General features: G+C 46.7%; 1 protein-coding gene across 2 annotated transcripts; it reads right to left on the reverse strand.

Annotated features, from left to right (window-relative positions):
- Positions 1-3,373: 3,373 nt before the first annotated feature.
- Positions 3,374-56,570, reverse strand: SCG5 (secretogranin V). 2 transcript variants are annotated; one of them, XM_045815867.2, is made up of 6 exons: positions 56,462-56,570; positions 54,826-55,058; positions 18,538-18,687; positions 14,622-14,734; positions 7,631-7,684; positions 3,374-3,951 (listed from the first exon to the last, which is right to left on the reverse strand). In XM_045815867.2, the coding sequence occupies exons 2-6, from the start codon at positions 55,049-55,051 to the stop codon at positions 3,856-3,858; spliced, it is 639 nt and encodes a 212-aa protein (XP_045671823.1). In that variant the 5' UTR covers positions 55,052-55,058; positions 56,462-56,570; the 3' UTR covers positions 3,374-3,855. The 2 variants fall into 2 exon arrangements, with proteins under 2 accessions (XP_045671823.1, XP_045671833.1); XM_045815877.2 differs by having other exon boundaries at positions 14,622-14,731; positions 56,462-56,549.
- Positions 56,571-58,965: the final 2,395 nt, after the last annotated feature.

Below are 58,965 nucleotides of genomic sequence, written 5' to 3' on the forward strand. Positions count from 1 at the left end.
AGTCAATTGTCTCATCACTGTCTTTTTAATTTGATTTGAGTCAGGATACAAATAAGACTCACACATTGTATTTGGTTTGTTATGTCTCTTAAGTTTTTTTTTAAATCTATAATAGGGGGCACCTGGGTGGCACAGCAGTTAAGCGTCTGCCTTCGGCTCAGGGCGTGATCCCGGCGTTATGGGATCGAGCCCCACATCAGGCTCTTCTGCTATGAGCCTGCTTCTTCCTCTCCCACTCCCCGTGCTTGTATTCTCTCTCTCTGGCTGTCTCTATCTCTGTCGAATAAATAAATAAAAATCTTTAAAAAAAAAATAAAAAAAATAAATCTATAATAGTCCCCCGCCCCTTTTTGTTTCAATTCCTGCCATTTATCCGTTGATAAAAGCTAGGTCACTTGTCCTATAGTCTGCCCCATTCTAGCTTTTTGTGATTGCTTCTCAGCGGTGTGTTTACCGTGTTTCTCTACTCCGTGTGCTTGCTATTGGCAAAGAGTTCAATCTAGAGGTTCAGGTTAAATTGTTACGGCAAGAATATTGTGTTGACATTGCTTATTAGTCATAGCAGGAGGCACATAATATCTACCTCTTTTCAATCTGATTTACCGGTGGGTTCAGATGCTGCTGGCCTGATCTATCCATTAGGAATTGACCCCTTGGTTTTTCACCCACTGTTGTAGATAGAAGTCATTGATAATGATGGACCATGACACGCTCCTTTTGAAATCTACATGAGAGAAGTTCTTTCGTCCTCTTCTTTCTTTCTCAAGGGCCCCTCATGACAAACTTTTATACTCCTCAGTGACTGCCATCGTGGCTCACACCGCTACTCTTGATAGTGATTTCTAACCTTTTGAGGGTCACAGATCCCTTTGAGAACCTAGAACTTTATAAGAAGAAAAAAACTGTATATGCATAGGCACTCAGAATACCAGTTAGTGTCAGAAGATCCTGGATCTCAGCTTAACCCTGCACTCTACAAGCTTGTGGTGCAGCTTTGACTTCGTACAGAACCTGGGTACCCTGACCTTCCCTCTCTAACTTGAAGACTTTACCTCTCACATTGATGATTCTGTGTTTTGTTCCCCAACCTCATGGTTATTCTATTTCTTCAAGACCATTGGTCTTTAGCTCCACTCATTCTAACTACATTTTCGTAGTTGTCCCAGCTGAGACATCATTTATTGTCACTTGAAAATTTTCCTCTGTCAAGAATCCAAACTCATCTTCTCCCCTAACTGCCAACTCCTTGATTTATTTTGGTCCACACCATTTCCTGTGTTCTTTTGACTTCTCCACTCGCTGGTCTCAGCCCGATCCATAACAAAGTCTCACATCTGTAACAGGGCATCTCAGTGTTGCTTTCCCCGGGGATTTAGGATCTTTGACTTGCTGATGTTCTACCACGGGGCTCACTCTCGTCTGCCCTCTGCTTTTCTTCCAAAGGTGCTGAGAGTGGCAATGCTCACAGGGTCCTTATAAACTCAGACGAAGTTAAGCTGGTCTCCCGGTGCAGTTCACCCACTTCCATTAATCTTTTCCTACTCCCCTATTTCTGTGCTACTCGAATGCTGTTCGTGCGCCCGGAGAATCAGCATCACCTAGAAACTTACAAGAGATGCAGAATCTAGGGCCTCTCCTGGGCCTGCTGCAGCAGGGTGTGCGTTGTTAACAATATCCCCAAGTGCATAATATTCACGTGAATGATCAAGAAGTACCATCCTATCTGTTCTCCACCTTGGTCGTTCTAAATTTTTCTCACAGTACTTGATTCTTGATTCCCCCAATGGATGACTCTATCAGGCAAGGTCCAATCAGGAAAACAGAAAACGCTCTAAAGATTTCAAACAGAAGGACTATGGAAATCTGGTTACGCAGGTGATGGAAGAGCCAGGAAGCCATGCAGGGGTGGGTGAAATAACCTGGCGATTAACAATATGGCAGAAGCCACGGCCTCCTTATGCTGCAGGGACCGAGGGAGGAGGCAACGTGACTGGAGCCTGGACACCATGCTCACCTAGCAGGAGATGGGCCCTCAGAGAAGATGCAGCTGCTGGGAGAGAACACACAATACCTTGCTTCCTCCCACTCTTTCACCCTCTCCTCTCCGTGACCTCACATTAAACGTGGGCAGAGGTCAGCTGACAAGAGAGCCTTGGAGACCCAGCCTGCCTTTCAGACAACAACAGGACAAAGAACACATCTGAGGGCAAACGGGCCAAACCCAGGCAGTGGCCCCACCTCCTCCTGCTTCACCTACACGTCCTTCTTCATGACCGCAAAACGTCTGCTTTGAGCCATTTTTCCTTCCTTCTGTCTGATCTCAGAAAAAGAGAGGTAGCCTTTGGTTTTTCTACGAGAGTTAAAACTGGTATGAAAGGTAACTAAAAGCCAAGAAAACCCAAGACTCACGGTTTAAGCCCTCAGCTCCGAAGGGCTCTAGGACAAGTGGAATGATCCTTGGGAATCAGGCGGCCAGGGTGCTTCGGAAATCCTGAAATGTGGGGAAACTGCCTGTGGAAGCCCCCAAGAAACAACGTCCCTGCTATGAAAAAGGTGCCCATGCCTTTCTTGATTTTTATAAATGATCAAAACAGACTCACACGCTAACTAAAGATGGTCAGGCTGTTTCTATTACATAAATCGCTGACATTTAGACTTAATGTGCACTCATTAAAATTAAAACCAAGAACACTGCATCTTCCCCGCTCAGTGCCTTCTCACTGCTGTCTGTCTCCCTCTTATGGACCAGGGAGTTGAGGCCAGGGATAGCAAAGCCTGCAACTGTTGTCTTCTTTACAGTGAGGAGTGGTAAAGGGCACGGAAACACTCTCACCGGTGCCCTGAATCCTGCCGGCCTTCCACTACACTGGCTTTCCGACTTGGGAGGACTCAGCTGAATGAAAATTGCTCACCTTTTCAGAAACAGGCAGGAGAGCGCGCCTGCACCGGCCGCTCCGTCCTTGAAAAGAGGCGTGGATTGACTGACCTACTCTGTGCTCACCGAGAGACGCTCTGTGACCCGGATTGTAGGCTCTGCTGCCTGAGGACCTTGGTGGTGTCAGCCCGAGTCCCCGATGCACCCACAGAGCCCAGCCCTGTGCCTGGCATGTGGTAGAAACCCGATATTTGCTGAATAAACACGGTAACTCAAAGTCAAAGACCTCAGTCACCTCGTACTGACCGCACCAGTTCCGGCTTTTCATGGAGGCCAGGAGTCTCGGTCCCGCCATTTGTAAAATGGAGATACGGTGCCAGCCCCCACTTACTCCACAGTATTAGTGCTAAGATCAGATAAGATCGTATCTGTGAGTTTGTTCTAGTAAGCAAATCAATTGTTTTTATAATGATCTAAATAAAAAGCTTCACACCCCAATGCCTGCATACACATTTATTAAGATGTAGCCAAGTGAGATGTGTCCGCTCCTCCTCTTGACTACAGTCTTCTTTATTGATGTGTAACAACGCCCAAGGGCTGGGTGAACTACATAATCAAAATCAAATGCCAGCTTCTTACAGACTTGGCCAAAAGAGTGCAGCCCGAAACCCCACTTCAAACTGCAAGAAATCTGAGGCTATCTCAGTCATAGTCTTGCTTCTTACAGCTGTTGAGCTGTACACTTTAATTTTAATGCCCATTGCAGAGCCACAGTTAAAAAGAAAAAAGGTCTTATTCTAATTTAGTAGAGAGCAGAGCTGTCAGTGTGAAGGACAATGCAACATCAAAATACAGCTGCTTTTCATCCATACTAGTCTAAATTAGAAACATGCTGCCATTCACAGGGGCTCTAATCACACGTGCGCGTAAGCAGTACCGAGGCCTAATGGGCGGTGTGGTTTCTACCCAGCATCTTCACTTTATTCGGGGTCCTTATCCTCATCTGAAAAATGGGGGACCGACTTCTTGGCGACCACGTTGTCCAGTCTCTGTCCTTGTAGATATGGATTGACACTCTGGAAAAAAAAAAAAAGAAAGGTTTGGTATTATATGTGAACTTCAGCTGCAGACCTCTCACAGATGTGAGTGAGAATTGCTTCTGACCTCTTGGGTTAAAAACGAGGTAACAGTGGTACGTACCACCTACCCAATCATTACTCCAGTGCATCTTCAATGCCTCAGCGTCTGACCGACAGACGTGTCTAAGTGTGTCTTTCACACAACCGGAGAGTTCTTTATCCGATGCAATACGTCTCCCTCCTGCTTTTTGGCACAAAGATTTGGAGCGAACCAGCTAACAAGTTCTCACTACTAACTTAGATACCAAGCCCCATACACAATAACATTGCTATTCTATGGCCTTATTTAGTGGGAGAGCGCATGGGAAATGCATTACATTATAAGAATGTTCTGAAGAAGACAACAGAGCAGGACCAAGCAGGAATTAGCATCTGTGGTCTGGTCACAGGACATCCCGTCGCTGGACTATGCCAGTGTTCTACTGAGAGGCCCTAGCAATCATTTCCACCTTCCCTCGGTCAAGTTCAAAAGCTGAAGAACAGAAGTAAGGTATACACAAGGTGCCTTTAGTTTTGACTCAAGTCTTCATAGTCTTAAATCTTTCATCTGTTGCTCCTCTGAATGAGTCAAGGTTTTTCCAGTCCTTCTCTAATACATATCTATTTTTCGAGGTTTGGAGTTGAACTAGTAATTGGAGCTTTACAACATAGTATTTAGCAAGCAGAAAAAATTTCAAAAGTTTTGGAAGATACTTGTTTATTGAATTCACCTTCCGGTAACTGAAAAAAATGTCAGGAAGAAGCTCTAGTTACAAATGGTCAGCTATCCCAAGTCCCCGGGAATGAACAGCGGCAGTTCGGGGGGGGGGGGGTCCTCTCTCGCCACTGGGACATTGTCTGCCTCGGCTCTTTTGAAGGGTGAGCAGGTCATCCTCCAAAAGGAATGGACCCTGAGTTTAGTGTTTGTAAATGTCCTTCCACATTCTCACAGCTAAGAGCATGAATCATGAAAGGCCCTACTCATCCAGCAAAAATGCATTACAAACAAGCTGAGAATTACAAAGTGTGTGATGTCTTCATCATGTCACAAAAACACAGTACTGTGCTGGGAAGGCATCTTTAAAATACTTAAAATAACGAAAATACTTCTTATATCAGAGAGTGTCCACTAGAATGGCCTGGCTTACTCCAGAGAGTCATGTTAGAATCTCCAGGTGGGTGAAGCAAGCGTAGACTGAAAAAGTGAACTCAATACCAAAAATATCTTCATTGTTTTTTAGTAACAGTATTTATTCTGAAAATTCTAAGACATTAAAAAGGGTATGAGATTTTCACATTTATCAAGTATGGGAATAAAAGTTTGATAGACCCTTTAAATAAGATAAATAGTAGATTTCAAATATTAACAAGATACATCATGACAGTTGTAGTTTGCCAGGGTGATCACTTAAAGGGGAATTGGCCTTTTGACTCACAAAGCAACTTGGAATTCGGTGGGATTTGAGCGAATACAGAGAGTTACATGAAGCCATCTAGGATTTGGTTGTAACTCTGGGGAGGATCCCTCTTGGTAAGGGGACTTTCACAGGAGCAAGTCCTTCTGCCCAGACGCGGAAAATGACAAATATTGGAGGGCAGGGGGAGTCAATTAATGAGGAAGCAAAGGGAGCAATCACTTGACCTTTTTTTGATAAATGTTCATTAGTATTGAATCTTAGATGTAAGACGAATAATAGTAATGATACTTGATTTTAATTATCTTCCGAAGAACTCAAGGCACTTATACATTTATCTTCTCTCCTGGGTGAGAGAGACGGGCCAGGTTACAGAGAGGACATTTTCCCCATTTTATAACTGGAAGAACCATTGGGATCAGATTCCTGCTTCCGGTGTCCTTTGGAAATCCACAGCAGACACTGAGCTTCGCTGGAGAAAGCCTTGGTGATCGGCGCACTCGAGGAGGTGAGTAAAGTCTTCGATTAAGTGGAAGCATCACCTGAAGCTAGTTTGGTTCCCCCTGCAGTCCTGAGAGGGCCAGGATTAATGGCAGGGCCATGAGTTTCTGGAGCTGTCTGAGAATGGGAAGAACTTGATACCACTGGGTCAAAATGACCCTTATTTTCATAAATTCTAAGCCTTTCCTATGTGGAGGAAGTTGAGGCCAAAGTACAATCCTTTATAACATGTGTCCTAGCCAGAATTCTGAGTTTTGGTAATCACGGGTCTCATGGAAACATGACCTAAATCCTGACCCACGGTCATTAACCAAGTCAGGGCAGAAGGAACGGTGAGCCAGGAAATAGAGACAATTAAAGCTTCATGCTAAGTTATTCATGTTGGGTCGGTCATTGGTCTTATTTGGAAAGGTTCTTGTGGTGCCATGGGGAGACATTCAAGCCGTCTTACTGGCAAATTATGTGTATTCTGAGCTCCTGAAATAGCATTTCTTGATGTTCTCTCAAGACCACATTACACCCTTCAGACCCTTTCTGCCACCATTTGCCATCGGAAACTGTAATCACCCAAGAAAAACCCCTAATAACCCTCTGAACTCTCCAGAAGAAGATGTTTCCAGACAACTCTGCTTCTCAATGGAAACCTGGCCACGTGTCATTTGTATCTTGTCAGGCAGCACAGGGGCTTGGAACTTTCTGTTGCGGGGGCCTGTGAATTAATGCTGCACCCAGAATTCTACACCTTGACCAGATTCGGCAAAACCATGCAGAACGGCCGCAGCCACCACTGTCCAGATCCCCAGATGTTGCCAGGATCCAGGCACTTGCTGTTCTAAATAAACAGTCAGTGGCCTTGGGTATACGGTTTGGTTTGTCTATTGAACCAACACGGTGGACCCTCTGGCAGCACTAGGCTGTGGAAGGACAGGACTTAAACTTTCTCCTCCACCTGATCAGAAAAAGAAGGCAGGGGCCAGGCGCTTCTGTCCACGAGGGCACCAACGGGTGATCAGAACAGACACTGATCACTGATTCAGTCTCCAGGCCACAAAAGGCACCGGACACTGAGAGCAAACCTGACACCAGGCTTTACAAGGGGCAGCACTGCAGCGGCTATATGCACAACACCCAGCCCAAGGTGTCGCCATGGGCAGCCCTGAGATGGGAGATGCCTAAGCCTGCCAGCAAATTCACCAGCCAGCAAACCAATGTAACAGATCTCGTGGATTTCACGTCAGTCTGGCGAGGCGAAGTAAGAGGTATGTAGGAGGAATGAGGTTTGGTCATCTCATCTTGGCCCCTACATTCCTTCAAAATTACTGCCCGGAGCTTGAGTTCACCAAGCGCTTCCTTGTTCCTGTCTTGTGTGTTTATGTAATTGGTGCAGATGTGTGAGCAGTTGCCCCCAGCGGCCCAGAGCCCCTCTGAGGAAAGACACCCTCATGCGCTTCCCGAATTCCCACACCCAGGGGAGGGATGCAATCCACATCTCGCGAATGCAGTGGAGGTGGCGCGATCACCACCAAAGAGGGCTCCGCTCAGAACCCCGTGCTAAGTGGTGGGCACGGCACGGCAGGAACCAAGGGCGTGACCCTTGTTCCCCGGGACCCCAGTCGTGCCCTCCCAGGATGGCACGGGAGAGGCTTCGGCTATTTTCCTACAACAGAGGGTGAGTTACACTCAGAAAGCTCCCACCAACAGCCCAGCCCGCCACACGTTACCCTCCGCTTTCGTGTCTGTCCTCCCTTCATCTTCTCATAAAGGAGCTTCTTGTTCTAGAATGGGGAGAAAAGAAAACACAAATGCGCAAGTACGGATCAAATTTGGTGAACGTCTATTTTAGAAGCAATACTTGGTGTGTCCCCCTGGATATTTGCATACACATATTTTGGAAACAAAGCTAGATGAAAGGAATGTCATGTCAGAAAGACAGACCACAAGAGAAAAGCTGGTGGTTGTGTAGCTTTTAATAAAGTTCTCTGCAATGCCCCGAGGCCCACCAGTGTCACCAACAATCATATAAACAGGAAAATACGACATTCTAAAACACCCGGGGCCCTGGACACTCAGCTCCTCGCTTTGAACAGCCTTTGTTTAAAACAAACAGTTCTATCTCGTTTTACTTTTGTATCCAACTCCCTTTTTATGAGCTCTGCACATAAACTGTTCTCTAGAGGAGTGTCTGACTATTAATAACAATCCTCTATGTAAATAAACGAGACATCCTGACTTCTGCGACCTTTCCTCCTGTGGCTTCAGTCAGTGTGTGCCCCCAGTCAAGACAATCGGAAAACCATTTGGTCTATAACATTTTTAATAGAGTGAACCTTTTAAAAACTGCCAAAAAACTTCTTGGCAGAAGGAAAGCTATGTTGGGGGGAAAAAAAAGCGGGCTCCGTTACCACAGTTTGTATAAGTGTTTCCACATATTGTTGTATTTCAAACACATAGTGGGCTTAAATGAGCTCGAGAACATCAGACACATGCGCCACAGATTTCTCCTCTTCTGAGCTTATAAAAGACAGAACACTTCGTCTGAAGGCAGAACGGGAGAAGGGGCATTGGGGGGACATACTTGTGTTGGTTTTTTAATTCGATTTTTTTTCCATCGGAAGGGAAATAATGTATAAGAGAGATGATTCATCTTACTCTAAATAAAATATACTGACATTGGGGTTTTTTGTTTTTTTGTTTTTAAGAGATGACAGAGTTCCGTTAAGGAACAAGTTTATACAACGCTTCTATCCTCTGAACTGCTCGGATATAGAGACTTTTTTCTTTAAATGGTAGATCTGGAAATGAAAACGGCAAATGCCAAGAACGAGCTCGGTCATTTTCATGTCATTAACATCTACCCCGCCCGACCTCGACTCCGCAGGGAGCCGGCCTCGCTGCCCCTCTCGCTGGGGCACTGGTCGGTCTAACCCGGGGAGGGAGGCGCGCGGACGGGCGGCTCACACCCTCCAAGAACCAGCACGTGCTCCGGCTTTCCCGTTGCGCAGAGCACGTCCGCTAGCTCGTGCCAACGCTGCGGAGGGGCTGGGGGCTGCGGGCGGGACCGGAGCTCTTCCTGCGCACCCCAGGTCCGCGGCCCGAGGGGGTGGGAGGGCACGGGGCCGGGAGGAGGGGTGCGGCAGCCCGCGGCCGAGCTCCACGGCGCCATCAGCAGGGCGAAGGCGATATCGTCGTCGCGCGTCTCCTTGGAAGGCTGCGGGGCTGACCCTTCCGATGCAGAGCCTTCATTCAGAAAGAAGTGCAAAAAGTCTGGCAAGTCTCCCTCTCCGAGCCGGTGCCTGGGTTTGCCCACGAGCCAGGGTTGGGATTAGCCGACTGATGCTTTCCCGGCTGGGGCATTCCTGACTTAGAGGCGAGGACTGGCAGGTACAGTGTGGGTAAGAGAAGTCTAGGAAAGGAACCAGAAGAAAGCAGCCCCTCCCCAGACACCCATTCCTTGTAGATGGGGTGGGGTGGGCCTGTTTTCCATGTGAGTAGCAGGTTCAAGTTCACAAAAAGGGCTTTCCATTGTGCCATCAAGATTTTGGACAACTGCCCAGATCTTGGTTTCAAATTCCATTCCTAAATGGAACCAGGGAGACTTCTCAGAGAATGTCTGATTCCAGGGCTAGGGCAGGGAAAGTACGAGGATCAATGAAGCCGGACTATCTAATTGTGACATAAAGTAAGAACTGCTCAGAAACCGATGAGTCATGTCAAAAGGACAGAGAAGCCGGCTCGGAGAGCCCCACTGGCTAAATCTAGGACAGTCTGAACACCTCAGTAAGTAATAATAGGAATCCGCGAATCCATAGTGATAAGAAATAAACAAATTTTTAAATACATAAATGAATAAATGGAGGAAGAGGGGAGACCCTTGCTTAGAGTAGAATGCCAGCCAATAAAAATGTAGAATGAGTAACAGTTTAAAAATCACCGTTTGACAATACCATAGTTATCATTGATTCTAGCGAGTATCATCAATGAAGACTAAAATTGTTGGCTGCGAGTTCAATGGGGACAGAACATTTATACAACCTGAAAGTATCTCACCAGAGATTATTAATTTCAAAGGGAAACAATAGTAATTTTACATTTGAGAAATCTGGCTGACATCACTTAGACCAGGTCACCACCAAATCTGGGACAAAGTAGCATCACGTGTCTCCTGACATCAACAGTTAAGAGGAACATCTCAGGCACAACTCAAGGCTAATCACATGGAAACATGAGGCAAACCCCAAGGGAAGAGCGTTCGGCTCTTCAACTGGTTTGAGGTCCTGAAAGACAAAGAAAGGCAGAGAGGGTCCTTGTTGCCCCATTTCTTTCTTGGCTCAGGCTCTGGCCATGATCAGCTGCTTCTGGGGAAGGGAGAGACCCTACTCACCCCAGTGGGCTGATGAAAAGCGCTTGGAAGGGAGAAACATTTGCTTTTTGAGATAACTTTTTCCAGAGTAGCAGTGAGCAATTACTATGCTCAGGGGGCGACTGATACCTATGATGGCCAGTCTTTGGGTATAGCCACTCGACGCCGGGGACATGTGCACTGTCCGAAAGGCAGCCAGTCCTAGACAGGACGAGATGGGACCCCTGTACAGGATGCATTATGAGCCACGAGCCATGAAAAGATAAGAACTCAGTTGTTAAGGAACTCCTGGAATCAGATGGTCCAGTTTACCCCCTAAGCCTGGCTTTTCTCATCTGTAAAATGGGAATGATCGGGACGGGCAGGTCGAATGAGATAATTCACGTACAGTATTTAGCACAACGTCTGGCACACAGTAGGTGCTCAATAAATAGGACTATTTACTACCATATAATAAAATACAATGTCTATTATTCTTCATTGTCATTCCCGTCATCTAACGGAGGGCCTGGAAGGCATGTGACGTGCATTTAACAAATGTGTCTTGATGCATTAACAAAGAGAAAGTAATGCAGGAAACAAGGCAGACGCTGATATTTATAATATATGAATCACTGCTAAGGACCTAGCCGAGCTCCAGCTAATGTCAAAAACAGGCAAATGTTATTAGCATATAAGGAATCACGGTGTTGTGTGCCATTCTCTTGTGCAAGACCATTACTTTGTTAACTTACAATCCAGCTGAGTTTAGGGCAAGCTTGAGACCATCCTTATATGTAAACCATGAGGAAGGCCTCTCAACCCCAGCGCAGAAAAGCAAGACATACAGTAGTTCCCCTTTATCCGTGGTTCTACTTGCCACGGTTCTAAGTCACTGGTGGTCAACCACGGTCTGGAAGCAGATGACCCTCTGACATGTGGTCACTTAATGTTACATCACAGTGCCCGCGTTATGCGCCTCACTTCATCTCATCACAAGAAGGGTAATATAGGTACGATAAAGATATTTTGAGAGTGAGAGAGACCACGTTCATATAGCTTATTACAGTATATTATGATAATTGCTCTATTTTATTAATTGCTTTTAATTTCCTACTGTACCTAATTTATAAATTAAACTTTATCATGTATGTACAGGAAAAAACAGTATACATAGGGTGTGGTACTCTCTGCATTTTCAGGAATCACTGGGGGCCTTGGAACAAATACCCCTCAGATACGGGAAGACTACTGTACTCAATTCACACATGTGAAGATCAAGCAAACTGGGGCACCTGGGTGGCTCAGTCGGCTAAGCGTCTGCCTTCGGCTCAGGTCATGATCCCAGGGTCCTGGGATCGAGTCCTGTATCGGGCTCCCTGCTCAGCGGGGAGCCTGCTTCTCTCTCTGCCTGCTTCTCCAACTGCTTGTGTTCTCTCTCTGGCAAATAAATAAAATCTTAAAAAAAAAAAAAAGGACCAAGCCAATCATGTTTCAGTGCCAGGTGGTAATGAGAAAATAAACGAGAGAAACTTAAGTTTAAATAAACACGTAATTACAGATGATAAAAGGTGTATAAACATTGTTCCTGATCATTGATCTGTAATAGTAATCTGTCCAGGTTTTCAAGAGGAGGCAAGGAAAGTTCGCGAGAGAGAAGTTTCCATCTCTCCTGCTTCCTCCAAAGGGCTCGCTGCCCTCACTCACACTTTTCTCAGTCTCTCCCCTGCTCGCTTTTGCTCATTTCCAGCCTACCAGTCAGTCCTTCGGGGTACCTTCTCCCCTCACACTTCAGGGTTACCTTCAACTTCCTCGCAGGCCATCGTACAGCTGGCCGTGCAAGGCCTCCGTCTTGGATATCGCTCTGCCCTTCTCTTGCCTCTTTGCCAGTAATTGTACTCCTTCATTACTGGGACCATCGTAGTCTTAGGACTAAGGGTGCTCACGGGACAGCGAGAACACGAAGCTGGACAGCGCTACGCTGGGTTCATTGTGTTTTCATGCATGTCCTCTCAACCCCGAGGCGGTAACCTCATGGAAGACCAGTCCCATGTTTTGAAGACTATTGTATATCGCGCCCCTAGCACTGCGCCTGGGACAAAGCGGTCTCCGTATCTTCCACTTGCTCTTTGCTGAACCTGGCCCTTGCTTCTGTTTGCCAACACTTCGCCCCTCAGTTGTGGAGTCCTTCCCAGGGCTCCTCCATAATCTCCTACTCTTTCCCACCTTCTCTGCTCCCCTCTTTCCCTCCTACCTCCCTCTCCTCTTCACTCCATCCTTGAAAAACTTCTCTAAGAGGAAAAGTTCATGCTGTTTCCCATAAACTCGACACGGCTTTTCTTTCGTCCTCATGCTCTATTTGTACCATATACCAGCTCTAGTTACTTCCCCAGCCGCCTTCGAAATGTTGTGGGTTCTCATCACACCGGTAAGGTTCACTTGAACCCACTACAGCCATGGCCTTCATAACTGGAACTGCTTCCGATATTTTTTTTCTTGCCTCCATATGGCACCAGAACAGCCTCTTTCACAGAAGACTTCCATGAGTCCAGTCTCCTATTCAAGAACCTAGAGATGTTTGCCTATGTAATTCAACACGTCCAGATTCTACCAGGAGGCTTCAGAATGGCTCCACAAACCACGTCTCCCTAACAGAACCACTTATGAAAAAGAAGAGAAATAGAACTAATGCATTTTGAAGGAAGCAAAATTAAAACTGCGCTGGTGTTTTAAGATGGGAAATGTGTCCACATCACGGGTAGAAGGAATGGACTCCGTGCAAGGTTAAAGCAAGGGTAATGGAAAAAGGCAGTGGTGATTCAGAGGGGAGGCATCTCTCTCTAAAACAGTCTAAAGGGAAGGGAGGGATTTTAGTCCTAAGACTACGATGGTCCCAGTAATGAAGGAAGCAAGGTCAGCTGCCAGCAATGAGCTGAGCAGGGACTGACAGTTCTGGAAAGCCTTAGGCTCACTCACTCATGCCACAGATGTACTGACCTGCTACGTACCCATGAGTTAACCCTCCTTAGTATTCTCCCGCTTTTCTCATGGGGCTTCAGCATCTGATTACATAGGCCCGACCACAGGAGCACAGCTCTCTCCCCATTCAGTTTGATCTTGTTTGACTCACTGTCCGAGCCTGCTGGGATCTTCTTGAATCCTGACTCTTGTCATTCAGTGCTCTCCCTTCCAACTTTGTGTCGTCGCTTGAGAGGCTGGTAAGTACGTGTTCTATATTTTCTATGACAAACGTTTCTAAAGATGTGCAGTGGGGTGGCGCCAAACATGCGGGGTACCACGGGAAGTCTCCCTCCTTATTGACACGGACTCTTTCACAAGCCCCCTTTTGGTGAGGTTCTCTTGCCGAGGCGGCATGTCTCCACCTACTCCAAGAGGACATCATGCAAGAGCTCACCAAGTACTTTGCTGAGCTCCAAAAGCACCCTGTTCACTCCGTTTCCCTCATCAGGCTGACCCGTAAAGGAATAACACCGGCAAGTAGAAGAGTATAGTCAGATCGACAACACTTGTTTTTAACCTACACCAAATGGTGAGGATTTCTCTTTCCAAGTGCCTACCATTTCTTTAACGGACAGTTAGAGATCCTTGCCTGGTACTACAGCAAGTTCACTGCTCCACATTTTGGAAATTTTCTTCTCTTTCTATAGAGCAGAATTACATAGGTCTGTTTCTAAGCTTCTTTTTTTTTTTTTAAAGATTTATTTATTTATTTGAGAGAGAGAGAGAGCATGAGTTGGGGGGCAGAGGGGGAGGGAGAGAATCTCAGGCAGACTCCATGCTGAGCACAGAGCCTGATGCAGGGCTTGATCTCAGGACCTGAGATCTCGACCTGAACCAAAACCAAGAGTCGGACACTCAACCAACTGAGCCACCCAGGCGCCCCTGTTTCTAAGCTGCTGACATCATTTTTCCTTGGTCCTGCAGAGATCATCTCCCTCAGTCTAGAGAGAGAATTTGCAAATTTTCTCAGTAACCTTTTTTTACAAAAAAAAACCACAAAACACGAAAACAAAAAACCCCCATATACTTCCTCTATGACCTTTGTGAAAGCCTGGCGAGACTTTAGGATGTGTTAGGACACAGGCTGTGGAGGAGCCCAGAGTCGAAGTCTCTGGAGACTACAGCTGCTGAGATGGGTTCAGGTCACTGACTCTTGGGATGGGTTGGTATCTTGCATCCTAGACATGCATGTGGTTTGGTAATTACTTAACTCCCTCTCAACCAGAGATTCCTGAAAAATCAGCTTCTAAACAGTTGTTCTTCTCTCACCCCACCCACATCACTCATCCCTGCCATCGGTACGTTCAGAATATCAGAGTACAAGATCTACTAGTCATTGAGATTGGACTTACCCACTTGCCCAAGCCTGGGTAGTCATGTTCTGGATCAAAGAGGTGCTGGTGCAGCTGGAATTCTCGACTGAACTCTGCTGTGTCGGGGGTGTTCTCTAGACATCCATCATCTGCTGCAAACAGCAAAAGGCTTTTGAGGAGCGGCCGAGGCACCTATTGTTATTCTAAGAGTGAATTTATTAAAAACAACTAGACACCCAAAGATCAGCATCTGTCCACATCAGTCATTCTGGAATTTGCTCATCCCAAACTCTCACTCCTCCTCCCACCTGTGGCAGAGACTGGTTGGCTACTCACCAAACCCACTTCCCTTTCCCCCTCGGCACACGGCTAATTTCCCAGCCTTGCCTTGCAATCAGGTGGAGTCATATGCCTGAGTTTGTGCCAGTGGAATGCGGGCAGGAGTGATGTGTTCCACTTCCAAGCCTGACCCATAAAAACCTCCTATATGATCCCCTCTTCCGCCCCCCGCCCCGTCTGCTGTTCTGCTCGCTACACGCTGTCGACCAGGGCAACCGTGACTGGCACGTGTCAAGAGCACAGATGGCACTTTGGGCTGCTGAACCATCCACCCTTACCCACCTCCAGCAGGACTTCACATGAGCGAGAAATAACCTTCTATTGTGTTACCACTATCATTTTTATCTAAGAGCGAATAGTTCCTCAACTAGTGTGCTTCCATTCTGCATGACTCACCGTGTTTTCTCTTGGGTGAGCTCTTTAGAAACAACTTCAGCTTCCTGGAGAAAGCACCTTACATAAGAATGACAACATCACCAGACGTACTAAGGTGTGTTATAGCGGTGATGGCGTAAGCTTGGAGTCAGACCCGCGCTCAGGGTTCCCATCCCAGCTCATGAGTGACAGATGGTCTTAATTCCTTGGGGGGATTAACTTTGTCTCTCTAAACCCATTTATCCACCTACGAGAGGGGCAGAATCAAGGACTTGCCTTACTGGGTAGCTGTGAGAAACAGATGATCACACACTGAACACCTTGCACGTAACAGGCTCACTCTGCGTTAGCTCCCTTCCCACCATTTGTCTTTAATGACAATCGATACCCTGACTGCTCTTTGAAAGAAAGCATGTCTTTCAATCAAACCCAAGAAAGGTTATCCCACTTGGCTGCTGCTTTGACCTAAGCCCTATCATTACGAGACGTGATGCTCTGAAATTAAGTTCTTTTATTCTATCTCTAATGTACTTTTAGACAATAGCTTCAAAGGGTGGGTGGCAGAGGAGGGAGCGTGAATTTTGCACAGGGCTGGGGGGAGGAAAGAGAGTCCTTTTGCAAAGGGATAATGAGGCATCAAAGTCAATGCTAAAAGGAGTCCACGAGAACCAGCCAGATAGGCCGGTCTCGAGACTGCTCTGAAGCCTTCCAGCAGCCTGAAGCATCCAGTGTCTTCACAGCAAGAAGCCTGCGTGGGAGTCATTGGGTTCGAACAACCCCCTAACGTGGCTCCCCACTTTTCAGGGAACCGCTTATCTAACTTCTTCATCTACAGCAATTACCATGTAGGAAAGAGCCAATCCTGAGAGTTCAGGCAGTCTGCATATGGCAGCTTAACAAGCTTTTCATAATTGTTTCTCCAGTACTTCCGAGTGGGCCCAGATTGCGATGTAGAGATATCGCCCTGCTCTGGGAACGGCAGTATCTCAGGGCCTGAAAACATGCCCTGGGATTCGCATCCTCTGCCTGAGGACACCTTCTCTGCATCCCGCGGCTCTATCCAGGGTGGCTGGACCGGGATTCAGAAGAGAGCATGGCAGGGGAGGGGGAAGCCAAGGTTTTATTCTTGGATTGCTCAACTGTGCGGCGTCATGATTCTCACTGAGGCATACCTCAAGCAATCTCTTACAAATAACGACTAAATTTAGCTGGCGACTTCCTTTCTAGAATGAAAATAATGGTAGAACAAAGTGGGAGAAGCATGTTCGTTTAGTGGCCGATTAGCGAGGAAAAATGGCAGACAATGTGTGACGAGAAAGGGTCTGGGAGCTGTCGTTTGATGTGGCTGCATCAGCCCCCTGGGCTGCCCCGTCTCAGAGCTCCTGTGTGCACAGAGCTCGTGCTTGATTACACGGATCTGGACACTTTCCTTTCCTAGGACAGCCTAGAACCGCATTTCTGTTTTTGAAGGCACTGACTATGTCTTCTTTTTACCAATGAAGAAACTGAGGCACGAGGAGGTAGGCTGACTCACCATAGTTAGGACTAGACCTCGGATCTCTTGGCTCAAACTCTGTCTAATCTCCTACAACAACGGGTCTCAAGCTTTGGTATGTGTCAGAATCTCATGGAAAGAAGGTTAGAACAAGGTTTCTGGGGCCTACCCCAGGAGTTTCTGACTCAGTGGGCCTGGGGGAAAGCCTGAAAATCTGCATTTCCCACAAGTTCCTGGGTGACGCTGATGCTGCCGGGCCTGGGGCCGCACTTTAAGAACTACTGTGTGTACCATATTATATCTAATCAGTTTAACCAAATCCTCCTGGAGACTGCGGCTCTTCAGATTCTGCACTGGTCTTTCCTCCTACCCATCCCAAACCCTACAAGCCCGGACAACGTGGCCGCAGCGATTGGCTCTGTGCAGTGATTCCGGTCTTCCTGCCGTCGGCCCGGTATTTCTACATTGGCTTCGTTACATCCTACTACTCTGGTTGTTCCGGAGGCTGTGTGCCCCAGAGAAAACAGACACTTACCCTAAATGAAAGGAGGAGTATCTTTCAGGAAAAGCCTCTTTCGGAGAAAGCCTGCATTGTGTTTAAGAAAATATGAGGGGCCAATACTGTCACAATTTTCAGAGCAAGACACTATGTCATGGTGGGTGAGCACACGGTCCTGAATCAGGTAGACCAGGGTTGGAGTCTTGGCTCAGCTACTTGCTAAGTACATAAGCTTGGGCAAGCTACACTCGAAGCTTCAGTTTCCCTACATGCAAAGCAGGGATAATAAATACCAACTATTGTTATTGTAGGCTTGGGGAAAAAGACTGTTCTTGCTAGCAGTTAACACAAGCGCAACAAGAGCAGTGCATTATTTACCAGCGCAAAACTAAATCTAATCAGGATGCCATCTAATGAATCTTTACTTTGTGCGAGGTGCTGTGCTGAGCGCTTAACATGGATACGTTCATTTAATTGGGACAATAACCCCCATTTTGCCAATGAGGAAACTGAGGTGCAAATTGGTTAATTAGCTTGTTCAAGGTCATATATCTTGACCTTGGTTTTGAATTCAGGAAGTCTGAATTTAGAGCCACTGCTCTTAACCACCAAGGTTAGCTGCTCAAGGCCCACCGTTAAGTGTAGTCCACTCATCATTCATTCTCTTTGGCATCAGGGAGTAGGAAAGTGAGAGGGAGACACAAGACACAAAGAAAGTTTCAAGCTTCTCCCTTAACCAACTTCTTATCTTCCTGGACCCCCTGTCTCTCATGCCACCGCCTGATCCCAAAGAAATATTTCAGGATAGATGCTGTTTTTGACATGGTTAAAATGTCGATTGTCAAAGGCAGTGAGGAAAAGGATGGACGTGTATAATCCACAGACTAGTGCGTTCCAAAGACACTAAAGTGGGCAGCAACTGTATCATAGAAAAAGCAAAAAGAAGAAAATCTTTCTCCACTTGTATTAAAAGAGTAGCAGGTGCAGAAAAAAAGCATCAATTCCTAAAGAGGCAGAGAGACTGAAGGTAAAGCTTTGGCAAGGGGGGTCTTATGTGGGTGTATCTGATCGCCAGAACACGCCGAGGGTTCTCGAATAAATTTCTCTTTCCACTCTACCTCCAAATACATAGGGGGGTCATTAGAATAGAAATACTATTTCTCAGAATATTTGTGGCGGATGTTAGAATTTTTAATTTCCTCCCAAAGACTCTACCATCCATGAGAACCCAAGGGCATGCCCCTTACCTGTTTTTCCAATGGGGCAGGGATTTGGAGGGTCTGGGTAGCCCTGGTCTTCACTAAAGTCCTTAGGAATGTTGTCACCAGTCAACTCTGCCACAATGTTTGGGATGTTGCCAAAAGGACCCAAGTGCTGAAGACCTTCGTGAGCTCCACCTGCCAGGAAATCAGAGTAGTTCACTTCAGTGCAGTTAAATTCATTTCAACTAATATTGACTCAGGCAAAGCACTGTGATCTATACTGTGGAAAGAGAATAAGAAATGGAATAGTTCCTGCCCTTTCGGGCTTAGAACTTTAGTTGTGGGGACAGACACATGCCGCACATGTACCATTTCCACACAAGGCACATTAGATACGTGTCCTAATAGAAATATTAATACAGCATCATGGGAGCACAATGAAGGGAGAATTTCATTTGGCTAATAGGATGGGGAGGGCTTCATGGACAAGCTGGAACTTGAGTGGCACTTGGGGGCAGGGTAGGGGAAGAGACAGGGAGGCAACTGCAGCCAGGCATGAGAATAGGCTGAAAATCTGCACATTTCCAAAAAAAGAAAGAAAAGGGCCACCTGGGTGGCTCAGTAGGTTAAGTGACTGCCTTTGGCTCTGGTCATGGTCCCAGGTCCTGGGATTGAGCCCCGCATCCGGCTCCCAGCTCCCTATTCAGCGGGGAGCCTGCTTCTCCCTCTCCCTCTGTCTGCCTCTCCCTCTGCTTGTGCTCTCTCTGTCTCTCTGTCAGATAAATCAATAAAATCTTAAGAAAGAAAGAAGAAAGAAAGAAAGAAAGAAAGAAAGAAAGAAAGAAAGAAAGAAAGAAAGAAAAAAGAGAAAGAAAGAAGAAAGAAAGAAAGAAGAAAGAACGAAAAAGAAAAAAGTCACTGTTCTCCTGCCATTGTACAATCACCATTTACAACTTGATATATTTACTTCAATCCTTTCTCCTCTGCATATCTTTTTATACTTGTTTATTCATTTTTATTTAATATTAAGGCACAAGCATCTTCCCATGTGGCTGCGTGGTCTCTCCTCACATAATTATAAATGGCTATGTTGTTTTTCTATCCAGCGGCTGTACCACAACATATTAATCATTCCCCTATTGTGGGACACTTAGTGTTTCCCAATTTACTCTCAGGAATTTAATTTTTTCCATATTTTGGATTAATATTTCTCAGGATAGATTCCCAGAAGTCAAATTACTGGGTCAAAGGCCATAAGTATTTTTATGGGTCTTTATATTATACTGCCAAGCTGTTCTCCAACCTGGAAAAGGAGGTACCAATTTATAAAATAAGATCAACAAAATATGAGAATACCATTTTTATAACATCTCTACTAGCCCTGGGTTTTATAAAAATAATTTTTATGCTTTCCTTGCTAATTTAAAAGGTGTTTAGAAAAATTACTGTCTTATTTTTAAAGTCTTTGATTACCAGCTCAGTCAAATATATTTCCATGTACTTATTTACTAGCTTTAATTTCTTTTCTTTTTTTTTTTAAGATTTTATTTATTTATTTGAGAAAGAGAAAAGGAAAGCACAGAGGGAGACTGACAGGGAGAAGCAGACTCCTTGCTGAGCAGGGAGCCTGACATGGGGCTCAATCCCAGGATCCTGGGATCATGACCTGAGCCAAAGGCAGATGCTTAACTGACTGAGCCACCTAAGTGCCCAGGTGCCCTGTACTAGCTTTAATTTCTTTATGCAAGTTGTCTGTTTATGCTCTTGGAATTTTAATGTTTCTCATCAATTTGCGTGAACACTTAACACAGTAAAGATAACAAGACTTTGGCTGTTACCTCTCCTGCAACCACGTTCCCATTTCCTCTGACTCAGAATTCCGGTTATTATAGCAATATTTTGCAAACATAAGTTTGTAATGTTGTTGTGGTCAGATCTGCTCTTGTTATTCTCTTTTGTGATTTCATCTTGTCTTCCTAAGTTCACAACATTGTTGCCCTTTCAGGAGTACTACCATCATTTGGGTATTTTAGTTTTTTTCTTTTTTCTTTCTTTTTCTTTTTTTTTTTTTTTTTAGTGCATGTAAAATAATTAACCAATTAATCCCACCAGCATCAGTTAAGTAATCCTGTCTTTCCTGTTCAGGAAGCTGTACCAGCATAACAGCATACTATTTCTTGGAATGAACTCCTATCTAATAATTGTATTGGGACATAGCTCTCTCAACGCACAAGGTACATCTTACACGTGAAGGGCCGAATCAAGATCAGAAGGTGCATGAATTTGGAGTCAAAGTCAGGCTATGACGCCACACTTCCGGGAGAAGGCTCCACGGCTCAGGGCTTAGAGCTCTCGTCTTGTATAACAGCCACATGTCCACCTCCACGGGACAGTCTTGCCAATAGGTTAGGTTAAAGTCCAGTTGCATGAGACACCCTTCTCCCCAGGATGAGCTGTGTCAAGGGTATTGCTCTGACACTTGCTTTTTTGCTTTTCTAACTGAACCAGCTCCCTTTTGGAATGACATTTTTTTTCTTTGGAAATATTAATATATACAGTAGGATCATGGTTAGACCTTAGTGTCTGGGAATCACACTGTCTTTGAAGTGACTTTGTATCAGTCTGTCTTAATTTATTATGTCAGTTTAAAGTTGATCCTTAAAAGGATAATTGTACCTCCTTCGATACCAAATTCCTCTAGCCTCCCAAATATAGATATCATCAAGTGGCTGGGTTGTTTCATTTACATTTACACTCTATTTCATTGCTTTGTGATGTGAGTGAGTAGCATGCAAAATTTCTGCATTAAAAAAGGTATTATTTTTGGAAAATGTCCATGTGGATACTTAAAATAAGATGTACTTTTATATCTATCATAGTCTATCAAATTTGGATGGTTTAATCCTTTTTTTTTTTTTTAGATTTTATTTATTTGAGAGAGAAAGAGAGACAGCCAGTGAGAGAGGGAACACAAGCCGGGGGAGTGGGAGAGGAAGAAGCAGGCTCCCAGCGGAGGAGCCTGATGTGGGGCTCGATCCCAGAACGCCGGGATCACGCCCTGAGCCGAAGGCAGACGCTTAATGACTGAGCCACCCAGGCGCCCCTAATCCTATCCTAATTTGATGGTTATGTGTTAAAATCTATTACTACCAATAAGTCTCTCAACCTCTTATTCCTCGCTGTTTTTGCTTTAGCATTTTGATGCTGCGAGAGTTGCCATGTTCAAGTATAAATTCTTCCTTTTAATTGTGTGATTAATTGGCTATTAAGTAAACACGTAATTGACAAATCATATTTCTTCCATTAGCACTGCGGCTCCTCATTCTGTTGTTTTGCTTGGTAAATCTTTGATCATCCTTTTATTTGTAACTTTCTGTATCTTTCTGATGATTTTTCCAATTCCTGCTGTGGTGCTTGCCTTCAGAGACATTCGAGGGATTCCTATTTATGACCCCAAGACGTGCAAAAGGTTAAACTGACAGCTCAGCGCCCTTGGTATTGATACATTTGAAACTGTGGACAATCTTGGCAATGCAGCCATCACTGGCTTGCTATAGGGCATGCTCTCCGGTGTGTCAATACATGTCTCAACTTTTGAAAGCACCCTAGCCTTAAGTGCCAGGAATTATCCAACTTGGCTTCAGGGAGAATGCATGTCTTCTTAATGCCCCATTAGTAATTAATGAAGGAAGCAAACACAGTTTCCTTTATGGAAGGCCTGCCAAGGCTCTGTTTACCTCCGTGCACCAGTGCCGTGAAGATGAATGCAGCACTTGTTCGGGGACAGCAGATGTTTCGTACCAGGCAGATACATTATAACACAGGCTCTTTTAAAGCTACATTTAAGGACCTCAAATCAAGAAACACTGAGGTAGGAAACTGTGGGAGATACATGGAAGTAACAAATGCTATCCTTTGCTCTCCAGGAGCTTGAATTTTATAAGCAAGAAACCACATCTAGGAAATAATCAGAAAATGAAATAGTTGAGTATGCAACCAAACGTTAGTTATCGGGTTCATTATGTTTAGATCATGTTAATTTATTGTACCTGAAACCAAGTCAATCAAAATGTTACGACGGTATGGATGCTCTTTGTTCTATGTGTCGCAGTCTCCACCAAACACAGATTTTAAAATCATTAATTAGTCAGTTTAAAAAAATATGTATTGACCACATACTACATATCAAGACCTGGACTAAGTGTTAGAACCAAGTAAGTGGGGGCCCTGCTTTCACAGAGTTTACCGTCTGGAAAAGATGCACAGAGAAGAACACACTTGAAATGCAGAGCTGTCATGCACTTCTAATGTAACTGGGATACAGCACGATGTCACAGGCATGACGGGAGAAACATCTCCCCCAGATGCAGGACATGGAGGACTTCTTGCAGGAAGCAACACTCCAGTGATTACATTAGGTGCTGCAGAAGACAAATGTAAAAGACAAATGGTTCCTGCTCTCTAACTGGTTCTTCATTCTAGATGGTTCTTCAAGGCTAACACAAGAAGCCAGTGGTATATGATAAGATACATCCCCTGACATAATTCATTATGGGCTAGACTGTAAATGGTGTAGGAATTCAGGGAACAGAGAACCTGCCAAGAAAACATCGGTGAAAGAGGTGACTCTTGAGTTGAAATTATCAGAGACAGGATCCATCCTTGTGGCAAAGGAAGAACCACAAGCGAGAGCACAGAGGCAGGTGTAAGCAGGGAGTGTTTGAGCGTCCAGGTGAGCCCCGTTGAGGAAGAGGGAAGCTGGACGGAAGGGGAGGCCCAATGCCAAGCAGCAGTATGAATTAACATATTAGTAAATGGCAACCACACTTTCTGGGCAGGAGAGCAATGTTAATGATTGAATGTTACACAGAATGTTAATTTAGCAACAATTTAAAGCCCTTGTCCCTTCCTAAGGATGCATATCAGAATCACCTGTGGCATTTTTGAAAAATCCCAATGCCCCCTACTCCAGAGCCACTGTATCCAAGTATCCTTCTAAAGACCGCTGTATGAAGGTAGATTGGAAGGAAGTTTAAGAAGTCCTACTATAAGGCTATTGTTGAAACTCAGGGATGGAGCAGGGAGGACTGGGGTTAGGGTAGCCACAATGGGAGTAGAAAGAAGAGAAATTTCAAACAATGCACAAGGGGAGGATGAGTTAAAGCCCATGAGGTTTCCAAAGCATAGAGGCCCCCTGATTAGGGAAAATAATGCCATTGATAAAGACAGAATCTTTCACTACAGCTTTAAAATTATTTCAGGCAATTAATTAATTCTATCCTGTGATGATGCTTTCTTTATCCATTTCCATCACAGCCCTAGCACTCCACAAATGTCTCTAGAATAAAGAGAAAATATTTAATTCTTGCCTAATAGGTTTTAGGCTCAGTTTTGTTTATATAAACTTTGTTTTCTTTAATACAGTTGGCACCACACAGCTGTTTATTCTCAAGCTCTAGGCCGTTGGTAGGTTTTCTTTGCATTGTTATGGCAGTCAAGTGTCAGTCAGTTGTAGTGTGCAGAGGCAATGGAAGCAGGGAGTGGGGAAAAAGAGGAAGAAGACCCAGATTGGTCTGATCCAGGCCAGAGCTCTTAAATCTCCATTTGGCGCGCACTGAAACTCTCCATAAAAATCTGTTGAGGCACTTTTCCACGTCTTGGGGGATTTCTCTAACAGCGTTCCACTCTTTTCTGCATTCCCATCCCCTGCCTTGTGCTTGGATTCTTCCTCCTCTGCAGGTCCCTTTTACATTGGTAATTGTGTTGTTTCAGTTGTCTATCTGGTCAACCTCAGTTCTTGCTTTGCCACCCACGGGCTTGTGCAGTCTCAACACGGCGGCTCCTAGCAAGCAAGGTTCCTGAGGACCACCAGCTGGGCCCTGCGCCTCCAATACTCATTTATACAGGAAAGGGCACTAGCTTTTCTGGTTAATTTAAAACTCCCTTGGTTTCAAATCCATCCTCTTGCCTTAGTAATTTTGAAGACCAGTTGCCAGTACCTAGTAAATGAAAATATGGAAGTTTAATACCTACTGACCCAAACAATTTTACCTGGCTTCAGTTATGGGGTTTTTGTGGTATCAGCTGAGTTGTTTAGTTATATGGTAGAGTAAATCTCTGGTATCATGCCTTATCTTGATGTCATTTGACTCTCCTAAATGTAGTGCATTTAAAAAAAAACACAAATGAAGTTAAGTTTCCGATCATAGTGACATTTCATGTATCTCTTTCCTGGAGAATGTGGTTTTCCATATAGTATGCACATGACTGAAGCATGTCCTTTGACATCAAGATTCATTTTATTTAACCATTTTAAAGGAAAAATTTCACCATGAATTTCAGGTAAAGACCCTGAACAGCAGCTTGGGAATATGACTTTCCCTCCCCTTGATGATTTGAGACTATTATTGGCAGTGTCAGTGACTGCATAGTGTTGCAGCAGTGTGTCCCCAGTGTGGGGAAGTGCACACAGTGATGTCACCCTATGGTCCCAGCTACTTTTATAGTTCTTCGTCTCCTCCCTTCTTGTCAGCTGTTAATCCTCGTCACCCCACGTCCTTTTCATAATGAAGTACTTCCATACATAAATAAAGAGTGGGCCTAGGCCTTGCAAATCCCCTCTTCTCATTTGCTTTACTGCACACATAAATCACATGAGGATCCTGTCAAAATGCAGGTTCCGATTGACAGGTGAGGGGGTGGGGACTGAGACTCTGCATTTCTAACAAGTCCCCAGGTAATGATGATGCTGTCAGTCCACACACCACACTTGCAGTAGCAAGGGCTAAGAAATGAGAGAACCAGACTTATTCAAATTATATATAAAATAAGATAAAATTATCTCTGAGAGAGAACTTCGGGCAATGATCTCGGTTCATGGATTTATGACATCCAGGATGGCTGCTGAGAGGCTTTGTAAAATTCACCTGAGGTTTCAGAGGAAGGAGCTGTGGCTACCGCTGACATGCTTTCATTTAAGGTTTTATTCGAATTACAGAGGCACATGGTCACGTGTCACGAGGAAAGGATCCCCTGCACCTTTTTCATTCTAACGAGAATTCTAATTCTGTAAGAGTTAGAAGTAAATACCTCCATCTTGAAGGTAAGTTCTCACATACAGGTGATGTCCTTCCCAGGGCCTGATGACCTCACACCATATAATGCAGGAGTCCCTCCCGGCTGGGACTGGGGGGACAGTTTTGGTAAAAGCCAAGGTTGGCCAGAAATGAAGACGATAAATGGGGTCCAGCACCACTACCTCCTTTTTTGTACGATTATTGTTTCAGTCGTTTCAAAGTGCTTTTATATCCTCATTAAAAATGTTTCGTGAGGGGCGCCTGGGTGGCACAGCGGTTGGGCGCCTGCCTTCGGCTCAGGGCGTGATCCTGGCGTTATGGGATCGAGCCCCACATCAGGCTCTTCCGCTATGAGCCTGCTTCTTCCTCTCCCACTCCCCCTGCTTGTGTTCCCTCTCTCGCTGGCTGTTTCTATCTCTGTCAAATAAATAAATAAAATCTTTAAAAAAAAAATGTTTCGTGAGGTCAGTAAGACAAGCATGACTATGCATCAGGGAGAAAGGGAATCCTAGGGGATTGTTACTCGCCTGAAGCCACTCAGCCAGTTGGCGCTATTTGGAGCCTGGGACCCCAGCACCGTTTCCACTCCACAGTGGCACCAGGGGAGCCCCCAAAAGGCTCTGTGCAGCCCATCCATTCCCTTTACGGGGGAGTTCATCTTCCAAAGATCAGCTCCAGCTCCAGAGCAGTCGTCGGTAGCATGACCTGCCAGAATAACGGGGGCCTCTCATATTTCCTAGCTCCCTCTGAGGCCCCAAAGTGTGACCAGGAGGGTCAGCTTTCCCGCCCCCCCAGCCGGGGCCCAGCAGAATGACTCTGGGATGGGGAGCCAGCCGTGGTCCCCGCCACCGTGGTTCTGCGGTGTCTGCGTGCCAGCCTCCTGCCAGCCTCCAGACCCAGCCCCGGCCCTGCAGACTCCGCCACACAATCTGGTAACACCCTGACAAGCTCGCAGCCAGCAGGCTCCCCCGGACCCCCACCCGGCCGCAGCGCCACGCCGGGGCGGCCCGCGGGCCCACACGACTGGGCACCGGCGCTGGGCAATAAAGGGGAATTGTGGCAGGGCAGCCTGGTGCCAGGGAGCCAGCCACCTCGTAAAAAGGCAGCTCCGTGAGCAGAGTCTGGCAGGGAGTGGGCACGCTCTCCTGAATACCAGCCATTCAGCTGCAGGGAGAGGAGCCAGCAGTTTTCACTTAGGTCACCACAGACAGCCGACGCTAAAAATACCCTGTGGTCTGGGCCCTCGTCCCTCCTGCGCGTCCCCATACATCATTTATAAAGGCACCGCCGGCTCCTCTCGTGTTCATGGCCTGGGACACTGAGGCACTGGAGAGGTGCCTGGGATGAACGCTGCCCTGCTTTGGTTTGCCCCCTCATGCTCCTGAGCCAGAGTGGGGCTAGAGGAGGGCAAGTAAACTGGAACAGAAGAGGCGGTGGCCCCTGGCTTCAGAGGCCGCCGAGCAGGCACCGAAGGGGACCAGCAGGACACGGACAGTGCGCAGCACCAGGGTGACCAGGAGGGGACGAAGAGGAGCCCGCATCCCAGGAAATCCTGAGGGCCAAACCGAGGAAGCTCTGGCTGGCCCCACAAGTTTTGTCTCCCACCCCCCACTTGAGGTAAACACATACACTCTTACACAAAGTTCTACCACTTCTCAAAGATGGGAGGCCGAGTCTGTCACCGCCTGCAAGCCACGCCTGCATGGTAATCCATGATAGCACAGCACTCAGGGAGTTTGCCTACACATTATCGTCCACACTGGGGCAAAGAAGACAGAAGCACAGAGAAAGGGCTAGAGAAAGACACACAATTTAGCCCTTATTAAAGGGGGGGGGGCAGCCGAAAAAAATGGCCAACTTAAGGGTGGGATTTTAAAATGCGAGATGTCTAATATTCATGTTTCTGCTTCCTTCAGGCCAAATAATTTAAATGAGCTAAAAAAAATAGTCGTTTATATACATGTCCATCCTCAAAATTAACTATATATTTAGGCATTTTTGCCTTGATTCCTGGTAAGAAATGAGAATCCCAAAATTCAAACATATTATTAAAAAGCAACTAATTTTCATTTACTGGGGACCCAGAGAAAAGAGAGAATCTTTTACACAAAGAACCTTTTATAGCTTCCTGTTGTTAAAACCCTGGGTTCAAGTGCACATTCTGCCACACTTCTGAGAACATCTCAATCTCTCTGGATCTCAATTTCCTTTTTCTGAATTTGGGGATAGTATGCTTGTGGGGGGATCAAATAAGAGATTATATGCAAAATGCTTAGTTCACCGCCTGCCAGGTATGTAGTAAGGGCTCAATAAATGTTTGCTGCTTTTATTATCCAATCAGTATTTCCTAACAGCACAATTAACAGCGCCTATATTAACAACCCTATGTATTCTTCATTCTGAGAATCCCAGCCCTGTATTTGGGGCAGCGAGCAACAGGGGCTCAAAACAGTTAACTTTTTCTTAACAGCAGCGCCGCCTTACCCACTTAAAACTAAATTAGTTAATACTAGGACTCATCCCACTCGGTTATTTTAAGGCAAGCATCCTCCATTATTGCCCAGGTGACATAATCCCTTCTCTGAAGGATTTGCCATCAAGCTATAGGGGGCAAAACACATCTACAGAAACATATGTCCGATGTAAGTGCCAGTTTGTGGAAGAGACCACGAACACGATAGGGACCGAGAAATACATGTCCTAGAAGGAGATGATGAATGCAGACTCATTTACAATTGGAGATGGGCGTTAGGGCCTCAACTCTCCTCCTTGGTAACAGAGCTTAGCTGAAGCTGTTTAGAATGGTGAGGACTTATGTTGCAATATCCACATTCTCCAAACCCATGACAAGTGACCCCAAAGCACACAGCGTTTGGTAATTGAGAAAAACAAAGGAATGATTCTATCTCTGCTGAATTGGCTTATTCATTGATTTGCCCCAGGGCAGGGGGCTGGTCCAGGCAGTTTGCAAGAGCCGTCCGAACGCTCTGAGCGCCAGCCTGGTCCCTCACAGGGACTTCCCCACGCAGCCCACACCCTCAGCAAACGCTGCGCCCGTCATGGGCACCGCCCTACAGGTGCAGAGAGATCAGAACGGAGTTGAATCTGCCGGCAGATAAGCAAAATAAAATTCGTTGTTCAGATATTCTGTCTCGAAAGGCATTTGTTTTCATTCTTTTTCTTTCTTCTTCTGCTTTGCCCACTGCCTCCCCCCCAATACTAGGATCTAAAAAACTCAGGCTCCTTTGGGACCAACGGCAACATTATCATCATCTACTCGGAGGCACGCAAACTGTGCAGGCAGAGACTCGGAGGCGAAGTGCACTGCATCTGTGGCTCTCACATCTACATATGGTCCCAATTTAGGATCACAAGCAGAGTTGTTTATTTTAGAAAAGCTTTTTAGTTCACTTTTAAGGTATTTTGCTTAGGCATTGCTTGCTTTTCAAAAGAAGAAAATGTGTATTTTTTTCCAAAGTGGTGTTTGTTTTGGCTGTTTGCTCATTTGCAAAAGTTCAAATTTTATTCTGCAAATTTAACTAATTCTACTGCAGCCACCACCACCAGCCCCCCTCCCCCCCACGCCTCCGCACAAAACCCAAAATTAGAATAAAATACATTAATTTGAAAATGAGGCACTTGGAGGATAGCTGTGAATTTTGTAGGTTTTTGAAAAAGTCCCTTTAATAGGTAATTTGCAGTAGCACTTTTAATCCCTTCATATAACTTTATTTGCTGCCTGAAGTGAAGTTTCTATCTGGCAATTTGTATGGAGGCCAAGTATGTTTTTGTACTGAGGTTAAGGCCCATTAGGGGTCCTTTAAAACCTTTATTCTATGATTCTTGCTGAAATTATATGATTCTTGCTGAAATTAACTGGGAGTCAGAGTAGAGTTTAAGTTGAGGTATCACTTATTGTTAAAAAAAATCATGTGACATTTAAACAAAACTGTGGCCTGGGTTGAGATTGCGTGGGGACATGGAGAAAACCATAAAAAAGTCAAGATCTACACTTGGGTCCTTCAGCACCTGGTCCTGTCTAGAGTCTTACTGTCTCCAGTTGTTGAAAGCTCCCAACGTCATCTTCCTTTCTGAAACTCCACTTACTGATGACATCCTTTGTCCAGGGCCGGCGCCCCACATCTCTGTTCTCGAAGATGTGCTGAGTCCCACGTGCCATTCATTTGGGTACGGTTCTCCATTAACATGGTAATGAGTACTAACTACCATGTGGTCCTCTGCTCCTGTGTAATAGATTTGCATCTCAGACAATTTCTGGGGCAATCACTGTAACTTAAAGCAGTGACTTCCCTCACGGGAGTTCCAGCCCCCCTGGTGTAGCAGCTCAAGAGGCTAGCGGGACAGTATGGGTTCTTGGGTGGGGAGAAAGGGCAGTGTAGCGTCGGTCCCCGTAGGCAGCCAGAAATCAACGCAAGCAGGACATCAAGGGCCAGACCAGAGCCAAGTAAATGGTGAGGAGGTTTATAATTAGTGATCGGTTGTGCAAGGAGCTAGCTTCCGACATACAGGGAAAGGAAGAAGGAGGTCTGCAGGAGCCTGGGAGAGCCGATAGAGGATATCGACCCTAAGCCATGTGACAGCAGGAGTGATCCTCGGCATAGACTCAGAGCTCTTTGATAGTTTCATCTGCGGCTGGACTTTCCCACCCAGTCCGGGCTTCCTAGGGAAGCATGACACTGGGAGCCCACGGCCGAGAAGAAGGTGTGAATAAGGCGTGACAGAGACGGAGGTGGGTCCGTGGTGGATGGGATGGAGGCGGGAGGTGGCGGAGCTGGGCAGCGCTGGGCCAGCCCAGAGCCCCGTCCTGTCAGCTGCTTGCTGTCAGGAGTCTCCTTTCCGAGGTTCTGTGCTGGCCAGGGGAGCGGCACCCTGGGCCGGGCTGGGCACGCGGCTGGGGATGCAATTATTTCGTATGGCAGTTCCTTCTACTCCTCTGTAAATTAAGACAAGGGGACCTGAGTTGAGTCAGGGAAGGTCTTCTGGACCAGGACGAAGAAGGTCCAGAAGGTCACCTGGCCTATCAAATTGGTGCCTGCGTTAATTATGGATCTCCTACCTCCCTTTCTCCGTCCAAGCTGCTGTGAATAAGTAAGTGTCTTTTATAAACAGCTAAACGTTTGTTTCAGACAGTGATCTCCCTATAGGACATTCTTGTCTGTTTCTGATTTTCTATTAGTTATTACCTTCTTCTTTCTTTCTTTCTTTTTTTTTTTAATTCCGGCCCCAGGAAGGGACAGCAGGTGTGTGTGTGTGTGTGTGTGTGTGTGTGTGTGTGTGTGTGTGTGTGTGTCGGGGGGTAGGGGTGGGGGCGGGGAGTTTACCCCAATGACATCTTCTACAAACCTTTGGTATAGTTTTTCTGGCCTGTAGTTTCCCACCACATACAAATGTTCCCAGCTTCTTCCTTTTGTATCCATGTAATCTCTGAGAGGTATTGGTCACTAAGAATAAAATATCAAAAACAATGAAAACCACTGAGCTCCTCACTGAGCATCAGCTAAGTGCCAGGCACCATCCCCGGGCCGAGGGCCCAATGCCATGTGGGAGGAGACACAAAGGTGGTCGGTCACGAGGCTGTGTGGAAACTGGCAGGCAACTGCCCACAATGGAGTCTAGAAGAGAGACACTGGGAACACACACTCAGACAGGCGAAGCCCTCCATGCAGTAGACGCTGAAATGATAAGTCACACACGCGTCTTTTGAACCTTACAAATGGCAATCTTTCTTACCCACAAGTGGTCACGGGGGTAAAGAAAGCATAACTGAAATTCGCAAACAAATCCAGGCTTAATGTTTTAACACATACATTTGTAAGACATTTTAAAAATCAGCTTCAAAAAATAATTTAAAAAAATTTTTAAATGGCTTTAAGCTCTCCACCTACGCTCTCAACTAAAACTTTAACTAGAACTACTGGCGAGAAACACTATTGGCCTGGGTAAGTTTCACAGTCCCTCATTACTTGGAATAGTAATAGTACATAGGAGAACTGTCAGGTGAAAATACAATGTGAGCCACACAGGTGGGCTTAAATGGTCTAGGACCCTCATATCAAAAAGTTAAAAGAAACGGGAAATTAAATTTAATAACTTATTTATCCCAACATATCCAAATTATTATCATTTCAACATGCACTCAGTATTAAAAAACATGAGTGATGAGATATTGTGCATTTTTGTTGAACTATTTCCAAAGTCTGGTGTGTAGTTTATACTTAGGGCACATGACCATTCAAACCAGTCGAATTTCGAGGGTTGAGTGGCCCCACGTGGCTGGTGTCCACGTTGAGGGGGGCTGGCGGGCGAGAGCACAGGCCCCACGACCCATCTGCCTCCGTAAGAATCTTGGCTCCCTCCCCCTAGCTGTACGACCTCGTCGGGAACACGAGGATACAAGTGATGCCAGTCTTAAGGGGGTGGCATGAGGATAAAATAAACTGAAAGAGTCCTTGTAAGGCTCTTTGCATGGAATCTGGCACATAGGAAGCGGCTGTCTTTTTACAATGCACGATTAAAAACTTATGTGATCCTGGGCAAAGTGTCTTACCCATTTGAATATTTGTTTTCCTGCTCTGTAAAACACGGGTGATAATAATACTTCATTGAGAAGATTAACTGGTACAAACATAGCACTTAATAAATGTTCACTTCTTTCCCCTTGGATTCAGATGTCAATAAACAGAGAAATAGCCAAAGGGCCAGAGCGGGACCAGAGGTACGTGGGCCTGGATAATTGGCAAAGCCCAGAGTCACGAGGTAACCGTGTTGCAGCAGGCATCCAGAAGACTCCAGCCTACCTCGCGCAGTCGGAGTGCACCCGCTGGACGTGTTTCTCTGGTAGGCCCTTTACTAGAAGCCACGGAACAGCAAGCAGGCTCACCGACCCACAGGCCGGCTGCGTCTGCCTCTTACGCAATGTGTCCCTGCGCATACCTAGTGCCAGAGACAGCCATTCTGTGTTTTAAAATCTTAGCCATGACTCGACTCCTCCCCTGATGCGAAGAAGAAGAAGAAGAAAAGAAAAGAAAAGAAAGAAAAGAAAAGAAAAGAAAAGAAAAGAAAAGAAAAGAAAAGAAAGAAAAAAAAACCCATGTGTTTATTACAGAATTCAAAATCTCTAATGGCCTTGACTGCTTTTCCACTCAGAAGTTTGCTTTTGCATGTTTAGAGGCTTAAACAAGATTTTGAGAAGGAACCCTTAAAAATGTTAATTAAGGGAGCCTGCTTCTTCCTCTCCCACTCCCCCTGCCTGTGTTCCCTCTCTCACTGGCTCTCTCTCTCTGTCAAAAAAAAAAAAAAAAAAAATCTTCAAAAAAAAAAAAGTTAATTAAAACCAAACCCTGATTATCCTTCTGCTCCTCTGCATATTTGCTTACTTTTTCTTTGGATTGATTTGTTAAGCGTTTTGGAATTACTGGGGAAGAGCTTTTGAGCATGTTTGAAATCCGTGATTCAAAGCAGGGAGGGACCCAAGGGTGACAGGATTGGTGGTGACATCAGCAGCGACGGGCCACTCCTCAACGAGGCTGGGAACGCTCCATGCTGCCCTTCAAGCAGATGTCGTAAACCCTTCCAGGGCTTGAACGCCCCTTCGTGCCTTAACGTTCCAGAAGGTTTGTTTCCAAATGACGCTAAGACGGACATGAAAAACAAGATGAGTTTCGGGTGATCCTGAGGGCCTCATCCATTGCTCCCGCCAGTGGAAAGGGAAATATTGGTAAGACATAAACAGTCCTTGGTTTTCCCTAAAGGGACGTAGGACTTTGCAGCTCTGGCGCTTCATTCATCCACAGGAATCCAATAAACACTAAATGTAACAGTAAAAAATGAAATAAAGCAAACATAACAAAACACCTTCCACTAAACTCGTTCCACTCCTGACCCTGGATTTATTTCTATCTCCATGTTGTAACTCTTAGAAAGTAGCAGAAACGAGGATTTTTTTTAAATATGGGAGCTAATGCTAATGTGCTCAGCTAAATAAACAGAATTGTGTAAAGATGTCTTACCAAAATGGAGATAAAATAAATGTCTCGAGAATGTGCACAGTGATCATTCTGGATACTCAGACTATTCCAGTTACTTCAACAGTCATCAGGTACATTTTGGGGGAAAGTGGTCCCGATGAATAAATGTACATATAATTCATTTCAAGGTGGTGATTTGATGTTTAAGGGACTTGGGTGGGGGCGGTGCCCAGCCATAGAAATGTCATTGAAACCCGGACAAGTTTTCCAAGTTTCCCCCAAGGGTTGTACTCCTATTGAGGTCTGTTCCCCACTCGATGGAGGGAGAAGAACGTCCGAGGAAGAAGACTCTCTGAGACCAAAACTGGGGACAGAAACAGAGGCTGGGCTCCCTGAGGTGCCCCTGGGCCAGGCCACAGTTCCACAGCTGGTAAGGAAGCCTGGGCCCGGTGTCCACTGTGTGTTCAGACCTCGTCTCCTCAGTGGGACTCCAGGTCCCGTCCTCTCTCTGTCCCCTTCAGCACACTTGACATAAAACAGGCCCTCAACATGTGTTTGTGGACAGGATGGCCTCCACTCCGTGAGACTGGAGGCAACTAACCGGTTCTCAGCAGGACACACAGTATTTACGTACATAAAAGAACCGGGTAGGACACGTATGCCCAGGGATCTCACTAGGACTGCTCCCAGAGATGGATTTACAGTGAGGTCAATGTAAGATTCAGGGCCCCTCCTTTGCACAGATGGCGTCCAAAGCCTTGGACCTAATTTAGCATTTGTAACTTTGTATCATTTTTCTAAAAGAGGGTTTCCAAACTGCATAAGCTTCAGGCCTCACAAAACTTGGGTCGGCTCTGGGCTGCTCTTAAAAGTCATCCACGAACGCCATCTTGGATTTTCCATCTGCCATCAGTGCAACCCCCACTCATCCAAAGCAAATATAAATCAATTCGCTCTGTAACACTGGACAAATTAGGCCTGGGTTTCCTCACTTCTGCAAATGAAGGGCAGTTCGGTATGATTCTTCAGATCCACAGAGAGAGAGATGTGGAGAAGTAAGGCACAGTGGGAAAAGAGAAAGAGGCAAAGGATCTGACCCTAGCCCTAGTCCCAACTGTAGTAACAGCTGGTGTATGACCGGCAGCGAGGAACCTCCCCTCTCGAGGCCACAGTCTTCTCTACTATGAAACGAGCAGGTAGACGAGATGCTCTCTGAAGCCCCATGCTGACCTGGGATTCGATACCCCACTTCATGCCCTATGCCACATCTCATGCCCACTCTCACCGGATGTCACCAGGGCCCTCGGGGGCATTCAGTACAATGTTGTGGCAAGGCTCAGACTTCTAATTCAGTGTCCTTTCTGCGATACCACATTGCACATATTTGCCCGCTGAACAGTAAATAAGGCTGATGTCATTGGCTTTGCTGGCCTTCAAGTATGCACTGTTGTCATGCTGAGTCAAAGATGACACTGACGTGAACCAGCATTGCAGCATGCGACGTGGCAGACCATGAGGGTACAGCTGCTTTCCCAGGAGAGGCCCTGGATTTAAAGCTGCAGCTGATGGGGAGCCAGTCTGCAGGGAAAGGCTATGTCATGCCCACGTCTCTGTTCAAACCCAGGTTTGCTTTTCTCTACTACTTGACTGCCCATCGCTCATTGCCGACAGCTAAACTGTCAGTAGAATCACCTGGAGCACCCCCAAAAATCCTAAGCAGCCCAACTTGCCAGAACCACTACATCTAAATTCCTGAAGATATCGGGGGCCAGGAATTGCTACTTCTAAAACTTCCCGGGTCAGAAGACTGCTGTTCTAGGTACTTCTCTCTGTCCTAATAGGCCTGGAAACGCTATAGCACTTGAAATAATCGATCTATCTCACTGCCCTCATGCCTCGTGCCACAAAGTAAACTGGGGTAGTGTTGGCTGGGAAGTAGTAACAGAAAACAGCCCTATCACTAAAGACCCTATCGCATGTATTATACTGCATACACATTTGTGCATTTATGTGAAATGTCCGAAGTAGGCAATTCTTGGAGACCGAAATTGGCTTAGTGGTTGCCAGGGTCTGGGGGAAGGGGGAGTGGAGTGGACTGGGGAGGGGTGCGGAGATTGGGGGAAGGCTGTCTATGGGAATGGAATTTCTTTTCGGAGTGATAAAAACCACACAAACACACAGACGCGCGCACACACGCAGGTGCAGCATGCCAACCCGCAATCACGGGCAGGTTTGTTACAAACACCTAACTAGCGCATGTCCTATGTGTGTCGTTGGCACTCAGCCTCCTTATCACCTCACTCACCTTAGGACCACTTAGTAATACGCTTCCCCAGCCCTCCCCCGCCGGAGAAACCACATCGTCCTGGGCCGATGGCACCACCTGGTGGCCACCACAGGAACTCCCCAACCCGGTATTCCTCCACCACTTCATTAGCGGTCTGCGGACCTCATGTGCATGTCATTCTCCCCTTTTTCTTCTTCCAAGTTCAAGCCTCAGTTAATTCTAGCTAGGTAATCTACAATTTATACACAAGCATTCCTTTCCATCTCTTCTCCCAGCTCTTGCCCTATGTCTCCCTCTCCTGCTACTTGGAAAGCTTAAGGAGCTTCGGCTATAAGTCTGAACTATGAAGAAAGCAGCAAATCTTGAAGTGGGGGGAGACACATTTAGATTTACTAAACCAACAATGCATCTCATCAACAAATATTTTTGGAGAATAAGAAAAGTAAATAGCTATATAATAGATGGGAAGACAGGTTGGTTGGTTTGTTTTTTAAGATTTATTTATTTTAGAGAGAAAGACAGCACATGAGCAGGAGGGGGACAGAGGGAGAGGAAGAGAGAGGATCTCCAGCAGACACCACGCTGAGCACGGAGCCCAACTCAGGGCTCGATCCCATGACCCCCAGATCACGACCTGAGCTGAAACCAAGAGTCGGTGCTGAACCGACAGCACCACCCAGGTCCCCCAAGACGGTCAGTTTTGTTGGTAATCAAATGAATGCAAAATAAAACAATGAGTGTTATTTTTGCCTGTCAAATGAAAAGATTAAAAAAGGTAAAACTCATAGTTTAGAAGCGAGACAAGATTCCGTGAACAGATGAAGAGAAGGTAGCCAGGTTAGTCCAGCATTTACAGAAAGCAATGTAACAATATGGAGGAAACAGGACCTAAAAATAGGCATGGAGCTTGACCCGATGTCTCTTTTCATAGAAATACATACCCTAGAGAACTACACAAAGACCTTTGTGCTGATATGTTCGCTGAAGCAATATTTATGATGCAGACAAACTGGAAAAACTCTTAATGTTCAACATTTGGGTAATGCTTAGCTGAACTGTGGCATAAACATAAAAGAGGATATAATGCAGTTACTAAAAATAATTACTGTGATTATTTAATGAAATACAAAAAGTTCTTGATATAATATTAAGTGTAAAATTCAGACAAAAATAGTAAGTATAAACATTCAGATAAAAAGGTATGACTTTGGGGGCACCTGGGTGGCTCAGTCGGTTAAGCTCTGACTCTTGGTTTCAGCTCAGGTCATGATCTCAGGGTTGTGAGATGGAGCCCTGCCTTGGGCTCTGCACTCAGCTCAGAGTCTGCTTGAGATTCTCTCGCTCCCTCTTTCCCTCCACCTGCTCGCTCTCTCTCAAGTAAATACGTAAATCTTTTTTTGTTAGAGTATGATTTTTTTAAAACTACATATATATGCATAGAGAAAGATACTGGAAGGAAATATACCAAATGTTGAAAGTGGGTCTCTCTAGATGGTGAGATTATAAACAATTTATTTTCCAAATCATCTGCAAGTGGACTTTATTATGGTTATAATAAGAAAAATCACTCTAAACATAAGCAAACCATAGCATCTATAGTCTTTAAGGGTACCCCCAAATTTCTTTCTGAATGTGCAACGGCAGGAAAAATCAAGCCTCTAGAGCCGTGGTTCTCCACTGTTGACTGGCAGAGGACAGTATCTGGAGCCATTTCTGGCTGTCGTAAGTGGGAGGATTCTACCGGCATCCAGCGGACAGAGGCCAGGGATGCAGCCCCCATAACAGAAAACTCTCTGGCCCAACATCAGGAGTGTTGGGAGTGAAAACCTTGCTCTAGAAACCAACTCGCAGGATTTGAATCCAGACCCTATCTCCCTTAGCTGGTCAATGCTGGGCCAACCGCTCACACACTTTATACTTCAATTTGCCCTTATAAAAGGGGACCATCACATAGGACTTTGAGGATTTTAAAATACCAATATATAAAGTGTCAGGCAAGTAGTAGATAAAATAGAAGTATTAGTTCTCTTCCCCCTAGAACCACATTTAAAGAAACAACACTCTTATTCAACCTGGTGTTTCCTTTTGTTAGGTATTGTTAAAAAAAAAAAAAAAAAGTTCCTCTAACCTTTTAATCCTTCTCAACTACCTATTTAAAACACAGATGGTGCTCTCCCTGGATTCTAGAGCTTCAATATTCAGGTTGATAGGATTAAAAAAAAATGAATTCTTGGGTCTACAATAGTGATTATCAAAAACTCATGGAGGCAAATGTTCTAAGTTCTGGGGCTAACACAGGTGAGAAGCTGAACTCTGGTTCCTGCACTGCCCAGGGTCCGTCCTGTGATTGAAAGGCTGAGTCTGCAGAGCACCAAAGGGCACACGTGCAGGCGTCCCGCGTGCGTCTCTCCTTATCCACCAAAGCTACACGTCAATGACTGGGGCTCATCCATCCATTTATTTGGGTTTCTTGCACTTCCCCCCTGCACTGAATGATTCCGCTCTATTTATAAATCTGCTCACTGAAATTAAAAATGGCCTAAGGAGACTAGAAGTCTAGACCCAAGACACCCTCACTCCTACTCCTCTACATCAGAACAGCGTCGGCACCGTCGGGGAGAGCTGCGGCATATCCCGCCATTGCCTCTCGCTCCTTTGCCTAAACCAGAGCAAGGCAGTCACCCACGCACGCTCCTCCAGGCTGTCCCGGAGGGGCTGGGAGGTGACGTGACCTCCCCTGGAGCCCGGGTGAACAGACCGAAGCATCACAGCCGTGGATCTGGCAAGCGGGGAGCAAGCTGACCACTCCCTGCCTGCAGGCACGTCTTGCCCGTCCACAGCCCAGACCCCTAGGCACCAAAACTCCGCCTGTAAAAAAAACCAGAGGCACTTACCAGGCTCCAGCATGCTGTATACAGATCTAGTTAAGCGAGAACCAACTGCCAAAAGTTCTCTTTTTCACTGACCACACATGCAAAAAAAAAAAAAAAAAAAAGATCCCTGTGATATTAGTATAATGCATCACTTACTGTCAGAGTAACTGCCCTCCCTTCCCTTCGGAAACATTTTCAGACAATCGCACCTGTGCCATATTTTTGCACACCCCAGTGAGCAGGGACTATGCAGCGTCTGCACAAACTCAGCAAACGGTCCCTCCCTCCATCCAGGGATGGGCTGAAAAGAAGACGACGACGGAAATAAACCAAGAGACAGGAGAAGAGACTCGCTGGCTCAACTCAGGAGACAGGCGTCTTAGAGTTGACAGCAGAGGAATTCTTCCCAGCAGGCCCATCCATTCCTGCTGCTTGAGAGGAAAACGTTAGTCACCCCCTTCGTGGCCAGACCGTGTAGGGCTTGCTGACACAGGCCTGCTGAGCTGTCGTACCAGAAAGTGGCCTCGGGACGGTCCCCCGGGCCAGTGGCCGGGACGGAACGTCCCCTAAGCCACAATCTGTCTTGTGCAAAGACAAACTGACAGGCACTTGGGAGAATCGGCCGGTGGTGCTGTGAGCCTGCCATGAGCTGGAAGGGCCCAACGCCATGGTCATTTCAGGCTCTGCGTAAGTATCGTCCGGTCTTAGGCCACACGCCAGCAGACACTTCTCTTCCCACTGCGCGCTGCGCCACCGTGCACTGGAGACCAAGCAGGCTCTGAGCGCTGGGGGAGGTCAGTGTCTGACCCGCGGGGACCTTACAATCGGATGTGTCCCAGGGAAAACCACAGGGAAAACGTGGGGCGGCTGCGGCAAAGGTCCGTTTTACAAACTGTTCAGCATGTGCTGAGCACGGCAGAAAGCACGTTCCCTTTATTATCTTTCTGACATCCTAAGTGCTGAGTGACAGGAGAAACCCCAATGGAGTTGGCACCAAATATCCATGTATTTGTCCAACACAAAGACAAATATTCAATCTCCGTGCCCGCCCGATACCACCGCGACCACCACTGTGGCCGCTGAGGGCATCTCCAGATTTGGGGCAGCCTTTTTATCTGCAAAGAGAGAGGGCTTAGAGGACACTCTTCGGGCAAGGTGATAGGCCATGGGAGGCCGGAGCTTCTTTGGGGGATCTTAGGGCTCCGAACAATACCGACCACACGCCCCTACTCCCCAGATGCTCTTAAGGAGGGAAATGCGGTGACACTCTTAAAAGTGTCCAGCCTTCCCTGCTGCCGCCGACTCTCCCCATCACCACCCTACACTCAACACGTAGCAGCTAAAAAGTCTATTTCTTCCTACTTCTTCCTGCCTGGACCTGAGTCCCCATGATCCACCCCCTGCCCCTCCCAAAGGAAGGCCAGCTCAAGTTCAGCTCATCTGTGATGTCTTTTCTGGGGGCCAACACCTTACCTTTCTACAGAGCTCCTCGGTGGTGGCTATCTGATCTATATCCTGGGCTCTCAGCTTCTGTCCCAGCATGCTGCAGGCATGACTTTCAATTTCTAACATGCCTTTCCCTCACCTAGACTTCAAGTTCCTTCAACAAGGACGGTAAGTCACAGGAAGGGACAATGGGCCAGGCTACTCGTCTCTGCTGCCCCCTGGATACGAGTTTTTCTGACGCCCCTGTAGCTGGCCCCTCACTGGGGTGAGGTGGCATGTGAACACACAATTCGCCCTTCCTGATCTTTCTCGTGTTGTCACTCTGCACGTCTGGATGCCTCCAGACTGACACACCAATGGGAAACACACCAATGGGAAACACAGCCAGGGAATGGAGGAGTCAGGAAAGGCAGCCTCATCCCGCTCCATTCCCGATTATCTGTAAAACGACTCGATTACTCCTGTCAGAGTTTAACCTTTCCTAACAGGTTAAAAGAAGACAACCCTGACTCCTGCCTATCTTACAAAGACTCCACGTAATGAATTAGATGGTGTGCTCACTGGTTTTAAAAATGCATGAAGATTCCTGGCACGTAGTATGTGCTGAATAATTACTTAGAGAATAAATAAAGCGGGAATATATTAGATGACATCTTGATAGAATGCATGGTTCAGAGCAAGCACTGACCAGTGCCTCCCAGCCATGCTGACACGTGGAGGGAGGGCACACGCTCTCAAACCGTGGAGCGCACGATTTCCAGCTCCCTGCGCACCTTCCTTATGCTGACATCTCCGATATCTCCAGAAGCATGCTTAGCTCTTGGCTTAGCAGCTGACCAAATACGCTTCTTGACTTTCAAGGTGCTTCTAGGGACACTGGGTGGCTCAGTTGGTTAAGCATTTGCCTTTGGCTTGGGTCATGATCGCGGGGTCCTGGGATCGAGTCCCATATCGGGATCCCTGCTCAGTGGGGAGCCTGCTTCTCCTTCTGCCCGTTGCTCCTCCCACTTCTGCTCTGTCTCTCTTTGACAAATAAATAAATAAATACAATCTTACAAAAAAATAAAGATGCTTCTATAACTTATTTCATGGCAAAAGGCAATATTTAAGCAGCTACAAGGACAAGAGATGGAACAGAGTGTGGCTGAATATGAAGAAGCTGGGCTTTACCAGGGTTTCTGGAAAGCATCCTTTCTCACCGTAGTCACATGGCCCTTGCTCCTAAGGTGAACACTGAGGGGGCAGAGCACTTCGTGAGACCAGAGGGAAGCCCACCCATCCAAAGATTCACAACTTGTCATGGCATTTTTCCCAGGCCACGCTTAGGAGAAGGATGTGAGGAAGAGAGAACACAAGATGTGACCGCAGACATGACCATCTTCCACCCGCGAAGCCAGGTCCACCTGGAGATGTATGTGGGAGGACGAAAGCAGCAGCTCCCCTGAGAATGATGCTTTGCATTTGTGTAATGCTTTCTATTGTCTGAAACACTTTTCTACACATTATTTAACTTGACTGTCGTATCAACCCCGCAAGATGGCATGGATCGCTTATCTCCTTGTGCAGACTGGGAAAATACACTTCATAGAGTTTAAAGGGACTTGCTCAGTGCCACCCAGCTGGTTGAGCCAGGACCAAGCCCGGGGCTTCCTGCTACGCTACACACACCCACCCACACCGCGTGCCCCTTGCACTACTCCAACCCCATGGCACGCCATGGTCAAAAATGCACGCTTAGTTTGCACTGCGGTGCCAAGCTGGGGTCTGCTAACCCCTTCCAGCCTGCTTCAACAGCTTTCTCTCCGAACCACAGTGTCCGAGGAAACTGCACCAATGTGCTCCAAGAGGGCAGTCCGTCAGAAAATTTGCTTCCTGAAGCTTCGTGTCCCTGAAACACCATCTGCCCAAATCTGCTTGTGGTTTACCACGACTCCCAGCATCATCATAGCTTCTCGGCTGAGTGTCACGGGATCATACACGCCTACGGGGACAGAAGACAGCAGCTGGGAGAGACGCATTCCAACCTAACACGGCTGGCCTGCCAACCACCTCGGAAAGCTCAGGCTGTGTGACTGTGGGCACCTTTTGACTTTTCTCACCACTCTGAAGGTGCTATCAGATGAGACAGAGTCCTGGAGAGGATTTTTGCCAACCATAAAATATGAGTTCCTCCCACTCCATTTCCTCCATGTGCGTGAGCCACTTTGGTCAATTACCTCCGGAACATGGTTCACTTGGCTTCCCTGGTGACCCAGCAAGCCTCTGGTTGTGTCGCCCTTTGCCCGGACGGCACGTCTTTGCCCGGACGGCACGTCTCAGGTGATGGGAAACAAGGGCCTGGCTTGAACCTCCTCCAGGCTTCAGGAAGAACAGCACGTCTAGGAGGACACCTGCCACAAGCCGATTTTGCATGAGGGCCTGAGAAGCCTCCTGAGGAAAGAGCTCCTACTGAAGGAAAGACGGTCCTGGCTTCCCCAGGCCGAGGCAGGGGTGTCAGGCCTCTGCAGTCAGCGGGAAGGGCGGGATTCTTAGCCCCCACGCTGTCTAACGCTCGGATTTCTCTCCCTGTCCAACCTCTCGTGTGAATCCCATGAAAAGCACGAACAGTGAGGAATAAAAGGGAAAGCTGTTTTCCTGAGAAGTCTCTAGGATTTAGGGGCACGAGGTACACTGAGGGATCTCCCCTGCCTCGCCGCCCGACACACGCCAACAGAACTCCCTGAGGCTGCGACCACTCTGTGGCTGGTGGCCTTGGTGGTGGCCAGGGAAGGAGATAAGGAGAACGAGAAGGAGAAGGGGAAAAGGGTAACCGCCCCGCGGCAGCGCATCCATTCCTTATGTTCCGGATCGCGCACGCGCCGTGCTCTGGGATCGCAAGAAATATTTGAGGCATTTTGTGTGGAGCTGGGGTCCCAAGTGAGTAGGTATTTGAAAAGCCAGTGAATTTAGGATTGTGAGGGTGGCTCCAAGTGTGCTCACAGGTTGTATTACAGGAAGATCGTGACGGAAATAACACTAATTTCCCTTGCTGGAGTCTCGGAGGTCAATGATGTTTCAAAGGAGCAAACAGAGCAAGGCGATTTCAGCAAATATCCGGGGAGTGGGCGTCTGTTATGTGCCAGGCCCCGTCCAGGCCCTGCAGATACAAAAGCAGGCAGACATCATGTGTGCTCTTGCGGATCTTACAGTCGGGGAGGAAGGCGAGCAGCGCCTCATCGTAAACGCCAACTCACGGTGGGTCTACAAGCACCAAATTCAAAGAAAGATGCACAGGGAGCCCACGAGCAGGGATCACCCTTAAAGATAAACGTATTTCACCATCTGGTTTAAGATCAGCCCTGTCCACACCTATACCTTTAATCCAGGAGCCTGAGAAGCTACACGCTGTGCTGGACAGAACAGAACGGAACACCAGGATCCTGGGGCGCCTGGGTGGCTCAGCCAGTTAAGCGTCTGCCTTCGACTCAGGTCATGATCCCAGGGTCCCGGGATGGAGTCCTGCATCAGGCTCCCTGCTCAGTGGGGAGTCTGTTTCCCCCTCTGCCTGCCGCTCCCCCTGCTTGTGCTCTCTCACTCTCGCTTTCTGGCAAATAAATAAAATCTAAAAAAAAAAAAAAAAAAAGAATACAGGATCCTGCTCGAGCTGTGAGCCCACATGCAAATACGAGCTGTATCCCCAGGTAAGTCGCTTCTCGGAGTTTGTCTTTCTACGTCTACAGAACGTGACAAGGACTATGTGCCCCCCTGGCCCATCTCAAGCAAGCGATCCTGAGGGGCAAGCACAAGACCGCACAGGAAGGTAATCTGAGATCCAGAATCTAACAGACGTATCCAGAAGCACAGTATTGTTTGTATGTGGATTATAACTGTTTTCCTTAGGAACCCGCAGCTGGTGCAACGGTGTTACCGTGTCACTCTCCATGCTGGCTCGATGGTTCATTTAACATGTCAGCTTGGCTAGGCTCTAGTGCCCAGTTGCGCAAACACCAAGACAGATGTTACATGCATGGTATTGTGAAGGTCTTTTTTAGACATGGTTGACGATGAAATCAGTCGACGTTGTGTAAAGCAGCCGTCTTCCATAAGGTGGAAGGGACTCGTCCAACCAGTCCAAGGCCTTAAAGGACTGAGGTCGCCGGAAGAGGGCAGAATTCTGCCTCTGGATGCCTTCAGACTCAAGGTCCCAACATCAGCTCTCCTCTGGGTCTCCAGGGTGCAGGTCAGCCCTGCAGATTTCAGACTGGCCAGCCCCAACGGCAGAAGCCAACTCCTTCACCTGGATCTGTCTCTCTCTATACATACACACATGTAGAGATCTATCTAGAATTTATAATTTACTCATAAACGCACACACACACACACGCACCATCTGTTCTGATCCTCTGGAAAACCCTAACACATCTGACTTCCACGGAATTCCATGAAAATGCACGGAGGCTCAGCCTCACGTAGGTTCCGACCTGTATGGCAGTGAGCGCTTCCCAGCGAGGGTCCTGGAGCCAGACGGCCAGGGCAGCTTTTAGCAGCGGTCATCCAGTAAACGGAACCTCGTTTTCTGTGTCCCTCTCTGCCTTTACAGGACAGTCACATTTTACGTAAGGGATGAACTGAAGGTGTCAACGTGATTCAAAATTCACAGAACTCAAGAACAATCCTGCCCAAGGACAAGGACCCTTTCTGCTTATCAGCTAAAATGCAATAAGCACTGTGTGCAAGGACCAAGCCTACTACTCTGAAATTGTGACTCTTGACAGACTGTGACTCTGCGGGGATTCACACTCCTTCTCATGGTGCATATGCTGAAGGTGTACTAATTTTTCATACTGCACTGTTGCAAAGTCACATAAAATGCACATACGACATTCCCCAACAGCTCAATATTTCTATTGGTTAATGCCTCACTGAAACACTTAGTTTATATATATATATATATATATATATATATATATATATATATATACACACACACACATATATACACATATATACAATTTTATTCATCTATTTGAGACAGAGAGAGCACGAATGGGAGAGGGGCAGAGGGAGAGGGAGAAGCAGACCCCCTACTGAGCAGGGGGTCTGACTCGGGGCATTCCCAGGACCCCGGGATCACAACGCTAGCCAAAGACAGATGCCTAACCCACTAACTCACCCCCATATTTATTAGCTATTTTTAAAGATTTATTGATTTTAGAGAGAGAGCAGGCACGTATGAAGGGGGAGGCACAGGGAGAGGGAGAGAGAGTCTTAAGCAGACTCTGCACTGAGTGTGGAGCCCAATGCAAAGCTCGATCTCATGACCCTGAGATCATGACCTGAGCCGAAACCAAGAGTCGGTTGCTCAACCGACTGCATCACCCAGGTGCCCCTGAAACATTTATTATAATAATCAAAAAAGAAACTAGACAAGATAACACTCTCTTTTCATGTTGAATTATATCTTACAAGTTATACAGGGATTTTATAATGTAAGAGCAAAATTGCTGTAATATAATTAGTAAATAACTAGCTGTTAGATTATATACTCCTGCGAGATAACAGAAAATGCATATTGGCCTTTGCCCTCGTTCCTGGCACAGAGCTCCTCAAATCCTTGTAAGTTTTCGAGTAATAAGGGTACCAGGAGCATCTTTTGTTCTAGTATTTGGTCTTTGATTCTGGTTTCTGACACAGGGCTCCGGAAACCCTTGTAATTTCCTGGGTGACAGGAGTGTACTTTGTTCGAATGAAGTGACTGGGGGAGTTCCTGGTGGCTCTTAGATGAGGGCTGGCCATTGGAAAGACAGAGGCGTGATTAGAAGCTTGGGCTTTTCAGCCCTGCCCCCATTCTCTTGAGAGGGGTGAGGGCTGAAAATAGAGTTAATGATGGATCCTGCCTATGTCATGAAGCCTCCACAAAACCCCAAAAATATGGGGTTCAGGGAACTTCCAGGTTGGTGAACACATCCACACGGGGAGGGTGTGCACCCCAACTCCACGGGGACAGAAGCTCCTTTGCTAGGGACCTCCCAGGCCTTACCCTAGCTATCTCTTTATCTGGCTGTTCCTCTCGCTCCTTATCATATCCTTTCATAAACTGGCAAAGCATAAGTGTTTCCCCGAGTTCTGTGAGCAGCCCCAGCAAATCAGTACAACAAACAAGCAGGTGGGGGGAAGCTCAGATTTACAGCCAGGCAGTCAGAAGCACAGGTGACAAGCTGGACTTGGGACTGGCATCTGGACGGGGGAGCCTCGTGGGACGGAGCCCTTCACCCGGGGGAACGGACATACCCAGAGGGGTAGTGTCAGAATTGAGTTAAACTGCAGAGTATCCAGCCGGTGTCCCAGCGTGGCCTGCTGTAGGGACCCCCCGCCACACACACACGTGGGGTCGGATGCATTGTGAGTGTGGTAGCAGTGGGACAGGAAAGGAGAGACGCAGTAGGAAAACTGAGTTTTTCTAATACAATTCGTAAAGAGTTAAACTTACCCGATATTTCAAAACATCAGTAACCATCTAGGTCAGGAGTATGGGCTATGTAAGACGGCGAAGAACAGAGATTTGGGGAGACAACTGTGTGTCCTTCTTGTATTCTTATTTTAATTCTGAGCATGAGTGACCTCAAGTACTGAGACCAAAACCTCCAAACTTCGCTGCACCATGACGCCCCTCTGCATCCTCCCTCTCTTCCCAGCGGAGGAAGGGCTAGACTCAGGCCACCCGTGCTCTGAGTCTCATCCTCTCCCACGTGCCCAGGAGCTTTCACGCCTCGGTTATCTGCTCTTTGTGCCCCGTCTTTCGCGCTCCCTCTCCACTGGTGCCGGCCGATCGGCACTTGAACAAGTTCAGATCTCTCCATCCCAACACGATAGCCTAAGCGAAACCTTCTTCAGCTAGGCCCCTCCCCTCCCGTTCCTTCCGGAAGGATTACCCAGTCTTCTTCCCCTTACCTGACCTCCTGGGCCATCTTCTCTGTCTCCTGCCCGATGGTTTCTGCCAGGGGCCCCGGCAACGTTGCTGCTTCTCCACCCACTGAGCGCTTTACACCCGAAGGCCCTAGTTTCAGGTGACCTCTCCGCAGATTTTTACCATGGGGACCACTGCCCATTCTTGAGACACTCTTTCCTTGTCTTCTGTGCATGTCATCATTCTGGCGCTCTCTGGCCAATCGTTCTGTTTCCCCTGCAGGTGCTTCTACCTGGCCCTCCTGTAGGAGTCTCCCAGGCCTTTTTCTTAGGTGCTCTGCTCTTCCTCCATGACCCTCGCCCAGGGTCACCTCCCCATCCCTACAGCATCAGCCACCACAACCGTGGGGATGACCGTGACATCTCTCCCTTCGCCCCAGCATCTCTCCTGCATCATATGCAGCTACGTGCCTCCTGGACACCTGCCCCTGGATGCCCCGCAACACAAAAATAACCCATTATTTTCATCTTCCTGTCCTGCCTCCACATCTCCCCCCCACCCGAAAATTCCAAACCTCCCCCTTCTCTTTTTGAATGTTTCACTATCCGTGCAATTGACCAAGATGAGAAATTGGAAATCATCCAGGGACTTTTTTAGGGATTTGAGTTGAGGGTGGGCTGAATGGAACCCCAAAGGACATGGGCCAAACTGGAGGCCCCGGCCTCCTCAAAGAGCCAACCCATTGCTCTCACTGGCTCCCCCAGGATGGGGGCAGCTTAGGAGGATTTTAGTCAGGATATCTGAGTCAAGAGTCAGCCCCATTCTTTCCTCCAACTGCAGGGAGGCCAGCCAGAAACTGAGGCCCCAGTGCTGCTCAATGTTGAAGTCACGCTCCCCTCCAACCTTCAAATGGGAAGCAACTGCTGCCCCCCTGTGGCAAGACGGAGGCACTGCAGTCCTTTACAGAGGCCACAGGCTGGCTAAGGCCACTTAGGATCTCCCCCCTTCAAATAGGCTTTGCCCTACAAAGGACTCTTTCTCTCCTTGATATTTATTAAGAAAACAATCTTGGTTCTCCTTATTTTGAAATGAAAAGACTGAGGTGCAAAAGCAAGTGTTGTAAAAAAAGAATTTTGGTATTTTTATGCTTGGCAATACAGCTTTAAAATTATTCTAAACCATTTGAAGCCAGTGTTTATAAATTTCTATCCAGTGGTTTGTTGTCTGGTGTTATCACAGAGCTAGGCATCTGGCAGCCTAGAACTGTGGGGAAAATAGACCAGTGGCTCTAAGGAGATCCTCTTTGACCTGAGGCTGTTAACATTCTGAAAACCAAAGCACATTTTCTGGTTGGGTTCACCCAAGGCCAGTATTAGCGTCAGCGGGCAGAAGCACTCCTGACTCCCCAGAGTCTCTGTCCCCTGACAAATGGCTCTCTGAATCACCTCGGCCGGCTGGTGGCTTTACTTGTTTCTGGGGACAAGAGAACCACAGAGGCCATTCAGGTAAGTCACAGGGACCCGTGAGCAACTTTGGGCTTGGGGGAAGACGGCACAGCCGAAGGGCACGGACGCCTGTCTCAACGGTACCGCTGACGGGAGGAGTCATCAGAAATCCTACCAGGGGAAAGCCATGAAAGCCTGAAGATGTGGTGTTCGTAAGCCACCGAGTGAGAGGAGGCAGGCCTGTGCGGTTTCTAACAGCACCAGCCGAATGCCCGCGTGCGAGTGGGCTCAAAGCCCCACTTGACATAGGAGAAAACGGAGGCTCAGAGGAGTTGCCAAGGTCACACACACAGCTCGTGAACAGTATGGCCAAGCCTCAGCCCCCGTGTTCTCTTCTCTATAAAACCACAAGCTGGTCCCTGTTTGTCTTTGTGTTTTTTCATTTTGCTCTGGGCTACGAACACCTGCGTTTGAGAGATGCTCCTTACCAAGTCATGTTTAAGGTGCCTATGGAGAGGATAAAAAACAACCGCCAATGCTCTTGGATGCTTTTTGGCAAATGCTTCCTCCCCAGTGACGACTTAACAATTAGCAATTAACCAGGAGGCTGGTTACCAAGTTTTGGGAATCCTCTGATACCCGGAGAGTCTCGTTGGCCCCCTGCTGGTTCAGTGCTGGAACTGCAGAGTCTCAACAGGCGGGAATACAAAGGGCCCCAACCTTGCGCCAGGCTCATCAGTCACCATCAGAGGAAACGGACCTTTTGCTCAGCACACATCACTGAGCTCTGAGCAAAAACACTCCTAGGCAGATTTTTTTTAAAACACAGACTAGAAATGAAATACCTGCCTCGAACTGAAAGGAGAAAAGCCTCAACAGATCCAGGTGTCAAATAGTATTTACTTACCTGTTGCTGCTAGATATTTTTTTCCCCTGATGGTATGTATGTATTCATTCTTCAAATATTTACTGTGTGCCTACTCTGTGTCTGGTGTCAAGCAGTAAATAAAACGGTCTCTGGAGACAGACAATGAGCAAGGAAACAGACACTAATTATAAATTACAAAAGATGCTATCAGGGTTAAAAAAAAAAAACCAAAAGGACACCGTGACAGAGAATGGGGGCTACTCAGAGCGGTGCGGTCCAGGCAGCCCTCTCTGATAGGCGACTTTGAAACGAGACCAAAGAGGAAGGTACGACGCAGAGTGGGAAGATCAGACGGTGTGAAGCTGGAGTGAGCCCACTGGTGTGACCAGGGCTGAAGGGAGGCGGGCGTTAGAGAGAAGTTTGGGTGTGCAGCGGGTGTGGATCCTTGCAGGACGCGGCAGGAAGTGTTTTTAACCCAGGTGCAATGGGAAGCCACAAATTGCATCTTAACCCTGGAGAGTGACATTGACGGGACTTAACTTTGTATTTTAAAAGTTTAACTCTGCCTTTCCTGCGGAGAACAATTTGAAAGAAACAAAAAGTTGAAGTGATGTGGTTTCTAAGAGACAATTTCATAAATTCATGCCAGGCACAAGGGTATCTTGAACCAGGCTGTCTGGAGTAGAGCCAGAGAAGAGAGAGGACAGGCAAATACAGATGTAGTTGAGAAACAGAAATGAAATCAATTGCTAATAATTTGGGTCTCACATGGAATGGAGACATGGAGCATTACTGCAAGTTTTTAGCCTGCATGCAGGGCTAAGTGGTGGCACTATTCCTTTAGACAGAAAAGACTGACATAAACAGGCTGCCGAAGGTGGCGGTGGAAAGATCAGGATTGACGTGGTAATTTAGCAATTCACAGAAGGCTCTGGATGTACAAGAAACAAGCTTGGGCTGAAGATACAAATGTTGGCGTCATCAGCAAAGAAACAGCATTTGGAGTCAAGGGAAGAAATGAAATCCTCTCGACAGAGAATTGAGAAGAATAAAAGCACGAGAGCCAGCACCGAGCCCTGCAGAACTGAAACAAGGAAAAGCTGCCATTCGAGCAGCAGGAGAACACTGCCAAGGAGGCCGGGAAGAAAACGGGTAGTGGGGAAAAGGGAAAGGAGGAAAGCCAACAGTGTGCCATCCTGGTGCAAAAACCAAGGAAGAAAAGGGTTTTAAGAAGGTCAAGTGTGCCGAACGCTGCCGAGGTTGAATATGATAAAGGCGGAATTTGGCAAGAGAGTGGCTGGCCCCGACAAGAACTGTCCAAGGCACCCCAAAATTAACCTGTGGGAAACTGAACTTGAACTCTCCCCCGGACAGGCTCAGTGTAATCCTCTTGGAGGAAAGGGCTCCTTTTCAGTTCCTCAGGCCAAAATCTTGGTATCACCCCTGACTCCTCTTTCAGTTCCTGCCTCCAACCCACCAGCAAATCCTGTTGGTTCTAGCTTCAAAATACACCCACAATCTGCCCATTTCTCACTACATCTCTCTCCTGAATTATTATAGAAGCCTCTTAAATGAGCTCCCCTATTCCAGTCCTCCCTCCCCATAGGAAGATTTTCAATACAGCAGCTGGAATGATCCTTTTCAAGGATACACACTCAGAAGACAAGTCAAAGACCCTGTAAGGAGATTAGTCCGCACGTGCCCAGTCTCACCCTCCCCTTCCTGCTGTCATCCAGTGTCCTTCCAACCACCCTCCTGGGTCTTGGGCTCCAGCCACACTAGCCTCCTTGCTTTTGCACGGGCAGCTGTCTGCCTGGGACATCTTTCTCTCCGTCTCACACAGCCCACTCTCCAACTCTCAGAGCTTGGCTTATCTTCCCAGGAGGGAGCCCCCCTATTTTACGTTGTTTCCTCCATCTTCCTCCTCTGCTTTATATTTTTAGAGCACTTATAACCATTTCATTTACTATATATTTTACTTATCTGTTTGTTTAGAGACTATATCTCTCTTGTCCTGCCAATCTTTCAGGTTCATGTTTCTTTCCCTGGTACCTAGAACAGTGCCTGGCAATCAAGAAATATTGTAGATCTAACAAACCATGGGCAGGGACGGCAGATACCACGCCCTAGGAGAGAATGGGAGGTGGGCCAGCACCGTCGGTACACGGTGAACAGATGCTGGGAAAGGCAGCAAAAAATGGTACAACAGCTACAAGGGGTATGAGATTAAAGGAGGGAGAGTTTTCTAATGGGTTATATGGCCACAGTGACCCAATGGTAATTCTTACTGATCCTATATCCTATACTAAAAGGCTAGCTTATAACCCTGTGTTTGAGAGCTAATATATAGTGTCACTAATGAGATTAATCTGAGTATCGTAAGATTAATCAGAATAGATACACTAAGGGAAATTTTTCTCCGATGTGCCATTTATTAGATAATAAACAGCCCCTCCTGCAAGGGACTTCGAGTCCAGTGATAGTCACCTCAAGTGTGGTGATGATTCATTCAAAAATGATTTCGCAGTAGTGCAATTACGCATGCAAACACCTTTTTTTCAACTGGAATATTACCTGCTCGCAGGTAATAAATTCAAATTCAGGCAGTAAATTCAAATCCTATCCCCAAGCTAGACGGAAGCTTAGAGAAGTTAAGTAATTTGCTCAACGTCACATCACCAGTAAACGATGGAGCTGGCACTGAAATCCAGGTGTCTTCGCCAATAGTCTACGTTAAACGTGTGTTAAAATTCACACCAGAATGCACGCGTTATGTCTATTCTTTCTATAAAAATCAGAAAAAAAAAAACCCTCTTCTAACTTGGTCCTTCATAATAAAATCCTACGATAACTGTTGGAAGGGATATAAAAGATACTACACATATCTGTCAGAAGCCTGGGAATTAGCAGGAGTAAATGAGCAGAGACAATGCAAACAAATGGAATTGAACCGAGGCTATACTCACATGAATAAATACAAGATCACCTAACAAATTAAGTGCCAAGGTCTGGGACTGGGAAAAAGCCAGCCTTCTTATTTTGTTTCTTTTTCCCCCATAGTCTTTGGACTAGTTCCTATTAGCTTTCATCCAAACTGTAATAGGCAGAATCCTAAAACAACCCCGACCCCCAGGATTGCCGCCCTGCATAACCCTCTGCTTCTGAGTGAGGGTGAGACCTGTGAATATATGGGACCTCACACACTTGTTAAATGACAAAGGTGATGGGATGGCCACTCCCATCGTTACAAGCAGGAGACTCAAGGGAGAGTCTCCCTCTGGCTCTGAAGCAGCAAGTGGCCCTGTTGCGCGAGGGCCCTGTGGCTGACGACCTGGCGTGGCCTCTAAGAGCTGAGAGGGAATCTGGCTGGCAGCCAGCAAGAAAGGACCCCAGTCCTACAGCAGCAAGAAACTGAACTCCTCCAACAACCTTACTGAGCTTGAAAGACGACTCCAAGCTCCTGCCAACACCTCAACTGCAGCCCGATGAGGCTGAGCACAGGGCCCAGCACACCCACGCCAGACTCCTGACCAAAAGAACCGTGATATAATAAGTGGGCATTGTGGCAAGATGCTAAATTTGTGGTAATGTGTCATAGCGTAATAGAAAACTCAAACACAAGCCAATCTTCATCCCTTGCACAGACCCTTGAGAGATGACCTAACATGGCCATGACCTCTCATCATCCCAGCGGATCCTAATGGAAACAGAATTCTTCATTCTGAATTGTCCTAATTGTCCTGCTCTTTCAAAGCTCCATGCCTTTTCCCTTGGTATCACTCCCTGCTGAATTCCAACTCAGACTTCAAAACCCAAGTCAGATGTTGCTTCTCCAAAGAATTTCCTTGGAGCCACGCCCACCCACTCCAAAGCAGAACAAATTACTCCTATTCTTTGCTTCCCTGACAGCAGTTTGTCTGGACATCTCCCCAGAAACCTGCCATGCATGGTGCACCGTGGTAACCTCTCTCCACCTCCCGTCCCTAGCCCGAGATTCTTTTAGGACAGTTGCCCCAGTCCCTGCACCGGGGCTGGCATGGAGTGGGTGCTAAATAATTGGATACTGAGTATCCGAGGTTCTGGAAAAACACAAGCTTTGGAGCTGCTATTTCTCTTCCACACAGATGATCAGACGTCAGGTATTAATGGAAACTCGGAAAGCTTTCTCCATGACGACAGCTGGGTGACTCATCAAGCCCTTACTGCGCTAAAAGGGCAGGTATTTACTGTCTTGAAAAAGCTGGTCTGAAATGGATAAGTGTGCTCGGAGCGACAGGTGGCAGGTGCCGGGAAGGACTGAGATTCTTCCTATGGGGGTGGCATGATTTGTTCTGATTTTTAAGCCCCGTGCTAGGTGTGCATGCTTGCTGATGCAAATTCTCTGCTAATCCATGCCTGACCTCCAATGCCGACCTAAACAGACAACAAGCCCACAGAGCTAGCTTTACTCAACGGCTTACAACGATGGGTAGCAAGACCGAAATGAGAATCGTTTATCAACAACATCCATGGCATCTACAGGCCTCCAGGGCAGACAGCATTTTTAGGTAATCACAGACTCGGGCAAAATGATGCATCATCAATCCGCACAGAATACCATTTGCTAGTTATGTATTTTGACAAAACTCGGAAAGAATTCACATTTTTCCTCAGGACCCACTCACACGGGCGAAGATCTGGGGTGCTCCCTTGCAGCGAACCGAAATTAACCATGCTACTGCTGTAGGGCTCCCCCTCACTGGAGAGAGATCGTTCAGAGAGGCGTGGAAATAAGGCACTTGCTTGTCACCAATTCGTAAAAATGGGATTCAGATCCTCTCTATCAATAAATCGTTAAACAACAAAGTACTGCTTTTTTAATAACAGAATTGCAGTGACATTGCCAGAAACTTAAAAAAAAAAATTCTGGGGGGAAATGATCTTGCCACACTAAAAGAATTTCATTAACATTTGCTATAATTAAAAATATTTCAAAAACGTTTTTTGACATAAACTCAATGTCAGTACCTCTTCCAGCTCTCTTTGTGTTTATATGACATCATCCCTAAGAATCAAGTCAGATACGACAGGTCCTGCATTTTAAAGATTTTTTTTTTTTTTTTACAAATACTGGTTGGCCGTGATTCAAAGAGAGAGCCAGCTGAAGACACAATTTCCTAAAGATCAGTATGGGAGAAGATGCGGGGTCTGGGCTCTAATCTTTCTTTCGGGATAATGCTAGATGCTCCTTCATTCACGCGAATGCTAATGTTCCAGACTTTGGGCGAGGTGCTAGGGCTACAGCTGTGAGTTGATAGATAAGGTCCCTGTTCTCTTGCTACTTACACTCTTCTGTGGAGGCTTGCAGGTATATACTGTGTAGAGTAAGAAGAAATGGGAAACGGAGGGAGGAAATGAAGTTTGTTCAGCATGCGTTATTTTAAGTACAACTGGAAACGTCAAACTGGGAGAATACGGTAAATACCTTCGATGCTCTGTGGGCCCACAAGATTCATGGCCTGGTGAGCGGGATACTCTACCCGTGGTCTGGCAATGCCCAGCTGCTCCATAACGCCGTGGAGCAGCCTCTGGATGTCTGTTTCCGAGACCCGGTCGGGGGTCCTCGGGCTATACGCAGATGCTGGAGTCCATCCAAATGCCAGCCAAAACACCAGGCCGGCGAGCATGGTAGGAACCATCACAGACGCCATTTTTAACCTGCAGAAAAAAGACCAAACATGTATCGATTGGCCACAATCGGGGATTGCAATGCTCAATCACGCAAGTGGGTGATTCAAGGACCACCCACCCAATGGGGCTGCAATGAAAAATCCTTAAGGGTTTGCTTTTGCCTTTAGTGTCCAGTCTAGGCAGAACATCTGCTGTGGAATGGTATTAAAGAAACAAAACAACCTGAGATAGCCAATTCCTTCTGCAGGCGGCAGCCTTGGGAAGACTAGCCAGGAACGGCCCTTCTCACTCCTTTTTCTCTCCTTGCAGCTCCCTGAAAGTGCTTCATTACCCCTAACCCCACCACCCTCTCCTCTCTTAGTAAAGCAAGCAAACCAACAACAAGAACTTGCTCCAATTTTGAGAGAGGGAGAGGCACATCGGGAATTTTCCCAGTCTCGGGGGAGAAAAGAGGTTCCGAGGAAGGAGTCAGAAAGACACAAATGGTAAAAAAGCACAGCAGGGTTAGGAGCAGTGGAAGGGAACATAGTAGCTCAGCAGACATCCAATCCATTTGATATCCCGCAGGGAATGAAAACACAGCCAGCTCAGGCCTGCCCTGCAGTCTGGTGGGCGAGAACAGGCAACCTAGCTCCCCAAATACTGGCTGAGTGATCCTGGGCAAATGCCTCCGCTTGGTCTGCAAAACGCGCGTGAGGAAAGCATCTGTGTTATATGGGTAGTTGTGAGCGTCGGCACAAGGCCTGGCAGGGCCCCCATACTATCCAGATGATGCTGGCAACACTGTCTCACGGTTCTAGAGGTGAGAACTTGAAGAGTGGTCATGATGAGAGGAGAGGGAGAAAACTGCTCCGGGGAGTCAACCTGTCTTAAACGTTGGCCTCTGTGGAACCAGAAGCCTGCAGAACAAGGGGACAAATATTCATGCAGCTTCTCTCTGCAGCTGCCCAACCTGTTTCAGACGGTTGCTTCAGGCACCCGCTGTGCGAACCCTCCTGACCATTCTTCCATGGAGGGGGCTGGGGGATGCATTTTCTTCCTTGAAACTGCAATATTCATAACGCCCATTTTTTTCTCTGTAAAGGCAAGGCTTTTTCCAACCACCCCTACATATGAAACCTTGCTCCCCAAATTACTGAGATAGAAAAGCCTGCAATTCTGACGTAAAAGGCTGGCCCTTCCCCCTGGCCTGCTGTGAACGCAGGATGCTTCTGTTTCGTTTAAACCCCTGGCCAACACCGTTCTGATCTGATGGGCCACCTCATTTCCTCCCTCGTATTTATAACCGAGTCTCCGAATCCCCTCTTTGTCTGCCCCCAGCCTCCGGCTCAAGGATTTCAGCAGGACGCTCCCTCCCCTCCCCATCCCGTAAAACCCGCGCGTCTCGGGTGGGCTTCGGGGGGTCGAGCCGGCATCTACGCAGGACTCACCCAGGGGCCGCCGGCGGATTCCACTGCGGTCTGGGTCTGGGCGGGGGTCAAGCGGCGAGCCGGGTGATCCGTATCGCGCGTGCGTCACCTCCCTCCTCATCTTAGCTCCGCCCCCACCGCTCCTCCGGCAGGTGGAGGCCGCCTCCCTCCGAGGCCCCAGAAAGCGATTCAGATGCTCGTGCCTCCTGCCCTGAGCACGCAGCGTCCCACCTAAGGATTCCACGTACACGTGTCCAGGACACTCTTTTATCTATCGACCCCCGTGCAAGTAATTCATCTTTTCTCTAATCAGTGGGCCTCTTCTGCCCTTCGCCCCAAATTCCGCATCTTTAGTTTTGCTACCTTCCAGGTTTTTGTTTTGTTTTTTGTTGTTTTTAAGTCTTCTAGCTTGAAGAAGGGGGCAATGGTAGGAGAAACAAAAGATGAAGAGGTCCTAAGAACTTTCAACCATGGCAGGGATAGGGCACATCGTACGGGTGTTTTCAGGAGCCCTTTCACTGCGCGGAGAAACTACGGCGATATTTAATACAAGATGTTGGAAACTTCTGTTAGAAGTGATATACCAAAAACACATGAAAATCTCTAGGAACATTGGTTCTGAGTGTTATTTCTAAACTTGCAGACCAACTATCAAGTAAGATTTCTTTGGCCTGAAGAGCAATTGAACTCCCTGCACATTGCTGAAATTTATCCAGGTAGACCCAGAATTTTTTGTTAAAGATTTATGGAACGTGAACATACTTAACACATGTGAATTTCGTCCAAATACAAAATTCAGATGTAAAACCATAAAACAGAGCATGGCACATTTCTCTCAAGACTGAGTGAAGTACCCCGGGGGCCAGAGAGTCACTTGATGAGGCTGGAATCCAGATCCCTTTACCCTAGCTGTATGCAGCAGATCCATGCTCAGCTATAGCATCTTATGCAATGAAGAAGGGCCCACGAAATCATTCACAGGACACATGGCCTTTGGTTTAAAGCCAAGCCTCTTTCCTGTGTCTTCCACGGATGCTCGTTTCCAGCTTTTTGTTTCACTGCATGCTAAATCCACAGGACAAATATGGACTATTACCGGTTTTAGGCTCAAAGACCATGCTGGCGTTTAATATTATTTACACATACTGAAGTTTTTCAGTTCAGAATTTTATCGTAACATTGTTTACCGTTATCTTCATTTTGTGCTTGGAAAAACAGAGAAGCCATGACAATTTACTGCTTTGATGTTGAATGGAAATTGAAATATTCCAAAAGGTTTGTTTCATATGAATCTTGGTATTTTAAAAACATATATATCCTGGACTTCATAATCAAACACCAGTATTAAATTCTCAGTGATTATAAAATGTTGCCCGGCAGCCTAATTTAAGTCCTATATAATTGTATTGTTTGTTGCTCACGTAAACAAATTTGTATGAGATCTTTATTTACACTTGAAAGAAGTGAAAGTAATCCTTGTAGTGCCCAAGTCCATACTTGTGTTAAGTATGTTCACGGATCATTTGACCAGATATTCTCATAACATTATCTTTATTTTATATAAAATGAAGAGAGATTAATTCTAAAATTTCACTTTCCTGACTGTCCAAGATACTCACCCTCATAGGTCCTCCTATACTGTTAGCTTTCGGCTAACAAAAATGAGAGTGACATGTAGGTGGGTTTTTTTAAAGAATTTATTTGTCTAGAGAGAGAGAGAGAGAGAGGAAGCGAGCATAAACAGGGGGGATGGCAGGCAGAGAGAGAAGCAGGTTTCCTGCTCTGCAAGGAGCCTGATGTGGGACTTGATCCCAGGACCCTGCGATCACAACCCCAGCTGAAGGCAGACGCTTAACTGACCGAGCCACCCAGGTGCCCCAAGGTAGGTTGTTGTTTTTTTTTTTTAATAAATATCTTTCCTTGTTATTAATCTCAGAAAAGCCACTAATTTAGGTAATGGTACAGTTAACCTCCTGTGCCTTCCTACTGGTCTTGCAATTCAACACTTGACCCATCCCCATGAATGTAAAACGACGTTAGTACATTTTTAAAAGTTCATCCAGAGGGGAGGTGAAGTTTAAACAATTGCTTTGAATCAGACAACATATATTTCAGAGTTCATGAGTGTTTTCTATCTCCACTTGCTACCAGAAATATCATAAACACCCGAAACGCATATCCAGTTTATATCACAAACCTATTTTGATGTTATAAAACATGGTATTTATAACTAAAGGTTTTCAGTTTTGATGTAAGTCAAATTCTTACTGGTAGTGAGAAAGAGGTGATTCCTAGGTAATATAGAAATAGGAAATAGCTTTGAAATAAAACAGATGTATTGCTATCAAGGAGAACTCGGTAAAGCAGACATCTGATGACTTTAAACTTCTCTGTAAACATGGCTGCTCTGAGCAGATGTGCAATGCTATGCTGTTCCGCTCCACTACCTGCGTGTGGCATTCTAATAACTGACCTGCAAAACTATCTTTAGTGCTTCATTCTGCCTACAACATTCTTTCCTCTAA

Source organism: Ursus americanus, chromosome 36 (assembly GCF_024610735.1).
Source record: "Ursus americanus isolate L20-20 chromosome 36, mUrsAme1.1.p, whole genome shotgun sequence".
Taxonomy (NCBI): domain Eukaryota; kingdom Metazoa; phylum Chordata; class Mammalia; order Carnivora; family Ursidae; genus Ursus; species Ursus americanus.

Bases quoted from the DNA above. Each gene is read 5' to 3' on its own strand.
- SCG5 (XM_045815867.2), bottom strand. From the start codon at position 55,051: ATGGCGTCTGTGATGGTTCCTACCATGCTCGCCGGCCTGGTGTTTTGG. The intron at 18,688-54,825 runs GTATTTACCGTA...ATTTCCTGGCAG, and splicing joins GGGCCCACAGAGCATCGAAG to GTGGAGCTCACGAAGGTCTT. The intron at 14,735-18,537 runs GTAAGGGGCATG...TGCTGTTTGCAG, and splicing joins CTGCCCCATTGGAAAAACAG to CAGATGATGGATGTCTAGAG.